Source organism: Vigna angularis, chromosome 2, assembly GCF_016808095.1.
Source record: "Vigna angularis cultivar LongXiaoDou No.4 chromosome 2, ASM1680809v1, whole genome shotgun sequence".
Taxonomy (NCBI): domain Eukaryota; kingdom Viridiplantae; phylum Streptophyta; class Magnoliopsida; order Fabales; family Fabaceae; genus Vigna; species Vigna angularis.
In genome coordinates, this window is record NC_068971.1 from 27,617,540 (window position 1) to 27,689,628 (window position 72,089).

Below are 72,089 nucleotides of genomic sequence, written 5' to 3' on the forward strand. Positions count from 1 at the left end.
TTCAAACAAAACATAACTAGCTCCCCTTACTTGGAAGTTGAGTAGTATAGCCAACTAGAGTGCTCTAACAGTGCCTCACAGCAAGAACCTAGGCAGTGCCCTGCACCTACCAAAATGTGATGGAAACCGCTCTTAGAGCTGGGATGGACAGAGAACACAAAAGGGCAAGCTACCAACCGCATGCCACCAGTAAAGTGGCATGCCCTAGGTTCCAAAAACAGTGGAGGAGAAGGGAAAACGACTTACCAGTCGGAATGAAGAAAACGTTCGGTAGAAATGGAGCTCTCCACGTCGTGGATGCTTGGGCAACACAAAAATCAAATTCCTACGGTTCTTTGTGCTGGAAATCTAGAGAGAAGGCAGAGAGAGTTTAGGGCATGAGAGTTTTAGAGAGAAGGAGAAATGAAGTTCAGGAAAAGAAAATGGGTTCTGAAGAGCCCCTCCTAAGGTCAAGTTGGCCTTAGTTTGATGGGCCTAGCTGCCCCACATAAGGCACAAGGCCATTTTATAAATTTTCAGGCCCTTACATTTATCTATAATAAAATTATGAAAATAAAAAATAAAAAATTTAATTATTTTAAATTCTGGTATTTTATAAAATAACTTTAATATACTGTTATTTTAAATCATTTTATTTATTTATTAACATTTTTTCAGTTTTACTTTAAACTTACCTCTTTATATTTTAAAAATAGTTTTCTTTTTATCAAATTATATTTAAGAAAATTATTTATTGATCATATACTTTTAAAAATTATTTTACAAACTATTTTAAGTTCATTGAGTTCACGTTATGAAGAATTATAATAGTTTCATTCACTAAAAAAAACCTTTAATAGTATATTAACATTAAATGATAAGAACAATTATAGATTGTAGTTGAGTGATTTTTTTTGGAATTTGATGTCACAAAATTCTTAACGAAATTCCTAAAACACAAATTATGATAAAAAAGAACTAAAAGAAAAATTAACTAAATTAAAATAGGTAAAAAAAAATAAGATAAAAACAAGTGATAAAAAAATAGGAAAAATAAAAATTTTAGTGAAAATTAAGAACCAAAATGATAAAATTTTTAGTCGTGTTTCCTTGTAGCGATGCCAAATTTGATAATACCATCATACACGAAATTGATTCTTAACAAATTAATTCTTATAAAAATTATATCAACGGATTGGTAAAATATAAACAATAAAGAAGATAAAGATAAATAGAAGATTAGATAAAATAAAAAGATATAAAGAAATAAATTTATAAAAAGATTTAAAAATATATAAACAATGACAAAGAAAATAGATTGGTTGCACTTTTTTTTCAAAATAAGATTCATCATTGGTTATCTAAATATTATTGTTTACTTGATTATTGTATTATATTTTCAAATAAATCAATTTAATTTTTTAATTAATTGGTTGGCGTTCTCACAATTAATCAAAATAAAGTTTCTAACTTTAATCAAAGTAAATTTTGAATAAAACCTTGGATTCACATTATTGATATGTTATGTAAATTTAACATCATACTAACTATTACAAATGTAAAAATCATTACTTTCACTTGATTAAGAGAAAAAATACATAGAAAAATATAAATCACAACAAGAATTAAGAGAACAAAAATGTTTATTCATCCAACCTCAGAATCAACTTAAGAAACTACAACAAAATCAACCATCGAGGCTTAACACTCCATAAAATGTAGAAATAACATAAAAATATAAGAAGAGAGGGTGGAAAACATGAGAGAAGAGAGAAAGGATGAAATTGGAAGCCCCAAGGGTTCCTCAACTCACCTAATGTGTTTCCCTAAGTCTCTATATAAAAATTCGGTTAAACTTTGTTTAAGATTTTTTTCGTTGTTGTAATATTCTTTATGATGATGTAATCTCTTCCAATTATCTCTAATTAATCCAATATCTTTAAGATATATTTGATTGTTGTGGAGATCTAAAAAAATTTGAGAAAATATTTGCTAGATTAAACAAATTGTAAATATTATCTTTTGATATTCACTGATATAGTCAAATAATGTAATTATTTAATAATATCAAATAAAATATCTTAAGATATATTTTTCCAAAATTATATTTTATCATAAACATTTATCATTTATCAATTATCAAATTCTTTCATAGAAAAAATAGAGAAAATTGCAAGATTCAATTTTATTTGCTCCTTCCATCTCTTGGTTTAGCCAATTTTGTTCACTTTTTTCATGTTTTTCTTGTCTTCTTCGTCAATGTTTGGCTTAACTTCTTGTGGTTTTAATTATTTGCTATTATTCATGAAACTTTAACCAGTTTATTTCCACACCTCACTAAGCTCAACTTAGTTGCAACTGCATTAACACACATCAAAATATTTAATAAATATTTATACAATTAAAAAATTATTTTTATCATTTTTTTGTATTTCATGCTCAATAAATTCAACTATAGTAAATAATAATTAAAAATTCTTTTAAAATAAAAAACTATTTCAGAATTCAAAATTAAAGACTAAATAATGGTATAAATATGCATTCATCGCTAACGTCTTGGAGCCAACCTATTAGGTTGCTGACGTTGTGCTTTTAAACTATCGATATTGAGTTACCACGTTGTCAAACTGAAGGTTTATTTTAGTTATTATTTAATGGATATAACTTTAGTTTTTTAAAATTGAACTCTATAACAATACAATTTAAATATTATATTAACTAGTTCAATTTTTTTTTAATTTATTATAATATAGTTTAGTATAATTTAATTAATTTTGCCGAGTCCTATTTGATTGGATGATGATTGATTTAGTGAGTTATCTTTTGTATTTTACCAACAACTAAGCGGATTTGGTGTCTATGAGTAAAAAAAATTTGCAATGAAAGATTTTAAGTACGTTGATAATAAATAATTTCAAATAGACAACAATAATGTTGAGAAGGTTTGAAAGTAAAATAATCTGAGTTGGCCAATCTGATGAGTCATTTTCATTTCTTGGTGATGAGTCGTTATTTCTTGAATTATATTTAATTTATTGTACTTAAATAAACCAGGGAATTGTGTTTAATTGTTTGTTATTTCCCCGTGTTCCGAATTCTGCTTAATTTGGTCGGAAATTTGTAATTGTGCTAATTTGGGTTTCCTGAGCTGATTAAGTGCATTTTTTGAAGTGCAGGAAAATTTCGGAAATACATTTTGGGACATCAGGAAGAATGCCAAATAAATTCAAGACTCTCCACACAGACATTTTAGAATTAATTAAATTGTAATTCAGTAGTTTAGAATTTCTGTATCAACTCTTATATTTTGGGTCAATTTTTGGTAAATTAGATTAGACCCAAAAATTAGAAGTTAGTGACTTGGCACCCTAGGGTTTTTTGTGTGGACCCTACCCTTATTAAAAAGGGACACACGGCCCTTGTCCAGCCGCCACTTACATTTTTTTGGCCACTGTTTACTAGTTTTTCTGCTCTCGGCTTTTGAACGTTTTTGGAGGAATGGCATTTTGCTTCCAGCAGTGATTGATTCCAGTGGTGATTTCATTTTGTTTTTAATCATCCAGCGCTGATTCCATTTAGATAAAAACACATTACATTGCATTTTAAATGTGTGGATGCTGAACGAAGAAGTGGACGTGGAGAAGAGGGGACGGAGACACTCATTTCGTTTTTTTTTTCTTTTGCTTGAACGTTGTTTTTCAATGAATGAAGAAGTGGTGTGTTATCTCATTGATTTGATTAGAATGGTAGCAGGGAGCACATGCGCTGACCAACCTTGGAGAAGGTCAAATTAATTTTCGGTGATTTAAAGAAGAGTCTCGGTTTTCATTCCAGTATTTCTCTTCATATAGAAAAGTGGTGCACGGTGCTAGCTTTTGAATGTAGCGTTAAGTGATTCTCGGGTTGGGAGAGCTGCTGCATGCACATGTAGTAGGATGAAGAAATGGTGTGCTGAAACGTGGAGAAGGGAAGTAAGAAAGCTGATTTGAAAGGAGTTGGTGGTGTGCACGGTTACGTGTTGAAAGCTGCTGCCACGGCTAGAAGCAAAGAGGAGAAGGTTGATTTGTTTTATTGGAGTAAGGAAAGGGAAGCAGCACACGCTGCATTCATTTGCATTGGGCATTGGAGGAGAGAGAAACGGTGGCACACTTTTTAGAAGCGGTGCACACAGCCGCATTCAACTTTTCTTATGGAAGAAAAAGCTCATTTTTATTTGGCTTGAAAATGGTGAACAAGTTCATCCAGCAGGAGGCACCACGATCATTCAATGCCTTTTCTTTGCATTCATTTGGCTAGGAGAGAAAACGCTGACTCATTTTATTTTATTTTCACTGTTTAAGCATTTTTAATTTATTGTTTCCGTGATGGATATGTGTTGGTGGATGACTATAATATTGTGCATTTCAATGTTTAGATTAAGCGTTGCATATTTTCTTTTATTCTTGCTGCTTTATGTTTCAATTGGTTAACACTCTTGTTTCTTTTTTTGAATTTTTATTCTAATAGGCAATATGCATTTTTATAGTTTGAATTATGTTTGGATATTTATTTGTTGCATTGTTCACTTTAATGTTTTCATGAACTTTAATGCTTTCAATTATGTTTGGTTGTATTTAATTTCCAGTTTTAATTTAGTTCATTTCTAATGACAAAAAAACACTTTCAAAACCCCCCACTACGTGTTGATCTGAGACTGAACCCAAATTGGTCCTTGAGAGACGACCTAGGAGTCGATTCCTAGTCTATACTGCATTCTTTTATGCACAACTTTTGTGAGAGGTGCGACCCTCTCCTCAAAATGGCGCCGCTGCCGGGGACCAACGGTTCAGTCTTAGGTTTTTGTTGTGTTAGTGTGTGTTGTGTTTTGTCTTACATTGTGATGTGATGTTCTGTTTTGTGTGTGCGTGTCGCATGTTCAATTGTGTTGTGTTTTGTTTGTTTCGTAATTTTTAGCATTTCCTTTCTACCTTTCCTCTTCTCTTTCCATGTCTACCTATTTTGATTTTGTGAATACTGCTTATTCTGCCAATGCCTCTGATTACGATTCTCCTTCTGCATGTTACTCTGATTGTGATTCATATTCTGCTGATTTTTATGCTGAGAACAATATGACTCATCCTCCAACTTCTGAGAGTTCTCTTCGGGAGCCAGTTTCACTTAATGAGGATGATGTTCATTGCGTTCTCACTTCTGGACTGATAAATTTGTTGCCTAAGTTTCATGGTTTTACAGAAGAATGCCCACATAGACATTTGGAGGAGTTCCACATCATGTGCTCTTCAGTGAAACCTTCACATGTCCCTGATGATCACATTTTCTTGAGGGCATTTCCGCATTCATTACAAGGAGTAGCAAGGGATTGGCTTTATTGTCTTCCTTCAGGGTGTATCACTTCTTGGGAAGATCTTAAGCGATTGTTCTTGGATGAATTCTTCCCTGCTCAGTATGGTTACAACAACGATTCTGGATGGAATGACACTAGTTTGGGATGGTATGATGCTCCACAGCAATATCAGGAAGCACCATCTCAGAATGCTTTTATGCCTCCACCAGTCCAGCAATACCAGAGTCAACAACATGATGCTTCTGTCCAAATAGCTCCTCAGCCTTCTACTTCTGAGCCTACATTGCAGGAGTTGTTGGAGCAGATGACCATGCAGAACCTTCAGTTTCAGCAAGAGAACATGCAGTTTCAGCAGGAAATAGGAGCTGCCATTCAGAATATGACTGATCAGATAGGGCAGATGGCCACTCAACTCACTGAGGAACAGTCTCAAGATTCAGAGTTACCATTTCAGACTGTTCAGATTCCAGATGATGTTAGTGTCATCCACATAGGAGATGGGGAGCAGAGTCATGCGCTTACTACTGTGCCACCTACTCTCCCACCTTCAAATGTCCCTATTCTTGCGATTGAGGAGATAGATCCTGATGATGATTTGGAGGACCAGGAAAGTATAAGCAGAAATTGTGAGCCAGGTAGACCACTTTCATATTCCACCACTTTACCAATCTTCAGGGAAGTGGAGGTAAACATACCTCAATTTGATTATGTTGATGATTATGCTGTTGAGGGGTATGTTGATGATTATATTGTTGATGAGAATGTTTCTAATTCTCCCTCTATGCATGATGAGAACCACTTTTTGCTATCACATCCAAATGTTTATTCTCCATGCACTGAACATGAATATGAGTCTGTTGTTGATATTGCTTTTGAATGTGAAACTGATTCATGTTCTGAGAGTATATTTATTGTTCAGCCTGTTACACTGGGATTGGGTGTTATACCCCTGCGTGTCAATTCTTTGGAGCCACAATGTACTAACCATGTTGCAGGAGGTACATATGAATTTGCCCAACAAACACCCACAGTGGAAGACAAGGGTGCTTACATACACAATAGTTTGAATATCAATAGGCACCGGCTGAACCCACTCATCAACAATCTTTGCTTCTTAGATCCAGCTGTGGAAGACATTTCCCTGCTAGATCAAATCTGGAGGATGAAGAAATTCTTCCTAAAAACTTCCCTGCTGGATCCTATGACGGAAGACATCTCCCTGATAGTCCAAAATTGGCAACTGCCACCATGACCAGGGGAGTTTTCTTTTTCCCTTCTCCCCCTTTCCCTACTTTTATTGCACTTGTCCATGATCTGTTCAATGTTCTGATTTTTGATCTTATACTTATGACATATTGAGGACACTGTGTAGTTTAAGTGTGGTCTATTGGGGGAGATTTTTATTTTTCTTTGTTAGTTTTTGTTTTCTTTGTTAAATTTTTTTTTCTTTTCTAGGTAGTTTTTGTCGTGTCTTGTGTACAGTTTTACATGTTTCTCTTGATTTCTGGACTTTGTTTAGGTTGTAGATGTGTCTTTCACTTCATTAATACTCTGATATGTTTGAAATCCTTGCTTTTCTCTGCTTGGGAAGATGATCATGATGTTTGAGAGTTGAATTGATTGCGACACAAATGCCTTGTGTGAGAATTTGAGCCACTTTATGTTCTTTCTTATGTGTGATATGTCTCTTGATTGCTTGCACATATGCCTTGGCTTGACTCTTGTTGATAATTCTTGATTGATATGCATGTTTGAAAGTGATAAAGGCAGTTTTGTTCTTGAGCCTCTCTAGCCAAATAAGCCTACCTTGTTCTAATCCTTTGAAAACCCTTTTTGAGCCTACACTTTCCCCCATTTCTTTGTTTTGAATGCTCATACACTAGCCCTAAGTGAAAAACCATGATTACCTTAACCTTAGGGAATTTTGGAGCTTTGGAAGTGTTTTGGGAACAAGTGTGGTCTTCTTGGGGATTCTGATAAATTGGCTAGTTGGTTCCTCTTCTTGTTTTGTTTTTAGAAATATGATTTATATCTTGTCTCTTATAGTTTTGTGCTAAAGAGAGAAAAGAAAAGAGATAGGATGAAAAAAAAGTGCAAAAAAAAAATGAGAAAAATAAAAAATTTGTGAATAATGGAGTCAAGAAGAGGAGGGAATTAGAGGTTGTGGGTGTGTTTGAATGTGTTTACACTTGTTCCCCATTGCTCCTTTGTTCCTTATGGTTTGTAGCTTCTTATCCAGATATATCCTGCCTTGTCCTTGGCCCAATTACAACCATGAAAAGACCTTTTGATTTGAACATGCATATGTTTCTGAGTGTTGATATTAGAGGCTTGCCAAGTCTGTTGTTGGTTGCTTTCTTGAGTGCATTGAGTGACATTGATTTACCTTAAACACTTGAGAGAAACACCGATTGTGTGCATCTGTGAGGCTCTGTTGCTTTTGATTCATCTCTTGAACTGATTGACCGTTTCCCTTGTACTGAACTGTTTGGATGATTCTTTGAGTAGTTGCTTTCATTGACTCTATGTGGGATTCTGCCTATACCTTTTACCGTCCAGATTTTGTGAGAATTGTGCAACTGTGTTTCTGTTTTGGAGTCTTTGTTGTCTGTCTGTCGAGTCTGTGTCAGCTTCCTGATGTTTGAGTAGTTCCCTGGTTTCGTTTTGGTTTTGCCCAGGAGTGCAAAAGACTAAGTGTGGTCTATTTTGATGAGTCGTTATTTCTTGAATTATATTTAATTTATTGTACTTAAATAAACCAGGGAATTGTGTTTAATTGTTTGTTATTTCCCCGTTTTCCGAATTCTGCTTAATTTGGTCGAAAATTTGTAATTGTGCTAATTTGGGTTTCCTGAGCTGATTAAGTGCATTTTTTGAAGTGCAGGAAAATTTCGGAAATACATTTTGGGACATCAGGAAGAATGCCAAATAAATTCAAGACTCTCCACACAGACATTTTAGAATTAATTAAATTGTAATTCAGTAGTTTAGAATTTCTGTATCAACTCTTATATTTTGGGTCAATTTTTGGTAAATTAGATTAGACCCAAAAATTAGAAGTTAGTGACTTAGCACCCTAGGGTTTTTTGTGTGGACCCTACCCTTATTAAAAAGGGACACACGGCCCTTGTCCAGCCGCCACTTACATTTTTTTGGCCACTGTTTACTAGTTTTTCTGCTCTCGGCTTTTGAACGTTTTTGGAGGAATGGCATTTTGCTTCCAGCAGTGATTGATTCCAGTGGTGATTTCATTTTGTTTTTAATCATCCAGCGCTGATTCCATTTAGATAAAAACACATTACATTGCATTTTAAATGTGTGGATGCTGAACGAAGAAGTGGACGTGGAGAAGAGGGGACGGAGACACTCATTTCGTTTTTTTTTCTTTTGCTTGAACGCTGTTTTTCAATGAATGAAGAAGTGGTGTGTTATCTCATTGATTTGATTAGAATGGTAGCAGGGAGCACATGCGCTGACCAACCTTGGAGAAGGTCAAATTAATTTTCGGTGATTTAAAGAAGAGTCTCGGTTTTCATTCCAGTATTTCTCTTCATATAGAAAAGTGGTGCACGGTGCTAGCTTTTGAATGTAGCGTTAAGTGATTCTCGGGTTGGGAGAGCTGCTGCACGCACATGTAGTAGGATGAAGAAATGGTGTGCTGAAACGTGGAGAAGGGAAGTAAGAAAGCTGATTTGAAAGGAGTTGGTGGTGTGCACGGTTACGTGTTGAAAGCTGCTGCCACGGCTAGAAGCAAAGAGGAGAAGGTTGATTTGTTTTATTGGAGTAAGGAAAGGGAAGCAGCACACGCTGCATTCATTTGCATTGGGCATTGGAGGAGAGAGAAACGGTGGCACACTTTTTAGAAGCGGTGCACACAGCCGCATTCAACTTTTCTTATGGAAGAAAAAGCTCATTTTTATTTGGCTTGAAAATGGTGAACAAGTTCATCCAGCAGGAGGCACCACGATCATTCAATGCCTTTTCTTTGCATTCATTTGGCTAGGAGAGAAAACGCTGACTCATTTTATTTTATTTTCACTGTTTAAGCATTTTTAATTTATTGTTTCCGTGATGGATATGTGTTGGTGGATGACTATAATATTGTGCATTTCAATGTTTAGATTAAGCGTTGCATATTTTCTTTTATTCTTACTGCTTTATGTTTCAATTGGTTAACACTCTTGTTTCTTTTTTTGAATTTTTATTCTAATAGGCAATATGCATTTTTATAGTTTGAATTATGTTTGGATATTTATTTGTTGCATTGTTCACTTTAATGTTTTCATGAACTTTAATGCTTTCAATTATGTTTGGTTGTATTTAATTTCCAGTTTTAATTTAGTTCATTTCTAATGACAAAAAAACACTTTCAAAACCCCCCACTACGTGTTGATCTGAGACTGAACCCAAATTGGTCCTTGAGAGACGACCTAGGAGTCGATTCCTAGTCTATACTGCATTTTTTTATGCACAACTTTTGTGAGAGGTGCGACTCTCTCCTCACTTGGCATGACTAATTTGTTTTGGTACGATGAGTACAGGAAATTCATGATAAAGAAATTTTGAAAAAAGAACTGGTCCTTAGAATGACCAAACTCAAACCGTGACACTTTGAGTTATTGATTTGAATTCAAGGTTTGATTGGTCCGGTTAGGCTTGTTAAACCAGTTCAATTAAATTTCCAAACGTTTCCCACGTTTTGCTCTTTTTGCAACAAACATCTTGCATTATTGTACGTGACAGCTGTTCTATAGCCTTTTACTCCTTTTATATTTTTAATCATAATCATTATTTATTAATTTTATTTGCAAAAAATAACATTAAAAAGTTATTTGTATCTAGGTGATACTTATGAAGATAAAGAAAATAATATCTAGATATCTATTTCAGGCTTCTCTATCTAGATATCTAGATAATAACATTTATCCAACAATTATAAAAACTTTACTTTCATTAACAAAAATACATGTGTAACCACAGTAGCATGCGATTAATGGAAGAGATAACACATGATTATAAAGTCAAATCCACAATAACTAAAATAGAAAAAAGAATTGCAAATAAGCAAAATTTTTAAAAGAATAATTTTTATTACCTTGAGCAACTTAAAATTATTTAAATACATAAACTTTTAGGTCTCACACAAGCCTCCAGTCGTCCTCTAGTCTTGGATATCACTAACTAAAATTTGGGATGATTCTTATATTTATACTAAAATCTCAATTGAATAGTTTCAATTGATTTTTTTTAAAATATATAATACATAGGTCAAAATGATAAATTTTAATATTAAATAATGTTTCAATCATATTAAATAATGTATATCTACATAAATTGTAAAAAGAAAAGAATCAAACTAAATATTAGAATATAAATAAAATATGAGCAAGTCACTCAAGAAAAATAAGAATGACACATGGTGGTTCATCCTTACAATTAGGTTAAAAGCTCACAAGGTTAAAACTCTTTCACAAAAGATTCTACCAAGTAATTATCAAATTAACTCAATTAATAATTTATAATTATGAATCAATTAGGTTAGTTTCTAATCAATTCAACAATCCATTCAACATAAAACATGACTACTATTTCAAGATTATGATAGTTCCAGATACTAAATCAAATCCAAAAATCTGATGTCAATATGTTTTATTGAAAACAAGAAAATATTTCTGGGTGAATTTCGTATAAGACATATTATGTAAGAGTTTCACTAAGTAGAAAGTTAATATTTTCACAATTTTCTCAAAAAATAATCACAATTTTTTTTTGGAAATAAAAAACTGAAAAACAAAGAGAGAGAAAAAAGTAATCCTAATTATTATTCATCTCTCCCACACTTGTTTAAAAAATTGTCACTAATGGACTTATTTTGGGGAAGAGACATGACGATTTGTGACTTCTAGCTCAATTTGACCTATGTCAAAATTTATTTTTTTAACTTTATAAAGTAAAGTCACTTTGTACAATTTTATTAATTTTAGTATTTAATAAAAGCGAATATTTTTCAAATTTTAATAAAATAATTTCTATTTATGCTAAAAACATAAAATAACATGCATGCATCTTTAAATTTTTATCAACAATGATACCAAATGAATTTAAATCTAACACGTACGGTTTTCTTTTTCAACAACATTTCTTTTTGTTCTGTAGCCAAGTCAACAAATATTACCACTAAAAATTTATTTTCATTGTTCACATCAACAAACTTGATGTTTGGAACATGTGGCTTCAACTCAATTTCATCATCATCAGGTGCACTAGGATTGTTAATAAGATAATAAATAATCCTCATAATCTCATCTTGTGAGCAAAATTCTACACTTGAAATAGTTGACTCTACTGCTTCATCATTAACAAATTCAACAACATCTTTAGTAAGATTTATATGTCCATTAGTAAGCATATTAGCGTGATGTGATTTTATAGTTGGTTTTTATTTGATCTTTGAAACATGAAGTCATTCACATTAGCTATCAAATTTTGCAATCTCTTATCCTTGTCCTTAATCATTTTCTTCAATTCAATAATTCGCTAAACTCATATCTTCAAAAGAATTTCTAACTCAAGATCATTTACTTGAAGTATAGTCAGCTTACTTATATCAGGTGCAGTGGTAAGTGTGTCAACTTGTTGCTGATAAACATATGAATCGTGTGGTTGTTGTTGATAGTAATCATAATTCATTTGAAAATCACATTGTTGATTATTTTCATATGAAAAATTATTTTACATTTTTGAAAGAGGTTTTCTGGAAAGAAATATGTTGAAAGGTTGTTGGGTAGACTTCAAAGAAAAAGAGGTTTGTCTCAATGGATAACTTAAGTACCTTATCTTTCCTTAGTGAAAGTGTTCCCCAACTAGTTTCACAAATTTTCAACAAAATTCCTGAAACAAAAATTATGATAAAAAAAATAACTAAATTAAAATAAGTAAAGAAATTAAAATAAAAAAGTGATAAAAAATTAGAGGAAATAAAAATGCTAGTGAAAAATTAAGAACTAAAATGATAAAAATTATAAACCTTGTTCCCGGTAATGTCGCCCAATTTGATAACGTTTTTGTTAACGTGATCAAATTAGTATTACTAAACTATAACTGTTGGAACAACCGGTATCGTCAAGTCGAGTAGATTGTTAAAAGCAAAGAACTTGTTCGGTCAATTTTAAAAATGTTCCTTTAATTTTCACTTAAATGTTTTATCAAATAGTTGATGTGCTAAGAGTTTAAAGAGTGTAGAGTTCAAGAAAATCGACACAGAGATTTTATCGTGGTTCGAATCAAAAAATTCTACATCCAGTCGTTAATCACTATGAATAATGATTAACCTTTTCACTAAAATAATGTTTGTACATATTATAAGATATGAAGTAAAGATTGAGAAACGAGAACACCTTTCGTTCGACAAACGAATGGAAGAACCTTCCTTCGACAAATGAACCGGAAGAGACAGCTCAGCCAACTTGAAGAGAACCGCTCTGACCTTTGACACACAAAGCGCGAGCTTCTCCTTTTCACAAGACTTGGCAAGAGCACACTATCACTTTGAGAGCTTCCCTTAGGCACACAGCTCTAATACTCTCAAAATGAAAAGTTACTTCCTAAGAGATGTGAAGACCCCTATTTAAAAGCCCAGGGTCAGAAACTAAAAATTCATCTCCCAACTGCCACAAATAATCTATTATCATAAGTGATAATCGATTATTTGTGTCCGTTATGGGGTTTTCAAAAAGTGATAATTGATTATCCTGAGTGATAATCGATTATTTGTGCGACTTGGGCAATACTGACTCAAACTGAAATAATTGATTATTCTAAGCAATAATCGATTATTTGCGCGAGCAACTCTTTTCTAAACAAGCTCGTAATAATCGATTATTATACCAAATAATCGATTATCTGCGCAAATACTCTCTAAACAGGAAAACTTCTAAGAGTTCTTACATTAACAAAGTAATTCCTATACAATTAATTCTACAAAATGGTTTTAAATAAATACAAAAAAAGTCTTCACGTTCTTCATCTTGTAGCATCATCAAAACCATAATATCTTCAAGACACCAATGCTCCTCATTGGTAACAATCTCGCCCTTTTTGATGATGATAAAAAATCTATTGTTTAAAAGCATTTCTAAATATCTGCACATATTTCAGACTTACAAACATACAACATGTTAGTAGTAACTGCACTAGTTTAGAAGTTTTCTCACCCTTTTTTATCATAAGCAAAAAGTAAATAGAATCTCCCCCTCAAGTGTTGCTCCCCCTCAACAAAAGAATGCAATTCAAATATTATAAAATTGTTGAGTACGAGATGCAATTCAAATATTATAAGGGAAAAGAGTAATTGATCTAGAATAGAAATAAATAACAAGATATCAAACAAACTCATATATCTCCCCCTCAAATAGGTACCATTTATCACAAGATTATGACATAAGATGTCAATAAAAATTTCTCCTCTTTTTATCATAAGCAAAAAGATTGTTAATAAAAATTCCTCCTCAAATGGTTCTCCCCCTCAATAAAAATAGATGCATTTCTTTCAAAACAAAATAAAATTTAAATTTTTATAACATGAAAGAGAAAAATACATCATGAATTACAAAATGGAAATTCAACTCTAATCAAGAAATGCAGTTAAGACATAAAAAGGAGGGGTTCGAGGATAATCAGGAGGTTGAAGATGTCAATCAAAAAATTTCTCCCTCTTTTTTTTTATCATATTCAAAAGATCATCTAATCTTGATTCTCTCCCTAAATTAATTAAATTAAAAAGATTTTAGGTCCTTTTAATTCATTAAAAATTACTCCCCTTAAAGTAATATTCCCCTTTAAAATCAAAAACAGATTCCAAAAAAAAATTTAAAAAAAGTTTTTTTTTTCAGAAATTTAACTTAAGATAATCGATTATCACTTTAAATAATCAATTATTTGCGAGCCAAATTTGTATGTTAAAGTGAAAATGACCTTGATAATCGATTATCATCCCTTGGTAATCGATTATTTACGTTAATTTCCGAAAAACGCAAATTTAGGCCAAATTTTTAACCTAAGACACATCTAACATTCATAAATTATTTTCAAAGCTCTTAAAAATTACCAGGATACCATAGAGCTCCTTTTTGTTTTTGAGAATTCAACCTACAAAACAACACAATAGAGTTTTGGTCCCCATAATCTCATATGGGTGCTTTGAGGTTAGAGACAAATTACTTTATAACAGGAATCCAAGTATATTTTTCATTAGGAACATCAAGATGTTTGATTCTACATTTATTTGAAGTGTGCCCCTTTTTCATGCAGTAAAAACATGTGACAACACTTGGGTTTCTATAAAAGACAGTTCCTTTTTCAACCCATACCCTACGACTTCTTTTAATTTGGTTCTTACTTTTAAAAACACTTTTGTTTTTATAAACCTTTTTAATAGTTATAGGCATTTCAACATTATTATTTCCAATTGCAACTTCAAGAAGATTTTCAAGAATATCAATATCAAGTATATGATTCTTACATGAAAGACATTCAACAGAATGTTCAACATTTGAAGACTCTTTCATTTCCAAGTTGCAAATTTTATTTCTCAAACTTACTTCCTCGTCTAATGCCTTCTCATATTTAATTTGCAATTCTTTAAATTCCTTTTTCAAATTTTTATGAGCAGCATTCAATTTTTCAGATTTATCAAATAATTCAAGAAAAGCTTTTTTCAAATCAAATTCACTAGTTTTAGAATTAGAACAACTTACTTGGCTTACAGTATCATCAATATTTACCGTCAAACACAAGTTTGTTTCTTCATCAAATCACTTGAGCTACTTGAGTCATTATCAACCCAAGCAATGTGTACCTTCTTTCTTTTTGTGAATTTTCTTGATAATTGGACAAACGACTTTTACATGGCCTCTTTCACCACATCTATAACATTTATAGCTTTATGAGGAGCCTTGATTGTCCTTTTTTTTCTTCAAGAATTTGCTTCCAGATGATTCATCGTTGACCATCAAGCATAAATTTTCTTGCTCATTAGAATCGCTTGAGCTTGAGAAGTTTGATGTAGAGCATGAATCAAAAAATGTCAACTTATCCACATCTGTGACTTTATCATGGGTGACTCTTAAAAATTCCCACATTTCATGAGCACTTTCATAAACAGAAACTTTGAAAAAATCATCAAGGGTTAGTGCAGATAAAATTATATTTCTGGCCTTAACATCATATTGTGCCATTCTATTTTCATTCAAAGTCCAGTTAAAATATGGTTTTTCTACTTCCACACCATCAACAGTACTTTTAGGAATATAAGGATAATTTTTTACAGCTTCCCAGATGCCTCTGTCAATTGACTCTAAAAATACTTACATTCTTATTTTCCAAAACGCATAATTTTCCCCCGTAAACAAAGGATGTCTATCAATAGAAGCACCCTCAACATAAACTTGGTTATGACCGCCTATTTTTAAAAAATATGAAAAGTTATCAAAGCAAGCTCTGATACCAATTGTTGGAACAACCGGTATCGTCGAGTCGTGCAGCGGAAATATAAAATAAGAGTACGATACAGATTGTTAAAAGCAAAGAACTTGTTCGGTTAATTTTAAAAATGGTTCCTTTAATTTTCTCTTAAATGTTTTATCAAACAGTTGATGTGCTAAGAGTTTAAAGAGTGTCGACTTCAAGAAAATCAAGATAGAGATTTTATCCTGGTTCGAATCAAAAGATTCTATGTCTAGTCGTTAATCACTATGAATAATGATTAATCTTTTTCACTAAAATAATGTTTGTACAAATTACAAGATATGAAGTAAAGATTAAGAAACGAGAACACCTTTCGTTCGACAAACGAACGGAAGAACCTTCCTTCGACAAACGAACCGGAAGAGACAACTCAGCCAACTTGAAGAGAACCGCTCTGACCTTTGACACACAAAGCGCGAGCTTCTCCTTTTCACAAGACTTGGCAAGAGCACACTATCACTTTGAGAACTTCCTTAGACAAAATGTATTCTCAAAATGGCTTAGATTCCCTTTTCACTCACAGAGAGCTTCCCTTAGGCACACAACTTTAATACTCTCAAAAATGAAAAGTTACTTCCTAAGAGCTGTGAAGACCCCTATTTAAAAGCCTAGAGTCAGAAACTGAAAAGTCTTCTCCCAACTGCCACAAATAATCTATTATTATAAGTGATAATCGATTATTTGTGTCCGTTATGGGGTTTTCAAAAAGTGATAATCGATTATCCTGAGTGATAATCGATTATTTGCGCGACTTGGGCAATACTGATTCAAACTGAAATAATCAATTATTGATACGTTGTCATTGAAACTATGAAATTAATACTACTTTTCAAGGAAACTTCAGTATTGCCGAGTAGTATTCAAGAAAGTAGATAGGGTTAAAGTAACCCTGAGTCGTCTCCCAACGAATACGAAATTGCCTTTCAATATTTGAATCTTATGAATGCAATGCAATGATAAAAGTGATGTTTGTAGAATGTTTAAAGAACAAATAAGAAACTTAAAAACAATTATGATAAAATAGGCTAATTCCACTGCTTTTCCAAGATAGATTCATCATCGGTTATCCACAAATAATTGTTCAATTGATTATTGTTTAAGTTTCAAATTAATTATAGTACATTCTTAATTAATTTGAGGGCTATCATGCAATTAACCAAAGTATATTCTCAATCAAATGCAAGACCTTTCTAGATTATTCACAATAAATTCAACCAAAGTACATTCTCAATCAAATTCTATTGTGTTTAATCATGTCTATTCTTAAATCTCCTAACCAAGTTAAAAGCTAATCAATCAAAGTAAATTCTCAATTGATTATAGTTGAAATTATTACTAATCAATCAAAGTACATTTTCAATTGATAATAAAAACCATTTAATCATATGAAAGTTCCTAAATTAAATCAAAGTAGATTCTCAATTAAACCTAGAAACCCTAGAACTCATATAATCAATATGCATGTAGATTTAAACACATTATGATGCAAAAATCTTTGCTTTTAATTTGATAGAGAGATGAAAGACATAGAGAGAACAACTTAAATTAATAATCAAAATAAACAATTGCATTAACTTAATCTAACCTCAGAATCCATAATCCAATATAACATTATTTGGAAGATATTTTCTGTTGATATTCCCAAATTAAATTAATTCAACAACTGAATTTTATCTTTTAGCTTTTCTGACTTTCCAAAATTGCACAAATGTCCTGAAATTTCCTTTATGTGCACTTTAGCCCCTTCAGAATTCCCCAAAATTGCACCAAAACCCCTGTTTGACCAACCTTGACCAGATTCAAATCTGTTGACCAGCTTTGACTCATATGGTCGTGGCCAACGAGAGCCCGCCACATGGCAGACCCCACTTCACCAAAATTAGGGTTTTGCAATTGTAGGGGGAAAACACCTTACTGCTTCTCCTACACCGCGAGAATGAAAGAGGAATCGCGTTTCTGGATCTGTGTTTGCTTTGCAGGTTTGAAGATGAACAGAGCTTGGATGGCAGCGGCAAGGAGGCTCGCGAGATGATGACGGCTTTGGGTGGTATTCTACAGCGGCGTGATGGTGATGAGCGTGGTGCGCGACGGAGAGGTTGGAAGTGTGCTGCAATTCTGATAGTGGAAGATGATTTCGCTGCTCACGATTTGTTCTGGTGAGGCAGGGTTGGACGGAGATGAAGATGGTGAGCGAGAAGCGTGGTGGCTATGTTGATGGTTGCTTGCGGTGGTGTTTTGGATTTGATGATTTCTTTCTTATAGGTGGTCGCGTGAGAAGCGTGGTGATTCTTTTGGTTGCCTTCTGCGGCGCGGCGGCTCATGGTCTGGCGGAGGCGGTGCGACATGGTGGTTGCCTCTCGCAGATAGCGGCCTCGTGATGAAGAAGGGGGAGTGGTGGCGCGATGAGAATCGGTGACGTTTTGACGAGAAAGGAGTTGGCAGCACAAGGAGATTTTGGACGTTCATGGTGGTCGGCATGGAGGATGGCGTTAAGGTTGGTGGCAGAGCGGCGGCAGCACAACTGACGGCTAGGGTTTCTGGATTAGGGTTTCTCTGTTAGAGAAGATAGTGATGTGGCAGCATGTGGTTGGATAACACTTAGGGTTTTAGATTGCCACATGGCATGATCTGGTGGAGTCTAGTTTAGGAGGGGTGTGTATAGGAAACGTAGAGAGGTGTAGGAGAAAAGACTTAGTGTTTGGCTTAGTATTGGGCCTGGTTAAGAAAAGAGTGATGTATGTAGGGAAATTTAGGAGGTACAAGGGTAAAAACTGTCTGTTTGGCCCATTTCTATATTATTTTCCAAACAAAATGTGATTTTGGGCCTTAATTTGCAATTTGGACCAATAAAGCTTTAATTTCAGCTGCACAAATAAATATTAAAACATCTAAGAATAATTTATGCGCTAAAACTCACCTTTTACGTCTCTTTAATTCACAAACCCAATAATTCCAATTGTCACAGATCCACTTTAAATCAACCATTTAAGTACAAATATCTCATCAAAAATTTGAATTTAAAAGCATAAATGTGGGCATAAACATGCACTCATCAATTATTCTAAGAAATAATCGATTATTTGCGCGAGCAACTCTTTTCTAAACAAGCTCGTAATAATCGATTATTATACCAAATAATCTATTATTTGCGCAAAGACTCTTTAAACAGGAAAACTTCTAAGAGTTCTTAGTAATTCCTATATAATTAATTCTACAAAATGCTTTTAAATAAATACAACATAAGTGTTAAAATAGAATGACTTAATTTTCAACACCAAGAGAGGGGGGGAATTGGTGAAACACAAAAACAATGTTTTCTTTAAATCTTTTTCGTAAAGTAGATGCCTTTAAAAGCTTTCTTGAAATGCAAGGAAAAAGACTTTATAGTGCAGCGGAATATAATCGAATGAGTAAAATATAAAGTCGATTGAATGTAACATAGTAGAGATAGAAAGATCAAACACTGGGTTTTTATACTGGTTCGGCCAAGCCTACATCTAGTGTCCTTCCATCACAGGAAGCAAATGCACTATAATGATCAAGGTTTATACAACAAGACTTTTATAGAGACCTCCACGTCAAAAATATAAAAACACCTCTCTAACCCTCTAATCAAAATATAGGCATACAACACACAAAGACCAACAACAAGATGTCCCCTTTTTTTTTGTCTACACCCTTTGAGAAACCCCTCAAAGTCAAGAACGCAACACGCTCTTCTTCCTGTAATCACAATAGGGAATCAACCCAATCTTCAGTAGATTGTCAACTCTGATCTTCCAGTAAACACCTCTCTATGCAGATTTGATAAGCTCTTTCAAAGCACAACAATCTTACTCTTCAAGAAATCACAAGAGATGATCACCACGATCTTCTTCTTCGATTCTTGGAGCTTTTCCACGTTCTGTAAGATAACACTAATTTGTAATGAATATGAAAATGTTAGAAATCACAAAAGTTCTTACAAAATTCAAATTCGTGTCTATTTATAGTTTTTCACAATTCTGACGCTCTCAAGTTGATTTAGCTATTAATGCAGTCGAATACAACACTTCAGTCAAAGTAGTTAGCAGTAATCAATGCAGTTAATTGAATGTACAATTAATGCAGTCGAATCACAAAAAATGTTTGGTCAACATATTTAAAAATATAACCATTGTAACATTTCATGCAAGTATTAACAGAATTTCAAAATTGTAACAGACTTAGTCGAATGCAGGTTGCATGTAATTGACTATACAACACAGTTAAACAAAGTTTTGAAAAACTTTCTCTTCAAAAGTTCTCACAGCACACTTTGAAAAAGTTTGTGTAAAGTCACGAGTTTTAATCGACTTACTTCATAATGAAGTCGACTTAAAACTACTGTTTTTTCACATATTATAAGTTCAACAAAAGTGCTTGTGGTTTTCCTTTTCTAAAACATATGTCATGCGATCACAAAAAATATCTCATGTAAAACATAGTGAATTGCAATGATCAACACAACACAAACATGTTCTCATATATTCATAATCATGAAAGTAATGAACATGTAACATATAAACACGTGTGTTATTAATTATGTGTTGTCATCATAAAAAACCAAAAACTCTGAGATTTTAGTTTCAGCTAAACCAGTGCTCCCCCTATCAACAATCTCAACAAAAGGTCTTCACGTTCTTCATCTTGTAGCATCATCAAAACCATAATATCTTAAAGACACCAATGCTCCTCATTGGTAACGATAACAACTGATGGCATACCCACTAGTCATGACCAAACACTTTCAAGAAGAGTTGAAGTCATCGGTGGAATATGGGCCTAGACTCTATCTCTTGGGCCATCTTGGGCCATCATGAAGCTTTTAGAGTAAGAATAATTTTGAGTCTTGTATTTTGGGCCAAGTAGTCTAGGATTTATTTGGGCTTTGTATTATGAGCCTAGTAGTGTAAGATTTAATTTGGACCTTGTATTTTGGGCCAAGTAGAATAAGGTTTTGACCACCCAAGTTAAGAAAAGGGCAAAGGCCCAATATTGACCAAGGTCGGACTTCCACACCATGAGTTGATCAAGGGGTCAACATTTTTAGCTAGCTTGGTAAACAAGAGAAAGTGGATGGCCTTGACAAGTTTCATTCTCCTATTATAGAATTTTTCCTCCTAGTTAGTGGTCACATGTCACTTTAGGAATGAAGAGTATTTTCCATAGGTTTTGGCCACATGTCACCCTCTAATTTGATAGGATTTTCGTCACTTGTCTCCTTTCTATTGGAGATGATTTCTCTTGCTTTCCAAGCTAGCCAAGGTGGCTCTTTTAGGTTAAAGTTTTTGCCCATTTTGAGACACCTTAACCTATAAAGAGAGTTGTCTCTCCTTCATGTAATTATCTTTAATGTTGAGTAAAGTTATGTTGTTCATTTTTTGTCATACTACTCATCTTAAGATCAAGACTAGAGCAATCGATGAAGCTCTTTTAGTCACATTCCTCTTAGAGTTGGTCTAACCTCTCTTAGAACACCACTAAACACCATGTCCATCACTATAAAACATCACAAGACTGTGAATTTAGCTCTCATTTCTATCAACTTCCGCAAACACTCACCCTTCACCCTTCACCATGACTTTCTCTTCTAACTTTGGCCCAATCTAGCAAGGAGAATTGCCATCATTTAGTATCAAGAGCTAAGCATCTTAGTCTTTATCTTTGTGTTTAAATTCCATGTTATTTATGTTTTCTCTTTATTATCTTGTTGTAGCTATCTCGAAATGGTCTAAATCAAACTTCTTTAACTTGCAATTAAGGTTTACAATTTTCAAAATTAAATTGCAGCTAGCTCAATCATCCAAAAAATACGTATTTATAGTCAAATTAAAAAACTTTTCGAGTATAGTTTCCAAAAAAAAAAAAAGATCATTTCAATGCTCCACGTGAAGCTCCTCGTCAAAAACCATTTCAACCGCGCCAAAATCCGATGATATTTACCTCAAGCTCCTCGTCAAGGTACCTTTTTTTTTCTCGTGCATGACTGTGGATGAACGAACAAGGGTTTTGGATTTGAAATGTTGGTTATGTTTTTAGTTGTACCGTTTTCTTGTTCGGAGGACCGGGATTATTCAATGCCGTCATTTTTTATATTTTTCTATTTTAGATTATATATTTTCAAATACAAATTTCCAAAAAGTATGATTCAAAAGTAAAATTTATATTTTGTATTATCAGAATACAAATATTGCAATATATTTTGATTCTATAACCCACAATATAGATTTTACACTTTCAGGATTCCTGTGTTCAATTTGCCCAAAGTTTTCATAGGTTGTGGGCCCATTTTAAACAAATTACTACAGGATCAGGTGCTTGGAAAGTGAAACCCAGCCGCGTGCTTGGAAAGTGAAACCCAAAGCAGCCGCAACTATGAAGCTGAAAGAGATGGAGGGAGGTAACCGGAGAAATCAGAAGTCGAAGAAGAAGAAGAATAAGCAAAGCTCACAACAGCAGAAGAGAGGCCCTCGTTTGCCTTCTTCTTTGCAAAAGCATATTGACCGTTTAAACCCTACCACTCCCTTAGACAGCGCCGATCCCGATGACGATCACGATCTTTACGAATACGAGGAAGAGAGGGCCGAGGAGGAGTCTAGGAAAAATAAGCGTTACGACCCTGTTTCCGTTACCGATGACCTCTCTGAAGAAATTGAGGTTTTTCTTTTCTTCATCCTTTTCAACATGTCATATAAACTCTTCATATTGTTCGTGTGGTTAACTTGCTTAAATGCTTGTCATATTAGGGCACGTTTGGTTTGGTTCCGTTTTCATTGTTGATATTGAAAACTGTTTTCTATTATCCGATGTTTTTTTTTTTTATTATTAAAGCTTGATTTTATTAAGGGCACCTTTGGATTGATGAAAAGGAGTTGAAAGAGAGGGCAATGGAATTGAATGTGTTTAAGATTCATTTTTTGACTTATTAAAAAACTAAAATTGGAGGACGATGGAAAGTGTTGGCACCCATTCCTTCTAATTTCATTTTTTAGCTTTTTGTTTTCCCTTCAATGGCGTGCATGCGATGGAATGTGAAACAGTCCTCTCAATGTGGTAACTAGAAGGGTTATGCTCCCCTTTGTGGCTTATCATCCCTTCCCAGTTTTGTGTTTGCATTCTTCCTCGCAATTTCATTTTTTTAGCATTTTTCTTCCCTCCAATGGCGCGCATGCATCTTTTTAATACATCCAACAAACCAAAAACATGTGACATCCAAAGTCTAATGGAGAAAGCATTTGAGACTTGCAACACCTTGTATTAGACCAAACGAGTCTGTATACAGTCTGGCAGATATTCAACTTACTAGTGTTGTAAAGATAAAAAAACACAAAATTTCATGTGTAACCTGTGATGATCTTTATAATGCCTTACGAAATCTCACATCCCTGATTTATATTCACATACATTTGGAATATTACATTTGGGTTGGATTGGTTCATTAATTTTTAAATTTAAATTTAACTTATCCTGTTTGTACCATATAATTTTCATTCATGTCTTCACTGGTATTTTTAGGATGAGAATGTGCAATCTGATGATGAAAGTGGGGACAGTGATTACATTGGGACAAATAGGGATGGAAATGTTCAAAGTGATGATTCTGGAGAAGATGATGATGGGAGGCATGCAAGGATGCTACAAGCAATTACTGGTATGCCTAGTGAGGCTTTTGAAGGTGAGATTAGATCCTTTTTTCAATTTTGGACTTTACGTAAAGGATTAGATTTATTTCTATATTAGGTTCACATTATTATATTTGACTAACTTTTTTATAGATGATTTTGAATGTAAATCTTGATTGCCTATTTAAATAATTCGTAATGATGTTCAATATATGTATGTGTGTGTATCTGTGTTTCTGTGTCCAGCATTTTGGAGATTAAAAGTGTTGCTGTGTCCATTATTTTGGAGATTAAAAGTGTTGCTGTGTCCATGTAGTTTCTGTACTACATGTACTCTAATTTTTGGCAGTATGTGGGAGGAATACTGGACCAGTTTTTTTACATTAATGTTACATAGAGAGAACCCTGCTGTTTTTTTTTCTATCTTTCTGTTGTAACGATATGTTTTACACCTTAATAATCAAAATGCAGAGAATAAGAAGAAAAAGAAGACGATGAATGACTCTGTTATCCCAGAGCTATATCCAGGATCTGAATATAATCCTAGTCTTGATGTTGTGGAAGGTAATGCGCGCATTAGCGTAGAGGACCTACTGAATCCTCTTAGTGAAAAACCTACGTATGGAATACTTCGGAAGAGGCAGCATCAAATTATGAAGAATGCTAGAATTGTTCATGCGCCACTTTCAAAGGCAATTCAAGCAAAGGTAGAGAGGACAACAGCCTTGAAATATCAAAGAAAGATGTCAGCAAGTGGCAGCATATTATTCAGAGAAATAGAGAGGCTCCAACTATTTTCTTTGATGAAAATGTGAATCTAGGATTTTCAACTGTAGGAGCAATAGCTTCTGAATTTGAACCCATGAAAATGATGGTTCTAAGCTTCTTGAAATGAACAAGGTATGAATTCTTTTAACATAATTAATAATTGAATTTGACATTACTGGTAGTAGCTGATCATGGAATTTGGAATCTGATTGAACTTTCCCTTTTCTGATTCCCTTTTTACTTTCCTTTTCTGTTGTATGATATCAATGTGGAAATGTCTTGACTAGTCATTGGTGAAGCTGACTCAGTTTTGGTTGGCATACATCAAAGCATTTTATTTTCAAACAGTCAAACTCAAATTTGTTTATTAAACTAAAGTTCTTGTATATACATTTTTTATTCTTCAAATTAGATTTTTTTCATCCCAAAATATTTTCCTTCTGCCTACTAAGATCGAGGGGGAACTTCAATGGCATTTTTTTCGTGACTGTACTGATTTATTTGTGTGGGTGGAGGCGACAAGGTGATTTGTTTCAGTGATGTGCTTAAATAAGGTTGGATTTATATACAGGTTGGAGGTGCACGAAAAAGGAGCAACTTCTTGTTCAGTCCCACAAGTATTATGACTCTCCCTACACTGTAGACTTGGATCAGGCTTGTTCATAAAAGTGAACAAGTTCTCATTTTTTAATTAATCTCACACATTCAATATTCCTATTATTTCACTTGTACCATGTTGCAAAATCTAATAACTTGGATGAATAGAATAACAACTCATTTTGTAAGATTCCAAACATGGATCACTTCTACCTAAAAATAATAATGGGTTCCTTCCAAGCACACTACATAAGCTGAAATAACACTTATGATTCTGGAAGCTACATGGAGTAGACAATATCATTAGTCTCAGATTCAGTGATATTATCCCAATTTTAGTTTTAACTTCTAAGTCCCATACAATGTTTCCATGTGTGCCTCTTGGAGTATAAGAATAAAATGAGCATTCAATTACACCGTTTACTGAATAATCTTCTTAACCCATGTTTTTAATGCATATGTCAAGAATTCACTGATGACCTGGGCCTTTTCAATTTTTTTATGTGCTTTATTATGTCTGATAGGTGTCTATTGAAGATGAGAAGGATAGGCAAAATCGGATTGCTAAAATGCGGAGCCTTCTTTTTCGTCATGAAATGAAGTCAAAGCATATTAAAAAGATCAAGTCAAGAACATTTCATCGTTTGTTGAAGAAAGATAGGTTAAAGGCAGAAGCTTCTCAGATACAAATGGACCCCCAAGCTGCTAAAGAATATGCCATGAAATGAGAGCCTCAAAGGGCTGAGGTATATCATCATTTCCGAAGAAATAATAGCTCAAGATATTTTTCTTAACAAATGCAGTCTACCAAGATATAATGTATCTTCATGGTTAAAACAGGAAAACTGTTTTTATCAATCCCTTTCTCGCTTAAAATTTCAACTTGGTACAGGAACGCATGACTCTAAAACACAAAAACCAGAATCGGTGGGCTAAGCGTATTATACAACGTGGCTTAAATAGCCAAGATGAAGGAACACGTGTGGCTATTGCTGAACAACATCAAAGACATGCTGAATTGACTAGAAAAATGCACTCTATGAAGGATAGCAGCAGTAGCAGTGAAGATACCAGTGATGAGGACGAAGATGAAAACTCTGCTGGTCCTGATCAGGAGAGGGCTTACAAAATTTTGGGGAAAGCTAGAGATAAGACCATGAAAGTGTTGGAGGAAGTGGACGAAGTTCCCAAATCAGGATTACTTTCTTTGCCTTTTATGGTAACACCCATTCCTGCTCTCTTCCCTTTCCTTCTCTCTTAAGGAGATTTCTGTGTAAATGTTATTCTTGTTCTTAATAGTGTGAATAAATACTCAATTATTTTAACGTGAATTATCTTGTTGAATGAATTGTGTTATCTTTGCTTTATTGTAATTTTGTTTTTATATATTCTCTTTAGTATTCAATATAGAGATTGAAAATCGTAGGTTTTCTTAATGATTTGTGGTCTTCCTTTGATCTTAATCTGATGCAGAGGCGTGGATTGGCGAAAAGAAGAGAGGCAGCTGTTGAAGAAGCTAACCTTGCTTTCCAAGAATATGAAGATTCCTTAAAGAAACTGGAGAATTCTGGTGGCTTAGAAGATCCAAAAGCTGCTTCTACCAGTGGCAGAAGAGTATTTGGACCAGCCAAAGCTCAAGTATTTGATACCAGGGTAAAATCAGATAACAGCTATGGTGGCAGTGATAGTGAGGATGACTTGGGAATCGGTGAAAGTGGCAACATGGAGAATATGGGAAGTCACCTTTTGCATAACAAGGATTCAGTTGTGATTCAAGAAGACACTGATACTCACAAGGAATCTTTGTTGAAGGTGATGGAAATCTTATTGTCTTTTTTCTTATATGGATGTCTGTCTCAATGGATGTGATACATTTAATGCATTTTTTGTTCACAGACCATTGATGATATTATTGAAAATCCTGGGTCAAAAACTACATGCGAAGTTTCCATATTTTGTGTCAGATCAGTGGAAAAAGGTGCTTTTAATATACCTATCTTTCTGTCTGTCTGTCTCTCTCTCTCTCTCTATATATATATATATATATATATATATATATATTTTCTCTTCTATTTTTAATTGGTTTCTTTTGTTAAAGAAATATATTTTCCATTTATGACCTGTTGCGCTTACGTATTTGTGATAAGCAGGCAAAGAACAAAAATGAAAACACAACTATCAAGAAGTCTCCAAACCTTACAGGGCCAGTTAGGCAAAATAAAAAAGTATAAGCTCTTTCTATTTTGTTACAAGTATAAAGCATGTCATTGGTTTAATCTTACATTTGATTCTTTTTATATCTTAGGATACTGAAAAGGAGATTGGAGAGGATAGTGATACCAATAGTGAAGGACAGATGGTGGATGGAATTCTGTCTTCTGTTTCTAAAGTGCCTTATGAACTTCCTTCTCAAGAGGAGCTCATTCGGCAAGCGTTTTCAGGGGATGATGTAGAAGGTGATTTTGAAAAGGACAAGCAGGAGATCCTCGAGGAAGAAAATCCTAACCCAGAAAAGCCTCTGTTACTTCCTGGCTGGGGCCAGTGGACACATACAGGAAAAGAAAGGTTTACCATCTTGGATGCTGAAAAAACATGAAGATGCCCAGAAAAAAAGGGCAGAGGCCCTCAAAAAGAGGAAGGATGCTCAGCTAAAAACCGTGATTATATCTGAAAAGATAGATAAGAAGGTTAGTGTCATAATATACAAGGTTTTGAACCTTCCGTATTCTTTTCAATGCATGCAACAATTCATATTCATATTAGAAATATGTGGGGTTATTTGGATTGTCATATAATATTCTTCATTTTGACTTGTATCAACAGTTATGTTACTGATAGGTATTATCATTATTATTAGTTGTAGTAAATTTTTTCTCTCCTACCTCATTATTCAAGGCTCCTGTCTTTATTATCTGGTATTATATTGCTTAAAATTTTCATTTAGTATATATTCATGGTCGAACTCTAGTTTTGTAACTTGTGGCTCGAACAATGTTGCCAACTGCTTAAAATTGACCATTATTTTGTGGGTCAATTAATTTGTCTTGGTTTTAATTCTGTACTTCCTTTTGGATATGGCAGGCTGAAAAACTGCATACTAAATCATTGCCTTTCCCGTTTACTTCCAAAGAGGTGTTTGAACAGAGCATGCGTGTGCCCATCGGACCTGAATTTAATCCAGCAACTGCAATTGGTCCTCTTAACCAACCAGAAGTAAGTGCTTCATTAAGATTCTTGACTTTTTCTTGTGTCGAAAAGAATCACGCTGTAGCTTTTGTTTAAAGTAGTTGGGGGAAGGAAATATATTTATTGGGTACTGTTTGGTACTATTTAGGAAAAATACTGTAAGATGAGTGTATCTTTTGTAGCTGTTTTGTAAGTATAGTGTTACATATGCAGGTGGTGAAGAAACCAGGTGTGATAATAAAGCCAATGGAGTTTGAAGACGTGAATCCTCATGAAAAATCAGAACAACGAAGTGGTGATAAGCGAAAGTTTAAGAAAACTAGTGGCAAGCCCGTGAAAAAGGCGAAAGTGGGAGGAAAAAAATAATGGACAGTAGTTTTGGTTCTGATCCATTTATTTAATATTCTCAGTTGTTTCGTTTGAAAAACGGCGATAAACATTTTTGCAGGATAAAAGAAAAAGGTTAAGATAAAAAGAAATAGAAAGGTGTATAATTTAGTAGCTCCGGAAGCTTATGGCATGCAAGAAAGGGTAAAAATTAGAAGAATTAGAAGAGTTACTGTTGTATTTATGTGGGGGTGTTTCCCTGAAATATTATCAGACCTTTTTATTTATTTAATTTTTCACACCAACGCAAATGTCGTTATTTATCTTGTGCCCGATATACAGCAAATAGGTATTCTCAAATTTCATTATTGTACTTTTACACCCTTCCTTCTAAGTTATCTTGCCTTTTTTCTAAAGATGCATTCTAGCACGTCATTTAATTTTTATATCATTTATACATAATTCATTGTTATGTCTATCGTATAATATAAAATTAATGTAATATAGAAGATATCTATTAACAGTATATTGGAAAATGTATTATTATTTTTTCATGACAAGGCACACCATTTATTATTATTTAAACGTCTTCTACTTAAAAGTGAGTATATTTTAAGTACTTGAACAACGACCATTTAATTAGTTTTTTGCAAGGCATGAAATAAAGGAAAGTATTATCAATTTTGCAAGTATGAATGATAATAAAGACGACAATAATATATATTTTAAAGCTTCTTTAAAATTTAATTTATATTATAAAATAATGTATAACTTTTTCAAGAAATGTTAAATAGAAAATGCTCTAAAATTTCATTGTGTTCAATAAATGTGTCACTAAAGAGATCTTTGTATACTGAGGTTGTATAATTGTAATGCATATAATAAAACTTAGCTACACATTGTACTAATGTTACCCGAAAGTTCAAAGCGTTCATGTCAACAATATTTATATTCAACTTAAATAAGATTATTTCCATGCTGATAAAAAATATTATTTGCCTAAAATATAACTGCTGTATCGTCTAGAAAGATAACTGTTTTTACTAATAAAAGTGTTAAACATCACTTTATTATTCGTCTTTGAAATTAAAAAAATTTAATATAAATTCTTAAGACATCATATATATTCTTATAGCCAGCCACGTTATTTACTTTCATAGACTCCAACAATTTTAACCAAAAAATGTTTAAAGTCAATGAATCATACTCATTTGAAATAATTGCTATTGTTAGTATCAATTCCAGGAGAGGTAAATCAGAGGAATAAAGGTGTCACAGTTTTGGTAAATCTATTCCATGAAATTTTAACAACTCAGTTTATTAATCACATAGAATGATGTTCCTAAACCAATGAATTTGAATTGCTCAGTCGTATTCAGCGAGTCATGTGACCTTTAGTTGAGTGAATTCCACAGATCCCATTAGAAGGACGTATTTTCGTTGTTCACAGCAAGTTATGTCTGTTGTCTATTGCTTTGTTTCACCATTCTCCAACAGCCACAGTTGGAAACACTATATGGGCTGCTTGATCATACTTATGCTGCTTAAGTGGTTGGTGGTGAATTGCTTTTATTGCCTTTCCACTTTTATTTTATTTGTAGATGTGAGCATTGTGCATTGACTCACTATGTCTAGTCCATATGGAGTTAAGTCACATTGGGATATCTGTCATACTCTGTTACCCAATTCAAGTTTTGGGAGCACACAATTTTGGCCTGGCAGAAGGACTCATTTATGGACTTCTAAGTTTAGTACCATTTTAGATCCTCCATCCATGACGAAGCTTACTAATGTCCAAATACAATCAACTAATATGTTTTATTATTAATAATTTTGACTATATTATACTTACTTCATAACTTTACACACCTTTAAATAAAGATATACAAGCATGACATCAATTGTCTAGAGGATAATGCCACAAAGCTCATATCCTTGTAGCAATAGAAGTATCCTTTAAGACTAATTAGGAGAGATGAAGCTTATATGCTTGTTTATAACTCTTCAAAAGTGCAGACTCGTTTTACTCTCCTTTTTTTTATCTTCTTTTACTCTATCTTTATCTTTTTGCTTAAAATAAGATCTCTTACTTAATCATAAAATCATCAAAATTTCCTCTCTTATTTTCTCTCAACTAGTTTTTAAAATATCAATAACTACTAAATATTATAACTCTTCACGTAAATCCCCTTTTTCATTTTCAGATTTATTTTATTTTGCATACCTTTACTTTCTACACCTCTTAACTTAATTTCTGCACCATTTAATGAAGATAAAAATACCCTTTTGCCCCTAGGCCAAAAATACTCTTAAAATATAAGTTTCTCCTAAACTCTTTTCCCTAGGCATTGAACCCACATCCATTCCATCCAAAACAACATTCTTACTGACAAACCAACATATCATATTGGTAAATCACTAATTTAATAACATACCAATCATGTGTTGCACTTTATCAATAATAATATTAAGTAATCAACATAACAATTATAATTCTATGAAACACCTAAACATTAAATACCTATTACCAAGAAGCAACACTCAAATCTCAAACCCACTTTATCCCTTAATTACTACATTTTTCTCGGGTCTTACATTCATCCCTCGTCAAAAGAATTTTTGTCCCCGAAAATTGACATACTTACCAAAAAGATAAGGATACTCCTTCTTCATAACTTCCTCAAACTCCCAAGTCATTTCCTGAGTAGCTTCATCCCGTAACACCTTCACTGTGCGAATGTCCTTCCCTCTCAACATCTTAGTTTGCACATTTAGCACCCTTACTGGTCTAACATCAATGGTTAAATCTTCTTTGACTAGAATGTCATCCACTTCCATCACATGACTTAGATCTGGCACGTATTTCCTCAATTGAGACACATGAAAAACATTGTGCAAGTTCCCCAACTGAGGTGGCAGTACTATCTCATAGGCTACTGAACCAATCCTCCTAAGCATTTGATATGGTCCAATAACTTTGGCATTAACTTCCTTGACTTAATAACTCTCCTAACTCATGCTATTGGTGTCAATCACATAAACACATGATATCTAACTTCAAACTCTAAAGGTCTCCTCCTTTGATCAATATATGACTTCTGTCTACTTTGTGTTGCTCTCATACGTAGTTTGTTGTAACAATTCCGAACCTACAGTCACTAATTTACCGTCCTGGAACCAACATAACGACGTCCGACACTTCCTTCCATACAAAGCTTCAAATGGTGCCATCCCTAGGCTAGAATGATAACTATTATTGTAAGTAAACTCCACCAAAGGTAGAATCTCGTTAAAGCTCGCGAGATGATCCAAAACACATGCCTTCAACAAATATTTGAAAGATTGAATAGTCCTTTCAAACTGTCCATCGGTTTGAGGATGATAAGCCGAGCTCAACCTCAATTGGGTACCCAAAGTTTGCCAAAACTTAGAGGTAAACCTCGAATCTCGATTCGAAACAATACATGCGGGCACTCCATGGAACTGTACATTCTCACGAATATACAATTCGATCATTCTCCAATGACATTTGCTGATTTATCGGCAAGAAATTAACACACTTAGTAAATCTGTCCACGATTACCTAAATGTTATTAGGTCCCTTCAATGACCTAGACAAATGAGATACAAAATCCATATATATATATATATATATATATATATATATATATATATATATTCTCCCATTTCCACTAAGATATTTCTAACTACTGTAACATTCCTCCTGGTTTCCGTTGTAACGTAAGACTCTAGCCTCCCTTACATCCTAGAGGTATGTCAAAAGTCCTGGTTCATGGGTCCTAAAACCTAGGCAAGTTTGGCCCAAAATTATAATGAAATAAAATGCAAACGAAATAAAAACATGTTGAGGTGGACAATAGTGTTGTGCTAACGTGGCAGATGACGTGGCAACTAGAGTTGTCAAATTTTTTCAAAGCTTCAAGGCCAACCTTGGCGTTTTCTATACTAAGGTCCATTTTGTTTGACTCACATTTGATGGGGCTTTTCCAAAGCCCCTAGCCCCCAAAACCCTAGAAAATGGGTTGGAATTAAATTAGGGCCGGGTTAGCGTCTTAGCCCTCAAAACCCCCATTTTTCTCTATTGACCCTGAACATCCCATTTTCTTCTTGACAATGCCTAAGAGCCCGACAACAATGGCAACAAATAGTGTAGTCTACGGGCAGACGACAACGCTTGGTGGTACAGGCGACGACAACACATAGTGGAGTCAACGACATGGCAATACACGGTGGTATAAGCGGCAACGATACCAACGATCGAGTGGTTGAAAAGCGATGATCGAGTGGTTGAAAAGAAGAATCGTGAACGAGGTACTTATTTGGTTCTAGGTACTGATTTACAGTGAAGGGATTGCATACACTTGTTGTTGATAGGGGGATAACTAAACCCAATCCCTGTTATGTTGTTTTTGATGATGACAACACATTAATAGCAACAACACATGAATGTTCCCATGTCACAATAGAAAAGTATTTATGTGTTGTGTTATACATATGTGAATTTGTACATGCTTACTGTGATAAATGCATATACTGTGACAAATGCATATGTTGGACATACTATGTGATTTATGCATACTATTATGATTATGATGTGATTATTCTGTGTATGCACACTATATATTTATGCATAAAGAAAACCACATGCACAAAAGCATATCTTCATGACATAATCGATTAGAGTGTTGTAGTAATCAATTAAGGTCATCAGACAACTTATGTTTTGAACTGTGGTAAAACAACTAGTTTGAATCGATTACATTAGTTGTTGAATCAATTAAAACTTGTGTGTTTGCATATATCATTTTCAAATGTGCCGTGATGAGTTTTTGGGAAGAAAAAGTTTTCAAAATATGTTTAAGCGTTAAGATTAATATATTACATGTGTTGTGTATTCAATTAAGTATGTTAAGTTTTGAAAACTATTTTTAGCTTAGTCAAAATGCTTTAGTGGTCATATTTTTAAATATGTTTGACTAACATTTAATAAAAATTGATTACATTAATTGAGCATTCAATTAAGAGCTGAGTTTGTCGTAATCTTGTTACATCTATTTAATGTAACCGTTTACATAAGTATAGTAATCAATTATTTTGTGTCAGAACTGATACAAATTATATATGGACGCATTGCTTGAATTTTCTGTAACAACTGCTGATCAATTGTAAATTATCATATCTGATATTCTCTATGAGAAAAGTGTTACAGGTTGAACAAACGCTCCAAGAATCAAGAACGCGAAGAATTTGAAGAAACTTGAGGAATTCTTGAGAGGTAATTGACTGGACTATATTGGCTAATTGTTTTAGCATGACTGAAGGTGCATCTATTTTGATCGGGAGAAGATTTTGCAATCTTTGATTTGATGTTTCCCTGGACGTGCGCGTCAGGAAGAAGAGTGAGGAGTTCTTGACTTTGAGAGGGGATTCTCAAAGGGTTTCTGCATGTTTGCATGTGTATTCTATTCTATATTTGATTGAGAGTTTGTAAGGTGTTTACATTTGAGTGTGCTCTATAAAGTCTTGGCTGCAATACTCTGATAATTATAGTGAAATACTCTCCGGTTGATTGGGAGGGTGATTGGATGTAGGCATTGACGAACCAGGATAAAAACTATGTTTGATTTTCTCTCCTTATCTCTTTACATTTCCAGTTTCATTGCATACATATTTGCTTACTGCACAAGAAAGACTTGAAGATCATTCATATTTGCGAAAAAGATTTAAAAAGTGCATGTTTTTATAAAACACCAATTCAACCCCTCTTGGTATTGAGAAACAAGGTTTATTAATTCTAACACTTGCTATGTTTCATTCAAAGGTTTTTTCATTACAAAAATAAATATTTGAGAAGATTTTGAAGAAATTTATGTCAAATGTCATTGAAGATTTCAAAAAAAAGTATTATGGGAAGTATCATTGAAAGAATTGTGTCATGTTGGCTCCTCTGTTCAAGAGTTTCACAAGTCCGATAAGGCCATGGGCTATGGGAGTTTAATCATAGAAAAAATTGTGGAATTTCTGTTTCTTGACGATATTGTGGTGCCCTTTTCAATCAAAGTGGAAGCATTATCTAATATAGGCATCACTAGAATGAAAAATAAGGTAACATGTCTTCAAGGGATGAGAAAAGCGGTATTTGCCCATCTATCAAAGGTTTGTGTGGCCTATCTAACTCTAATACTCTATGTTCATCTTTGATAGAAGGTTATTTCATTTTTAGAATGCCCTTAGGTTTATTGTCATTGGGTATTTATTAAACATTCTTACTTACCTTTTATCCTTATTGTGGGTTTACTTTCTTGGATGTGATGTAAATTTTATGACATTTTTTCAACCAGGTCCATACAAATTCAAGGTCTTTTGAAGTTGCTGTTGAGCTTCTATTATGTGCATCTCAATACATATGTACCAAAATCAACCTTCATTCTTACACTAACCACAATTTGCAACTCATTCTTACACTAACCACAATTTGCAACTCATTTTTTTCAAACACTTTAAACTGCATAATATGAATTTCCAATTAACAAGCCAAGCTATTCATTAACAAATAGGCAAAACACGTGCACATCAAAACTGTTAGCTTTACAACTTTTGATTCAACTTAATAATACTCCTACATGTAAAATGGACCAATTATTTAACTTTAATAAGGTGGCTGCTAAACTTTTGTCCTTATTTTTGTTTTACAATAGACGTTGAAGTAGAATATATACCCTTTTTAAATAGTGGTCCATAAGGAAGAGGTGGTTATTGTGTTTCGTTTGTTGCTGATATTACTGCATGCTTTGGCTTTGGGTTGCATTGATTTTTGCAATTTTTTGATGAAGGTTGTGAATATGGAAGCCGATATATTGAAAGCTTTGAGGTTTGAATTGGGTGGTCCAACGGTGAAGACATTCTTGAGGTGTGTTTTTCATTGCTAGTTATATGATCTTGTTGCATTGGTTTATCTTGTTTTAGTTGTTTTGTCTTTGCTTTTTGGTTCACTCTTTACCTTTTGTCGTGGTTGTAGGAGGTTCTATGGAGTTGGTCAAGAGGGCATTGATGTAAGTTAACTCTTATTTTGAGCCATTTGTTAAAGCTTATTCATGAACATTGAAAGTAGTTTTATAACAATCAATTAACTATATCTGATGAATTGCCAATAATAGACTCAGTTACTCAGTTCAAAAGGCCATAAGTGCTATTTGTTTTGGTAAATTTTTAGATTTGTGATTATGACTCTATCCTGGTAAATTTTTAGATTTGTGATTATGACTCTGGTCACTATTGCAGTCGCAATGCTTGTTGTGATTGTAGAACAAGTTCTTTATTCTCTTGACATTTTTAGGGAGTCTTTGGCGAGTTAAACTTTTTAGTTAATTTTATGGCTATTTTATGAATTTTCTTTTTATTTACATACACCTTAATTTTTTTACACTTGATATTTGTTATTTAATATATTTATGATTTAAACAATTACAATTCGTATATGGGTGCAAACTCATAGACCTGACCATAGGACTTTTGGGGTATTTAGCCCTATGGGCTTTTATAATGAAGGACTTTTTTAGTCCTGTGGGCTTTTTTTGGACCCAACACTAGTACAGTAAGGGGAAACGACAGCTGTTATTTTTGCCTATAGGCAGCGGTTTCCGAACCGAGGCATATGCAGGCGAGGCAAAAAGTTAACTACTTTTTGCCTCGGGTGCGAACCGAGGCATAAAAGGAGAGGATTTGGCCTCGGTTCAGCCTTAACCGAAGCAGTGAAGTTTTTGATTTTTTTAAATTTTTTTTGGTAGGACTTTATGCCTCGGTTCCCTGTGATCTGAGGCAGCATGTCCCACTCGGTTGTAGCTTGAACCGAGGCAGTAGAGTCCTTTTTTTTGCTCATCTACAAGCCTTTCTGCTTTGGGTGTGACTATAACCGAGGCTATAACGGGCCTTTCTACCTTAGTTATGACCTCAACCGAGGCATATACCCCTGTTCTTTTTTAAAATGAGGTTTGTTTCTGCAACATTCCCAACTACAGAAACATACCTGCATATATTTTTATAGCCAGAACAGTCCAGAATAATCCAGAAACGTATATTTTGAATGAAAATTATATTAAAACATAAATATATTCAATGGAATCATAAATCAACTTTTTAGAAGCTTAAATCAATCCAATGTAAAATAAATCAAGTTTGAAGCATAAATCGATGCAATGTACAAAGTTAAACTAATAATAATGTAGAAAAACATAAAACAACTTAGAAACATAAACTTAGAACTTACTATATCCTAATATCTACTACATACTATTATATAAATGAATTACATATTTAGCCAGTGTTTCCCTCATAAATTGAATTGACTTCTCTGGAATTGGAGCAGTCCTATTAAATCTCTACATAAAACACTATGATTTCAATTAGTGTATATGAAATCTAAACTATAGAGAAAATAAAATTCAAACCTAAATATTACCGTTTCCCATCCACTAGTGTAATGTGCACGAATAATGGTCATCATCCAAAACATGACGTAGTAACCACATTCATATGACCCCATTTGTCTATTACACTGCAATATATCATCATAATTATAAAATGTTAACTAACATCGTTTGAATGGAACCAAATGTAACAAAGTATGAACTAAAATACCAAACCTTAAGGGCAACCCATGCAAGCTTTTTAGCTGTAGCAGTAGATGTCCCAGATAACATCATATGTGTTGCAAGGGAACTATTAAAAAAATTTGCTTTAGCATACATTTATACAACAAAGAAAGTTGAAACATTGAGGTTCTTACCAATCTACTACATGTCTAAGAGGGCTGGGAGGAGACTTGTGCAATGAACAAAACCAGACAGCAGTGTTCTCCGGTATGGAGATCACAAGTAGCTGCCAATGACACCTGAAATTGTTAATAACTTCATTGTCATATACCAAAATTAATAAATGAAACTTTAAAGTTAACAAATTTCACTTTCCCATGTATATAAGGGAGAAAATATATCTCCTTCCCCATTCCAAAGCAGGTGGTGATGTATGCTTGGATATCATCAAATTTATTTCTTTCATGAGTCATAGAGGGGTCAATGAACCCATATACATCGTTGAACCCCTTCTTGTTACTAACATCAAACATATACCTAAAATGTAGAAATAATCTGATATAAGTAACTTGATAAAAAATAATTATATAAAAAAGTTCGCATAAACTTACATCATCCACAGCTGAATGAGTGTAATATTAATTTCTTCTCTCCCCGACGCAAGCTCCCTAACATCTTGATGATGCAAGTACAATGGGATCTGAGCTTTTCTTCCAAATGTAGTAGAATCCTAGTGTACATTCATCGGCGCATCTGAAATGATTTTAACAAGCTCGTCTAACGCACAAGGATGGGTCGTCCTCAGATAAATGAGTCTTCTTCGGTCTAGGACTTCCCTCTTGACCTATCTGCTGTTACATGCAAAAAGAGTTATGTTGTAACGTCAATTAGAAGTAAATATTAAAATTGAGAAGTATATAGTACAAGTGTTTACCGGGGGATCAGATAAATCACCAACCAAATGTCTAGGCCAGGTGACAAAGGACTTAAATGCCTCTTCTACAGTGAAGAACTCATCTGTAGGCACAGGAAGAACGACATCTGGTATGAGTACTTCATCCACCGTGACCTTGACCTCATCTTCTGCAAGCTGTACACCATGCACTACAGTGGCTGTTTCATAAACTGTACCACAAGCCACTAACATGGTCCCAGTATCAGAGAGAATATATAACTGACATGGACGAGTGTCATCCATGTCGTCCCCTGGGGCACCAGCAACTGAGCAACTTCCTTTACTGCTTCTACCTGTCAAATTAAATGTTAGGTTATACAAAAAGTAAATTAATAAACAAAAATCATTAAGTTTACCTGTAGGGGGCACAACATGTTCCGCTACAGGAGATGGCGGAGGACGATTGCCATAATCCTCATAACGCTGCTGGAACTGGCGCGCAACCATTTCAGCAACTTCATCATACAACTCTGCCCGAACCTTCTTTGTGATCTCTTGCGTCATCTCTTTTCTTATGTCCTCCTTCATCTTTTCGTAAGAATATGGACGCGAGGAAGACCCAAAGAACTATCGTATGCTTATGCCAGTCCTAGTAGCACGCACCCGTCTTGAGTGCTCAGGTCGTCCAATAGTTGTGGCAAGAATATCCTGACGACCTTCTTGTGTGAATTGACCTTGGGAGCTCTGCTCAACCAAGGAGTCCTGTCACATAACAAAACTTCAAAATCATTTGAAAGATCTATGCAATATATATAACAAAAATAATGTAAAAATATGAGAAATGACATCTTACAATTCTTTCATATATCTCTTTGGCAGAGTCAGAAGTGTAGGAGCCCGATGGTCTTATACGGGCTAACTTCCACTTCTCGTGGCCAGATGGTGGTGAAGGAGGAGGAGGAGGGCACCACTCTCAGAAAGTGGAAGTCTATTATCTGACTTCTGCTTCATTATTTTTTCCTCAAACTTCCTATATCCACCACGAGACAGTAGGTGTGAATTTTTATTCTGAGCACTTATTCCCTATGCTTTTGACCTTTTTTCTTGTGACAAAATGAAACAATTGTCATAATAAAGAATTATGAATGATGAATTGAATGATTTTACTACACTTACCTGCCACGCTTCGAATGAACGAAGCTCTACAAATTGACGCCACGTTTCTTCGTCAATTGCTGAATATTTGGAACATGAAGTTTCATTACTTTTTGCTCCAAATATATATCTGGAGGTCAATTTTGTCTTAAACCCTCGAAATCTTTCTGCAATTGCAGATAAACACCTATTCCTTAAGCTCTCGACATTTGGCATATCAAATGTCATCTGCAACAAAGAAAATAATAACCTTATATCAATACAAAATTATCAATATAATGAATCTAGAATTTGGAGTAATATTGTTTAACTTACCAATAGATCTTGCTAGATGAGATTCCGATCAGCCTCAGATACATAGTCAAAGGATGAAGTAAGTATAGAGATAAGATCACGTGCTAGTACTCCAAGGTAATACCTAAATACATCTACATTTGGGCTAGATGCAACTCCAGTGACCACGTCAATAATGACAGGTGTCCTCTCACCTGGATTTCTTCTAAGTATAAGCTGTCGTAAGCTCGTCGCTCCTCTCGTCTGTCTAGAAGTGGTGGGGACTTCATCGCCTAACGAATGAGGTGACTCAACCATATATATGTCACAATAAATAAGATGAAAGATTAATAAAACACTTATAAAATAACATATATTATTTAACAAAAGCCATAAATATTTACACAAACATGAAATTCATACATAATCATATGGATTGGTCATATGTATATTCCACCATTGTGATCTTCTCGTATTGCTTGTATATCATCAATTAGAGGGTCGTGATCCAAATTTATTGTCATTTAAAATGGATGGTTGTCAGCAATATGAAGATTACTTAGATTCTCTTCTTTATCTTCAATTTGTCTTTTTTCTTGGTCTTCAATTTGTCTTTTTTCTTGGAGAGCAACATACCAATGGTTAGACGCAGGATCTTTGACATAAAAAACCTGACTTGCTTGATATGTCATGATGAACTGTTCGTCTCGATAATCAACCTTTCGAAAATCAACAAGTGTCATACCAAATTCATCTATTTTGACACCACTCTTATTGTCGACCCACTTACATTTGAAGAGTGCAATGAAAAACTTAATGTAATCAACCTCACATATCTCTTCAATTCTACCATAATATCTCATGGATCTAATTACAGGATTTTGATCTTTGGATGTGGAAAATTGTACCGACTCAGCTTCTAGACTGACGCCACTATTTTGTAATGTGCTTTTATCATCCAAAGTCTTTGTATAGAATGTGCAATTATTAATTTCGTAGCCTGTACAACATACAACATCAAACTTCAAACCATTTGCTAGCCACAACAAAGTCTCAGAGGACCGTGATTCTTTCGAAACTTCATATTTGAACCAGGACAAGAATGTTCTGTTATGCTCCATCAACTGTCATTTCTCTGATTGTCGTGGATAGTTGTCCTTTACAACCGCTTTGTGTGCTTCCAAAAATGGGATCACTTCATCTGTGTTGTTTAATATGTACAGATGTACTTGCATCAATTCTTCAAGACTTTTCGTCACCACATTCACACCTCGGATGCTTTTACTTGTAGAATATCTATTCAACCATGATGTCCGAGGGACTCCTATCGGATTTGCTTTAGTCATATAATCAGAGCAAAACTCAATACTTTCTTTAGCAATATATCTTTCAATCATTGAACCTTATGGACGATATTGATTTTTGACGTACCATTTCAAAATCTTCATATAACGCTCAATAGGGTACATCCATCTTAAGTATACTGGTCCACACAACTTTAATTCTCTGACCAAATGAACAAGTAAATGCACCATGATGTCTAAAAAGGATAGAGGGAAAAACATTCCCAACTAACACAAGATGATGATAATTTCGCTTTGAAGTTCATCTAACTTTGTAGGATTGATGACTTTACTACAAATTGATGAGAAAAATGAGCACAATCGAGTTATGGTCTGCCTAACTTTTTTGGGCAAAATTCCACGAATTGCCACCAGTAACAATTGTTGCATTAAGACGTGGCAATCATGAGACTTCAGTCCAACAAGCTTTAAGTCCTGCATTGACACTAAGCTCTTGATATTTGAAGAGTATCCTTGTGGTACCTTGATACTCTTTAAACAAAAACAAAAACTTATCTTCTCTTGTCTGGACATTGTGTAACATGAAGGGGCAAATAAGTACGTTTACCAATCTCTCTTGGTGCCAACTCTTCTCGGATCTTCATGTCAACCAAATCCAAACGCGCATTCACTCCATCTTTTGTTTTTCCCTGGATGTTTAGTAGTGTACCAATCAAGCTATCACAATCATTTTTCTATACATGCATGACATCTATGCAATGTCTAACATCTAACTTTGACCAATATAGAAGATCAAAGAATATTGATTTCTTCTTCCAAGGGGTCGTTACAGAACACTTCTTCGAAGTTTTCCCAAATACATGATGTACTCTATTAACTTTTTCAAGAACTTCAAGTCTAGTAAGTGGAATGGGTGGATTGTCTTTCTCTTGTTCTCCATTGAATGCTTTCTTTAACCTTCGATGGATGATTAGATTGTAAAAATCGCCGATGACGCATATACATTGTCTTCCTTCCGTGTTTTAATTGATGAGCTGCAGTGTTTTCTTCACATATAGGACATGCTTTATGACCCTTCACACTGTACCCCGACAAATTACCGTAAGCTAGGAAGTCATTAATGGTGCAAAATAACATGGCATGCATCATGAAAGTTTTTGAAGCAAAGGCATCAAATGTTTCAACCTCATCGACCCACAACAACTTCAAGTCTTCAACTAGTGGCTTGAGATGAACATCGATGTCATTTCCATGCTGCTTTGGACTAGATATCAACATTGACAACATCATGTACTTTCTTTTCATGCACAATCCAGGAGATAAGTTGTAAATTATCAGTATAACGGGCCAACAATTGTGATTGGTACTTAAATTACCAAATAGGTTCATTCCATCAGTAGCTAAGCCAAACCTAAGATTTCTACATTCTTCACCAAATTGGGGGAATTCTTGATCAATATTTTTCCATTGCTTTGAATAAGTTGGATGACAAAGTAGTCCATCAGTTGTTCTCTCATCTGCATGCCATCTTAGGTTTTTAGCGTCTTTGGGATTCGCGAACAAACGCTTAAGTCTGGCCACCAAGGAAGGTACCAAACTACTTTCAAAACAGAACCATTCTTTTCTGTGTGACCACTATCTTCACCGTTGTTTTTTGACTTGTATTGTGATAACCCACATTTTGGACACTTTATCAAAACTTCATTCTCATTCCTATATAATATGCAATCATTCGAACATGCATGTATCCGTTTATACTCCATACCCATCGGACAAAGAGTTTTTTTTTGCATCATAATTACGAGTGGGTAACATATTTCCGTCTGGCAGCATTTCATTCAACAACGACAACAATTATGTAAAACTCTTATCGGTCCATCCCAGCACTCATGTAAGAACCTGAATTGTAAGGAACCTCCCAGCACTCATGCAATTCATAAATCATGCAACTAAACGAGTTAAATAGAGCAAGCATTAAAATAGATGAATTCCCTAACAATTAATGAATAAAGCATATATGATTAAGAATAAATTCAAATACATGAGAGTTCACAAGGTTACATCATTCCCCAACAACAAATAGAGTTTAGTTCCCAATAGACAGGGAGAAAACCTAAGAGTAGAAGAGGAAGCTCCCGCCTCCAGATCCGCCTTTAGAGAGTAGAAGAGTGTGCTATTGTGTTGCTCCAGCCAGAGATACAAAACCTAGAGTGCCTGGGTCCTTTAAATAAAGTTGGAAAATAGTAGAAATAGGGCCCGGTCCAAAAGAGTCGAAAAAGAACAAAAATTAGGTCGGATCAGCAGCGCACGCCGCTCGGGCGGCCCATTTGGCCGCTCGGGTGGTGGACACCGATTTTCGTAGGGCTTAAGCGTTCAATTTCGCCCGGGCTTCGGGGGTCCGACGCCCGGTCGGCGGGCGTTGATTTTTCCAAGCCCAAGCCTCCTGCAAGTCGCCCAAGCTTCGTGTAGTTCCCTCTTCTGGTGCTTTTCTAGGCCTTTCTATCAAAACAAAGGGAATTAGTCATAAAATCATCAAATTCAACCTCAACTCTCTTATTCACACAACTTAATGAAAAAGCATGAGTCCAAGCAAGTTTCTATGTCAAAAAGGGTGTATTTAGTATCAAAATTACATCACAGATAACGATATTTTAAACCGTTATCAAGTGGGTACAGGCACCTGAGCCTGGGGTGATTACGAGGAAGAAATTTTCGATGTCTTATATATACTGTCTTTTGACCATGCTTAAATTAAAGGTAACTAGTGTTTTCTTCACAAATGAGACATACAAAATGACCTTTAACACTATAATCGCTTAAGTTTCCATATGCTGGGAGATCATTTATAGTGCAAAACAACATTGCACGCAAACGAAAGGTTTCTTGAACATCTGAATCGAACACTTTGACCCCTTCTTCCCACAACATTTTCAAATCATCGATTAAAGGTTTCAAGTAAACATCAATGTCATTTCTAGGTTGTCTAGGACCCGATATCATCATGGACAACATCACATGTTTTCTCTTCATGCACAACAGTGGAGAAAAATTGTATATTATCAACATAACTGGCCATGAACTGTGTTTGCTACTTAAGTTCCCATAAGGATTCATACCATCAGTTGCAAGTGCAAGTCTTAAGTTTCTTGGATCAATACTTTAGCGAAGCAAACTCCTTTATGTAAAAAACACAATCATTAGGACAAGCATGTATCTTTTGATATTCGAGTCCCATTGGACATAAAATTTTCTTGGCCTCGTAATGACGAATAGATAGAGTATTATTTTTTGGAAGCATCTCCTTCAACAACTCCAACAACTCTGTGAAACTTTTATCATTCCATCCATTCCTTGCTTTTACATTAAACAACTTCAAAGTTGCAGACACACGTGTAAAGTTGGGGCATCCTAGAAACAACGGTTGCTCTGAATCATGTTTAAGAGAATCATACAAATTAGCTCTTCCAAAATTATCTTCACCAACATCACGTATCATGTCCTCTAAATGATCACTCATCCATTCTTCGACATAATATGTTCCTCGTAATGTGGTAGGCTAGTCTAGTACTTCTCCATGCCAAGTCCAAACGGTATAAGTTCTCATTATGCCGAACATGAATAGATGGTCATGCATATTGCCTAAGTCTTGGAGTGTTTGATTAAGACAACGAACACAAGGAAAAGAATATGTCTCGTTCACAGACTTAGCATTTTGTTAAACATATTGCAAAAACTCTGAAACACCCTTCTCATATTCTTCACTGATACGACGTTCACTCATCCAGTTTCGATCCATACTATGTTCGTAATATACTTCATCAATTTCAATTTTTTAACTCTCACAAGGTTAGGCCCTACCCATTCAGAAAAATTATTTTTCATAATTTGCTAAGACACATGCAAAAAAGTCTACATCATAAATTTGATAAGATTTCGGCAACATTTCGCATTGGTCTCCGATATAGATTAAATAAGAGTAGTCAAGGATGACCACAATCAAATATGCATTCGGAGAACAATACAAATACTGAACCAAAATTTTATCAATCTCCAACGTACATGTAATAGCAAATTATGAAAAATAATTTTCCCAAACTATCCAATCGGACAATTCAAAATTTAACCCAAACGATTAAAAGATTAATCGTTTGTGTTAACACTAGTACAAAAACAACGTATAACGTCACGCATTCAACGTCCAACTACCAAATAGCCAACGTTAAGAATGAGCGGTGACATTTTTGTAAATAAATGCAATTACTAAACGTCGTTTAGAATTGTAATTCGACGTAAAAGAGATAAAACGTCGAACGCCTTTTAAATTCGATGTCAAAAGGTTAGTGAAATTCAATAAATATTTGAGCGGGAGATTGAAAATTCATTCACTTTATCTTAGCGCGCGATACCCTATTTTCTTCTCAAACTTTTCTCGAACGAAGTTTGACGAGCATCACATGTAATCTTTCTTTCATTTGATACAAATGCATGTTAATTAACTACTTTATGTATGATTTTTGTTTGTTTTAACCGATTATTTTAGTGTTCTTATTCTTCATAGGCGCATTCTGCTTTCTCTCTCACTGGTGACGAAACATTATTCCGACGAACCCACCTTTTGAAGGTTACTTTTTCGTTTTCATTTTGAAAAACTTGTTTGTTGTTTCTTTTTGTTGAACTTGTGTGTTGTTTTTTTATTGAACTTGTTTGTTGTTGTTGTTTGGTTGAACTTGTTTGTTGTTGTTTGATTGAACTTGTTTGTTGTTGATACTACACTACACGTTCATAGTTCATGCTTTATAAAATACCAAAAACTGAAATTTGTTGTTTTGTTCCTTTTCAGGCATCGTAGAATTGTAAATAAAGATCACAATTAATTAAAAAATAAAAAAAATTGATTATCGTCGAATATTTACAAAATTTGACGTTAATTTAACATCGAATTTAAAAAATTCGACGTCAATTTAACGTCTCTTGCTATGACTTCGTTCGCGAATTCATCGTTGAAAACCCAAAATATTCGACGTTGTACGCGATTTTTGTACTAGTGTAAATTTCAAACGAGAACTAAGTTTCACTCAATTAGATACTAATAATCTAACAAACCAATCATAACAACACAAAAAAACTTTATCACATGAATATTCAAAAGCCAATAACATGCATACACAAAAGCAATTAACGTGCATGCATAAAAGTCTAAAATTTATATATCCAAAAGCCAACAACATGCAAATCCAAAAGCCAACAACATGCAAATTAGAAAGTTAACAACATGCATATTTGAAAGTTAATAACATGCATATCCAAATGCCAAAAACATGCATACCGAAAGGCCAATAACACGCATAGACAAAACTTTTAAACAAGAATGCTAACCTTCTTAACCGATTACAAACGTAGTGGAGGAATTAGAGGAGTGGAAAACGCAGAAAAAGTTGCCCAAAACGCAAGAAATCGTTGCCCAGGGAAACGAGCAAAATTGCACCAAAACACGATGAAAACTCATTTTAATCGGTTCAAATGAAAGATAATTCATCAAAGACTAATTTAATCGGAGTAAAAGTAAGTTTAAACAGTCCAAAAGAGAACCAAGGAACCTAAAAATGCAAAGTTGCGAGACAAAATGCAAGGAGGAAGATGATAAATAGTGCGCGTAACTGCCCCGAGTTCGCGCAAATATAATAAAACAACCTTAGCCGTCAAGGCCCTCCCCCATCGGACGTCTATAGAGACATCAGACGTCCGACATATGGGGCCTGAACGTCTATGTGTATTTAAAAATTTAATTTTTCCTGAGGCTATATATGTCTGATATATGGGGCCCATACGTCTATATGGACATCAGATGTCCAACATAGGGGCTCGAACGTCTAAAGTAATGGAACATGACAACTTTTCACCTACCTGTCAGGTCATTAGGCGTCCGACATAGGGGCCCAAACATCTATAGAGACATCAAACGTCCGACATAGGGGCTCGGACGTCTACACTACGAAATAAAATGACTTTTGGTATTCTTTGCGACCATCAGACGTCCGAGATAGGGGCCCGAACGTCTAAAGCAATGGAACAGGGCACCTTTTCACCTACCTGTCAGGTCTTTAGGCATCCAACATAGGGGCTCGAACGTCTATAAAGACATCAAATGTTTGACATAGGAACCAAGACGTCTACACTGCGAAATAAAATGACTTTTGGTATTCTTTGCCACCATCAGATGTTCGACATAGGGGCCGGGACGTCTATAAAGACATCAGACGTCGGGGACCACCCCGGTCAAACACCTACAACATTAACTTATTTACAGAAGTGTCACCGGTTATTTTTTACGTGGGATATTTGAGGGTCGGACGTCTAAAGGGTGACGTTAAAGGTCTTTTCTGCACTAGTGATTAGATGTAGTTTAGGTTAAGTGAACCAGTATAAAAATCTATGATTTATTGCTTTCTTATTCAAAACGTTTGCCATTTACTCATATTATAAAAACTAACGTCTAAGCCTCTCAATAATTTCTTCGTATGTTATTAGACGTTGCCTTGCGAAAAGATTTTGGAAAACACCATTCACCCCACGCCCCAGTGTTTTCATTGTAATTTCATTTCATCATCTCATATTCAGTTGTTACATGTCTAGGTATCCAACTTTAGCTTGTGAATGAAAAACGCTTCATTTGGGAGCTACACATATGTATTGACTATGAGATATGAACAAGAAATGTAGATAAAGTTGCTGAAAAATATAAAATGTGAAATGTCATAGCATCTAACCATATCAGATGGCCTAAAGTTACTATAACCACTAGAATTATACAATGTTCAACCAAAATATAATCTCATTTAAACCCAAAATATCATGACAATGCCTAAAATACAATAGCAACCAACATCCCCAAAAATATACTAACTTGGTATAAAATAACTATACCAACTATTAACAACGTTAATGTACCACTAGTGCAAAAAAGGTTTTTTATACCTCTTAAAAAAGGCTTTTTATACCTATTTTTGGGTAGGTATAGAAGCAGGGGATATAGAAAGTTCTCGATTTTTTATACCTACTCTAGAACCAGTGTAGAAAGTTTTACTTTTATGCCTGTTCTGTTTATAATAGGTATAAAAGTCTGATATTTACACCAGAGAAAAAAAAAATTTTTTATACTTGTTGATGCTATAATAGGTATAAAAATCTCACTTTTATACCTGTTGGTACTATAACCGGTGTGAAAAAACAAGACTTTTTATATCTGATATAGATTTAACCAGTGTAAAAAGTGACGTTTTTTTTAAAATATTTGATTTGTATATACTACTATCCATATTCAGACCTGCATAAAATTCAATCCTAGAATACAGTTTAAATAATCAATAACGAGTAAAATAATCAATATTATTTCAATTACTAACACATCAAAATGTAATATTTACCTAACAAAGTTCCTAAATATATTTACCTAACATAGTTACTTAATATAGTTACACATGAAATAGTTCCTAAATTCAAAATGTAATATTGAAACATCTAATCATTTACAAATGGTTAAAAAAATGCAATCCACTGCTCCCGAACATCCTTTATGACATGTTGCTCCATTGGAAATGTGTCATCAAATATCTACACAATGAATACTTTGAGTCAAATTATAATATTAATGGCTTAATATCTTAATTATAATATTAATGGCTTAATAATAAGTTACCAATTTGTTTTTTTTAAACCTGAAGGTGCATTCAAATAATCATGTTAGGAACCTATTTACTACTCTTTGTATGGTACAAAAATCAAGTCGGTCAAATTCAGGGACATAAATTTATAATCTTATGATTTTAATAGAAAATAATTGTCAAAATATGATATCACATTCAACAGGACATAATATGGCCTTCACCAGGATAGGTAATATTAATTCACATAAAAAAAAACAAATTAAACAGAATTACTCACAGTGAGTGGCCACCCTCTCAAAGTCAAATTATTGCTACCTTGATTTGATCCTGTCACCAGAAAATATCTTGTTTAATCTTTTTATGTGCATGAATAGTACAAAAGAATCATAAAGAAATTAACACTAAATGTGGAACTTATTTACCCCAGAAAAAAAGTATTTTAGGTAGTTAAAAGTACTAATTATAATAGTGAATGAATATTTGTACATCGTTAGTTCTAAGAGGATCCAATCAGCACCTATAAATGAGTGATAGAACAGTTTCTTACCTGTGGCTCACATACATAATAGAGCAAGATAGAGAATATAACTTGGCATGATCCTTTAATGCTCTGTTCATTTGTTGTTGTGCAGTGCGCTTCACCTCATCAATTGTCATCTAGGAACAATGATATAAGCTAATTAGAACATCCTTTCAACAAGATTTAACAGAACTTTCTAGCAAGTCAGAAATAAATTCCATTTTTTAGCATTAGAAAATATGTCAGCAGAAATAAAATGAAAATATGAACATAGACAGTACAATGAGAGCTTGAAATATAGGTAAGTTGGTAAAACTAAAATCCATATGGTTTTACTGATCCTATTTTCAACCCAGCTTACTACCATTCAAGATAAGAAAGTTTTCTCAAGTTTAGAAGAAAATAATTTATAGTCTCATTACATACATATGATATACCTATATACATTAATTGGATAAATTTGGAAACAAGCACTGCCTATTCTAGGAAACAAATGCCTGAGATTGTGGGATTGATATGCTATTAATAAAATCAAGATATAGCCAACATACAGAATTAAAAACAATAGAAATCAAATCTGAAACTTCTCAAAATAACTCGCCAAGTTTAGACTTCGGATTTTTCAACTTTTTCCTTGTACATTTTCATTCCAATTCCTCCCTCTCTCCCCACCAGACATTTTTGAGTAACAAATTAGTAAATCTAATTCAGATAGTTTCTACGGGTTAAGTCTAAAGGCTTTGGTAAAAATGAAACAAAAGTTCTGGAACCCAAACTATCTTTGTAGCATTTACATCTAATTTCTATAACTGCAGATTAGCACTGAATTTATTATGGACAAAAGAATAAAATTTCAACACATGTTAGGAGGTATTTGTAAGAGCTTCCACAAATATTATGTGGGCCTCTACCCTTATAAGCACCTTTTATCTTATTTAAATAAGCTTTTTGGCGAAGTTTATCAACACAAGTTATCTCTAACTTGCTTCTTTAATTATTTTTACAGTCAAATTTAAGATAATCTCTAATGTGATAAGAGCTACCTAAGTGCTTAATAAAGTTGTTCACTCAAACTCCTCATACATTGAAGAATTCTATCGAAAATTCACAACTAACATATGAGCATATCACTTAATAATAATCCAGCCATCCAGTGAGTAAGCCAACAGACCATACAAATACAATCATATAGCATAAGCCTCCTTATGCAGTGTTATAACAACTAATTATAGGCAAATGCAACTACATATATGGTCAATTTTTTTAAAGCATTAAAATATGTAGTTGCAGGACAAATGGCATTTTTCTTGAAAGTTTATATGCTTTCTTGTTAACAATGCATGGTGATTGGACATTTGTACATAGTACCATAGCAACCTCTGCTCTCATATAATGCTAGGAGACCATATAGAGAATTGCTTGTTTTTATAATAAAAAAGAATCTAGCCTATGTTCTACTCATCAGGGCCAAAGTGACGAATACTAATTATCCTTTCTTTCTTGTTTTTATTTGTGGCCATGTGTCCCAAGACTAAGATAACATGCAGATTTAGTGTTCATAGTAATTTATCATTTAGCCAATAATGCAAAGGACAGAGAATATTAATACATGAGTTGTGGTAGAAATACTTACATATTTTCTTTAGGCTTACCAGAAAACTCTTGAATGTGTAGGGCAAATGATGAAAACTCTTTGGAGTTAGATTTTGGAGCTATTGATTTCACCACCCCATTTGGTGGATAATGACCAGATTTGGCAACTGGCAGCTTCTTAGCTCATATCACTTGGAAAAAACACTCTGAAAACATTGGAATACTAACAAGATTCCCTAAAAGTAAATATCAAGAATATAACCATGAAGTTGCCCATGTCTCAAGTGACTGCTTAGAACTTTCATCACTTACTGCTAAGCTGACATCAGATGAAATCAGTGATTGACTCTTCTGATTTGGCACACTAGATGTTGAATCCTCAAATTGTGGAGAAGACAAACCACTAGCATTAGGAAACTTTGATACAGAAGAAGGTGTGAAGAAGATGTTACAGGAGAAGCAACAATGTCATTCTCAAATTGAACATGAGATTTCTCCTTAGACACGTCCAATGAGGGAAAATTATTAAACTTCAACGGTAGCCCACTGTTAGAAGGAACCAACTGAAGATACAATTCCTTGCAATTATTAATAGGTAGACAACTATTTTCCATATAATATTGTTGATTGCTCCCACTGGCAGGAGTAGGCAAGAGTTGTTTCTGTAATGCACAAACAAACACACTTGAGCCCATAGGAGGACATCCCATAGTATAATAAAGGTTTGAAGACAGGCGTACTCCATCCTTCGAAACCTATGTAAATGTAAAAAAATATAGAAGTTTGGTAAGGATAGATGCCGCATAGTTATTATAAATATAAATACATACAGACACTTAGATATAAAAGAGGGTCTCCTATAAATATAGCTCATAAGAAACAATTTTATGAAAAAAAAAATAGTAACAGGACAAACCTTAGTAGCAGGAAACACCATTGCAAGCACAGAGTAGTTCCCCACATCATCATCATCATCAACTGCCTTCCCAATTTTTAGTCCATGGCATTTGGCACACTCATTAGCTAATGACATGAGGGGAAAACTACGCACCACAGGGATCTTGTCTCGTACCCTCACCATCATCCACTCAATCACCTAATCCCATATCTCATTGCTCACTTCTGCGTCATCTAGAAGCCGCAATATTATCTAAAATTCAACAAATCCGAGATATTAGCTCTAATTTTAACAATCTTCCGTGCAATCATAAATCTTGAAATTGTAAGCATTTTTCACCTAAGTATCAGACTTCATAAAACTATCCCTTCAGTGACTAATATATATAAAATTCAGTAATGTTCAGAAAACTCAATTAAATAGTGCTTGGAAATTGTGAGAATCAGTTACCTCGAAGACGATCTGGCACGCTCGGAATCTGGCTGTTTTGTTGGATGTCGTAGCGGCAGCTAGGAGGAACTTGAGGAAGCAATCGAGGAACTCGTCGGAGGCGGAGGCAGCAAGGGCATAGACGAAGGAGACTAAGCGTTCAACAGAGGCAAGGCGCCTCTGGAAATCAATGAGAGGAGTTAGGGTTCTAGAGAAGGCAGAAAAGAAAGCCGAAGAAGAGGATTTGGCTCGGAGGAGTGACATGAGCTTTCGGTTGTGGGTGGCGTATGATGTTCGAGCCTCATCGAGAATGGCCGCAATTTCAGCATCAATCGCTTCTAGATGAGTCGTGGAACCCTAATCTCCCAAATATAGCAAAAGAGAGAAGTCGCAGTCCAGTAGGATGAGGGTTTTCACGATTGATTTGGCGATTTAGAAGCAAAGGAGAAGAAGTGCAGCGTGAAAGTGAAGACACGGGGAGAGGAAGTGAAGAGGGAAAACGCGGGCAGAATATTAAATATTCCATACCGGTTTAAAGTTGTAGTCGGTATAAAAAATGAACTTTTATACCTATTTTTATTCTAACCGGTGTAGAAGTATTTTTTATACCGATTTTCAGTATAATCGGTGTAAAAGAATTTATCTTATTTACGATATTGCCATTACATCATTTTTTATACCTGATAAATTTGAACCGGTATAAACAGTAGATATAAAAAGTCTATTTTACACTAGTGTACTATGACAATGACCTTGAAAATCGCTCAGACAAACATAAATTATGAACTGTAAAAAAACACAATGTTGAGAAAGTACATGTGAAATTGCTCTAACTACAGCTGATGGATGAGTACATAGGCTTTCGCTCGTCAAAGGTAGCTTTAATTTGAATGTTCCTACAGATATATTAATGTGATAAAATTAGAACAACATGAAAAAACTTTAATGAAACCTGCAGTAAAGGAAACTTAGGGAAAAATTCAGACTTGGCAAGTTGAGATCCTGAAAGAGCTACACCATATACTTGACCACCTTGTCAAACTAAAACATCATCACCTTCCTCTTCTAAGCACGAGATTCATTGATGCCGCTCACAAGTTTTCTAATAGCCTGGAAATTAGATGAAAAACTACAAGTTAACCTATATCCACATCAACTTGCAATGAAAACAAAAAAATGTGGAAATTTGTAGTAAATTAAGAACACAAATAAATTGCAATTAACCACAACAATTTACGTCAAATTAAAAGCCCTAAAGTTAATGGGACAAGGTTTCCTAATGTCTAGAGTTTTTGGAAGAGGATAAAGAAATTTCAGACGAATTAATGATTGCAGGAGAAGAGAACTTAACGTTGAGGGGACAACGAAACACGAAGGGTAACCGTCGCACACTCAATATTGAATGGTGAAGAATAAGTAGAAGTGGAGAAGTGGGGTGAATAAGATACAATCAATTTCTAAAAGTTTGACGAAGGGGATAATTAGGCATTGCGGAAATATTTCAACAATTATCGACGATTTTCAAACAAAACTACCGAAAATATATTTAAGAAAAAAAAGTTAATTATAGTTTCCTCTTAAAATTGCCGAAAATTTATTAAAAAAATAAATAAAAATAAACCAAAACTGTCGAAAATTTATTTAAAATAAAAATAAATTAGAAATTTTGGAAACTATTAAAAATAAACCCCTCTTATATTACTTTACTTTTGTAGTCACTTTGCTAACTTGGTTTAAAGAGTTATACAGACAACTGTTACATTGTTGTCTTAACATCCCAATTAAAGTCACTCTCAACTAGAACTGTTAAAACGGGTAACCCGGCTCAATCTGACCCGACCCACCACGGGTTGACCATTTATTGAGTCAACCCAACCCGGCTCATTTATTAGCGAGCCAAAAAAATTTAAATCCGACCCGACCCACCACAGGTTGGTGGGTTAAACGGGTTGGCTCACTGGCTCACTTAATTAACTTTTTTTTCACCTTCTTCTTCTCAGATTCTTATAACATGTTACTTTGATCAATCAAATTGAAACAGTAATAATTGAACCAATGGATATAAAAGAAAATGAAACAAAAGAAATATAGTGTTCTATATATTCTAAGCTATCAAGCGTAAAATTTTGCCAATTTAATTTAGTGAGACATACAAGAAACTATGTATAGAAGTTAACAAAAATATATAGCACAAGATAAAATTGTCATGCTTGTAGATAGGTTTAAAAACAGGATAAAACAAATCATATATTCACGAATTATCCAATCTATAATATTATCCATCTATTAAATTGGAGTCTTAGAATGGATAAATCCACAATATTATGCTCTCTTGAAACATCTTCTTCTTTGTTGTCTCCATCTATAATATTATCTAATCTATAATCTTTGGGTTTTATTTACGAAGGGGAACTTTTGGAAAGACAGCAACGCAAAATGCTCTATTGCTAAGTAAAGGTTGTGCATTTTGAATAATTAATTTAATTAATTTGATTTCAATAAAAAATACGATTTGAATAATTAATTTAATTAATTTAATTTAATTAAAAAAATAGGTGGGTTGGTGAGTCAACCCGACCCACCACGGGTTCAACCCGTGTGAGCCGGGTTCTTAGTGAGCCAGGTCAAAATTGGCTCGCATAAAAAATTTTGCATTTTTTTCCAACCCAACCCGGCTCAAACCTGTGGTGAGCCGGGTTGACTCACGGATTTCAACCCATTTTGACGGCACTAATCTCAACCCAACCATTTATATAAAAAAAAATTGTTTTTAGTGATTGGTATGAGCGTCCAATTTATTTTATTTTATTTTTTTTAAAATACCTTCAATATACTTATACTTTTACTGTTTTTATTTTATTTTATTATACCTTTTATTAATTTTTAGTAATATAAAAGTGGAAATAAAATAGTATAATCTTATTTTAGAAAACAAATGAAAAAAAATGGAAGAGTCTGTTCAAATTTTTTTTCTCAAGTTCTATGTTAGAGATAAAATTTAACTAAGTATATTGAATGTTTTTACCGTTTACATTTGAACCTAATAGAGTAACATGTCGTACTTATTTGTTTATAAAGTCCATAATTTAAATGAAAAATTAAAATTGGTATGGTATTAATTATATTTCCTGTTTCATTCCTTAGTCCTCGTGAAATAGTTTTTTACACACGGTTTGTTTTATTGGTGAAACGAAGAACATAAACCAGACAATGACTTTGAAGAGGCGAACGGATAAAATTGAAACAAATTTTGTGACTCTAGAAATATAACACAGCAAAAAATCCAAAGACATAAGCTTTGGATGTTTTATTTATTCTTATAGTAGTTAATTACATCCGAAGCATACCGTAGATGCATCAAGCACGAGTTTTCATGGATAGTGGTTCATTTAGACCTAGCAGAGATGTTGATGGAAGTGGCGTAAGAATAAACTGGAATGGGGTTTTCTGATTGACGGCCAAAAGCCTGTTCCCTGCTTCATCATTAACAATGGCAACATTACCGCAGAGGCTGCCGCCAAGTGTACAGAACAAAAGCTTGTAGGTATTGGCTGAGGAAGCTCTCTCAATAATGAAGGAACCTTTCAGTGAATTTTGGTAGCCAACTTTAACGAGGGTTCCTTCAGAAAGAACCTCAACAGCTTTCCACTCAAGAGAGTTGACACCGAGAGGATCATTTACGAAGTCAATGAACACAGGGCCTTCAGGGATAAATTGGACACGGTATGGGGATGTAATTTTCAATGGAAGCCCTGGATCGGTCTCAAAAGGAGATTGCACAACTGAGAGACGGCTAGTTTCGTTTCCGGTTTTAATTCGTCGAATTCCACCGCCAAGCGAAAATATGTGTGGCCTTATATAGAATGAGCCACCGTTACGAACCACGTTACCACTGCCGTCGGTGACTTGAGCAGTGATTGAAGGAGGGTAGAAGGTTAGGACAGAAAGAAGGAAGAGAGCAAAAAGCATTGTACTCGCCATTTCTTTGGTTGGCTATGGAACAAATCAAGGCTTTTCTCTTATCAGTTTAGTACAGGTTGTGTGAATAAGAAAAGATTGGAGAACCCATTTATAGAGCTACGCGACTGTAAGATGGTGATAAGGTGAACATTTTTTATGGATAGAAAATCCTGGTACTTATACACACGTGAAAAAAATGAGAAAAAGGAAAATAATACTTTTGTTTAAATATGTGTTTCGATTTTTTGTAAAATAATTTTTTTAGTTTTGTTTGGTTAAAAATATTTGGCATTTTTCTGTTTAAAATTTTTGTTATATTTTTTAGCTATTATTAAAATGTCCAAATCTTTTACTTTATTATTTACAAAAGAAATTATTTCCAAATGAAATATCTATTTTAAATATCCAAGTTTTATTTTAAAATGAATAAATAAGAAAATTATTTAAACTATTTAATTTCTGTTAAATATGTCTCATTTATATCAAATCAAAAGCATACATTAATAAACTTCATTTGATGACTCTTAAATTGTATTAGTAATGCTTTAGCATGACCGTGACTTGCATGTTATGAATACTTTCGAAGAAAATAAATGTTTATTTGCTTTATTTTGTTTTTGTTTGGTATTATTTTTTATAGTTATATGCTTTGCCTTTAAGTTATAAAATTGTTTTGGAAATTAGTATTATTGAGTGTATATTTTTCTTAGAACATAATTATTATGTTATTTCTTTATTTTTATATTTTTACTTAGAGGTAAAATGGTCTTTTACCTTTATTTAATTGGTGTAGAAATTAATTAAGGAGTGGTTTGTGTTGAGATTGTTGACAGGGGAGCACAAGTTTAGCTAAACCCACACAATCTCAATGATGACTATGTTTTTTATGATGGCAATACATAATTAATAATAACACATGTGTATACTGTGTTACACATGTTATATGCTTTTGCTTACTGTGTTATATCTGTACAAGCATATGTGTGAATATTATTGTGTTGTTTAAAGCATACCACTGTATTTAATATGTGATTTTATATGTGTATGCATAACATAAGTGTTCGGAAATGAAAAACGACAAACACTTTGGTTGAACTTTAATGTGTGGCAAAACAACAGTTTTAAGTCGATTACATTATGGGATGAATCGATTAAAACTCGTGGGTTTGCACAAACTCTTTTCAAGTGTGCTGTGAGATATTTTGAAGTGAAAAGTTTTCAAAAATTGTTCTAAGTGTTTTTACTTAATCGATTGTATGCTTCTTGTATTCGATTAAGTCTGTTAAGTTTTTGAAAACTGTTAAATGTTTGTCACAACTGACATAACGATCATATTTTTAAATATGTTGCCAAGCATTTATTATGATCAATTGTATTAAATGTGCATTCAATTAAATATGTGATTGTTGTTAGTCTGTTATAACTGCAAAGATTATTCAACTTGATTAATAGCTAAATCGATCAAAATGCGTCTAATGTGTGTAATACTATAAATTGATGTTGATTTGAATTTTGTAAGAACTTTTGGAGAATTAACATTTTCATATCTTTCAGAAAACGTTGTGTGTCTTACAGAGGAAAAGAAAAGCTCCAAGAATCAGAGATTGATCGTGGTGATCAAGGCTTAAAGGTTTCTTGAGAAGCAAGATTTACTAGGTATTGAACGTCTAATCAATCTGCATGAAGAGGTGTACTCTGCACGATCAGGAATTTGTAATCTGTGAAGATTGACTTGGATTCCCTACAGTGTTTGCAGGAAGAAGAACTGTGTTCTTGACTTTGAGATGCCTCATAGGGTTTGACAACAAAAGATGGTGTTCTTGCTGCGTGTCTGTATTGTTTGCTGCCTATATTAGATTAGAGAGTTAGAGAGGTGTTTTACATTTTTGACGTGAGGTTGCTGTAAAAACCTTGGTGTAAAAACCTTGATCTTTATAGTGCATTTGCTTCCTGTGGTTGGAAGAACACTGGATGTAGACTTGGTCAAACCAGTATAAAAACCAACGTTTGAATTCTCTGATCCTTACACTTTTTCATTACAGTCGATTAACCTGTTATTGTATTCGATTAAGTGAACTGCTGCATTACATACCATTTAAGTTACGATTCAAGAAAAGCGTAAAGATATCCTATTTTGCGAAAAAGTTTTAGAAAGCTTATATTTTTACGCTTCACCAATCTACCCCTCTCTTGGTGTAAGAAACTAAGCACTTCTTTTTTAACAATTAGTATCAGAGCTGGTTTTCATAAAATATTTGAAAAACAAATCGATTAATATTTTTTCTTAATCGATTCGATCCTAAAAAATGGCTTTTACTTCTCAATCTTTTGGTGAAGGTGCATCAACAAATAGACCGCCTCTATTTGCTGGTGAGAATTATGCATTTTAGAAAATTAGGATGCAAATTTTTCTTGAATCCGTGGATAAAGGCGTATGGGATGCAACAATCAACGGTCCATATGAGCCCACTCAAATTATAAATGGAAAAACTGGTTTGAAAAACTTTTTTGAGTGGACTCAGGATGAGAATCGCAGAGCACAATATGATGTTAAAGCAAGAAATGTAATTGCCTCTACACTAACTATGGATGAGTTTTTCAAGGTTTCCCAATGCAAGACTACAAAAGAGATGTGAGAAGTTCTTGAAGTGACACATGAAGGCACTGAAGAAGTAAAGCGTGCTAGGAAGAACTCCCTTATGCAAGAATACGAGTTATTCAGGATGAAGGCTAGAGCGACTATCTATAAGGTGTAGAAAAGATTTACATGCATTGTAAATCACTTGATGGCTCTCGGCAAAGTGTTTGATAAAGAAGAAATCAACATCAAAATCTTGAAGAGTCTTAACAAAAGTTGGCAGCCAAAGGTAACACTACTATTTCAGAATCTAAAGATTTATCTAACATGAATATGGCAACCCTTGTTGGAAAGCTTAGGGAGCATGAGTTAGAACTCGGAAGGCTAAGAGAGGAAGAAGAGATTGAGGAAAAGAAATCAATTGCCCTCAAAGCCACGAGCAGAAGAGCCTTAAAGAAACCTGAATCTAAAGCTGAATGAGATGTAGAATTGTAGGAAAAGGAAATCATGAACATGATGGTAAGAAAATTTAATAAGTTCATGAAAAATAGAAGTTCTATTGCTAATAATGCAAGTGCTTCAAGAGGAAGGAAGAGTTCAAGAATCAACACGGTGCAATGCTATGAATGTGGAAAGGAAGGCCACATAAAGCCTGACTGTCCAGACTTGAAGAATAGGCAGAAAGCAACCGCCAAGTACCCTCAGGACAAAAATAGAAAGCAAAGAAAAGCGTATATAGCCTGGGAAAACAGTGATGGTGAATCTTTAAGTGATGATGATTGCAGCGTTGAAGAGGAATCAAATTTATGTTTCATGGCAGGCTCTACACATTCTGATGATGACAACGATGATGATTTTGAAAATGAGCCTATCGAGGTGAAGTATCACATGCTGCTTGATGCTTTTCAGGAAATTCATGCAAAAGTCATGCGACAAAGAATTGACAACCTTGTAAAGGATAATGAAAAACTAGAAAAAGAATTAGAAATTGCTTTAAAATCTACGAACATAGTTAAAACTGAAATGCAAATTGTTGAAAATAATTGTGATAACTATCCAGTGCACGTAGAGAAAATTGATTACTTAACCAGCACTTTAGCTAAATTTACTCAAGGAAAAGAAAATTTGGATGTTGTGTTAAGATCTTCTGGTAAAGCAATTAATAGTGAAGGTATTGGCTATAAAGCAAAAAGTAATAGGATTAATTCCAAAAAGTTTATTGATCTTAGTAAACCTATTATGAATGCTTGTTTCTATTGCAATACAATTGGTCACAATGTTAGAAATTGTTACTATAGAAAGGTTGGAGTTCCGAAGGGAAAATATAAATGGATTCCTAAGGAACAACCTCCTGCAACTGACAAGAAAGGACCTAAGTTTGTGTGGGTACCTGCATCAAAACCATTAAGTTGTTTTGCAGGAAAGTAGCTGCTATTGTAGCATAAACAGAGCTCAAGGATGAACTACAATTGCAACAAATCTTAAGTTCTTGAGTATCTACAATGTGGTAACTACGTCAATCTATTTTTCATGCATTCATGCATCATAAATAACTATATGAATAATTGTCAAATGCATGATTGATGAATGTTTGTGTGACTGATCTGATTGTATGAAAATCTGTTTGTACGATTTTTAATCGATTGTATTATGAATAGAGTCGACTATGTTATGTGTATGTGTTTCTCTATTTTTGGAAATACTTTGTAAAACACAAAGTTGACTATGATATTAATAAAATTGATTAAGGTTCTCCTTTATGGGCTTATATGCTCTAGAAAAATTAAATAGGCCAATACTAAAATTTTGTTTCGTGCCCTTATATATATTTGATTGTGAAATAGCTTGTGTACTGTTGTGTCTCATTGTTTGCTATAAGCAAAACCCTAAAAAACCATGTAAGATTTTTCTGGTTGAATCCTATGAACATGGCATCATTCTCTTCATCAAAACGCGCCAGAAGGGTTCCTCCATCTGAAAGAAGTGCAAGTCCTTCAGGATGGATCAGTGATAGTGCTGCTAGAGAAAGATTTATGGGATGGAAAAGAGTCAAAGAAGTTGTTCCGCACAAATCACTCGAGTTATCTCTGTTCAAAGGTGAAGGATTCATATTTCCAGAAAAACTCGCTCATCAAGGTCTATCTACTTTTATTTAGATGAAGGGTGACTACTATCCGAAATTAGTTAGTGTGTTCTATAACAATCTCAAAGTTGTCAATGGTGATATTCACTCACGCGTAAAAGGTGTGCACATTGTAATCAATAATGATACATGGTTATAGATTGCTGGACTCAAAGATGAAGGGTGCATGTCACACTTACCAGATTCTCTGCATAACAGATGGACTACAAAGAGACAAATGTATAAGGACTGCATGAGGTATCCTGGAAGATACAAAAAAGAAAAAGGATTTCTGCACAAAGGATTGGATAAAGAAGAAAGGATGATTGCATACATCCCGGATTGGATATTGTTACCTAGAAGATTTCATTACGACAAATTAACATCAGAATATTTGTATCTGTTGAACGCAATTCAGTTCAGAATTCCAACAAACTGGGTAGCTATTAACCCATTGGCAAATGTACCAAATTGTATAAAGTAATATAAAATGGTAAGACCAAGTATCGTATCCTAAACAATCGTATAATCACTTAACTAATTAAGACTAAAGAACGATTCCATTGAATGAGATTGAATTACAAAAGTAAACATAAAAACTTGAATGTAAAATTGATCAATTGAGGCTAAAACAAGAATAAATGAATGATTTAAGATGATATGAGATGATGATGTTGTTGGGATTAGATTTCACCTACTTTACTTTCATGCATATTAGAACTCATCTTCATTGGAATGTTAATGTCCCTTACGAAATTACTTAGAACCCGATCTCTCGACGTAAAGCCTAGCCTTGATTATTAGACAACAATCCCTTGAAAACCCTAACAACCAATTCCGCATTAAGAAAAGAAGCTTAAGACAACTAAACGTCTTATCCCTATCCGTAGGCAATATTCCCTTTCGATGAAATTCTCCAGATCATGATTCATAAGATATTTTCCAATACTCAAACAAATCAAACATTAAGTCATGAATAACCAAAATAAAACAAGCATTAAGAATGGGAGAAAATCACTAACATTCAGTGAAAGAAACATAAAATATTTAAAACATATTCAAGTACATGAAAGTTTAGAAGTTATATTATCCAACAACAAATGAGTTTAGTTCTTATGTGTACAATGGTCCTTTACACTCGTATACACACGATATACTAATCTTATAAAAATAAATAAATAAATAAATAAGACAGTAATTATTTGTAGTATTTATGGACGTTGACAAAGGCAAGAAAGTTTATCCAATTGCAGAATGCAGTTTTTAATTGCTTTTATCATAGAAACTTTCAACAGCATTAGAAACTTTCAATTACTTTCTGTTCAATATTTATTGAAACTTTCAATTACTTTCTGTTGAATTTTTGTTGAAACTTTCAATTCTATTGTTACTCTCAAGGTAAAGGTGGTCCACGTTGTTTCAGTGCATTCATTGCAAGCATATATGTCTTCAGAGGTTTAGGCATTATCCTCTGTCAATGTTCTTCTGTGTGCAACATAAAACTTTCATACTGTAAAAGACAGGGGATAACCTATAAATTGTCTGTGGGAATTTACTTTGGGTTGTGAAATATGAATGGTCCCTGTACATATACCTATAATCATAAATGAAGTTCTGTTTTCTTCTAAATATAGATTAATAGGCTTAGTTTCTTGGAAAGTGAAAAGGTGTAAAATATCAGTCTGATAATCAAATCACTTCCAAAGATTTGCCACACACCTTTTACCCTAACACGTCTTTTCTTTTGTTTCTTGCAATGTTTAATAACTGAGATACAATTTAAGAAGGAATTAAAGCATTTAAAAGAAACACAAATCATATTATCTCATCAGTCCAAAACAATAATATATATTCTTGTAATATTTTTTTTTAATTAAGTTAAGTAGTGAGCTATCAGAGTCATGACTTAATTATTTTCTAAAATAATATGTAAATTAATGTCACAAAATAAAATTATTTATATTAAAATATTAAAAATATAATATCACCAATTAAGCTTTTGAACCTAAAAATCTTATAGTTGCATTAAAATTTATATGACAAAAACATTAATCAATACATTAATAATAGTAATACACCAGTTTTAATAAAATAATTTATATATATATATATATATATATATATATATATATATATATATATATATATATATATATATATATAATGCAATGATAAAATTTGAGAAATTATACATTATCTGAAATTAGTTATATTAAAAAGGGTATTTACATTTTTCTAGTTTTAAAAAATATATTTTCATATTAGCTTTTTATAAATTAAAATAACAAGATCTTTTTAAATTTTCAAACATACTTGTTTTTGTAACTTATGTTTTGAATAAAATAAAATGACATTCAGATTTTTTATTATGTTTAATAAACTAATACATAGCCTAACCTTATTTTAAAATAACGAATTTAATAAAATTTAATTAAAATTATGAAAATAATTAAAGTTTTAAAATAAAAATTAAATATTTCATAGAAATAAAATACTGTGTACAATCTTTTCTTTAAATTTCAGTTAATATACTATTTTAGAATAAAACGAGAGGTTTTTTTTAAAATATATTGAAATAAGTATCATTTTAATAAAATATAAAAGAAAATGATGTTTGATAAAAAAAAATAAAACTATCACCATTATATTAAAAATTACCAGAACTTTTTCTTCATAAAACAATATCATATTCATTCTATTATAATATCAATGTACGCCCTCGAGTGCAATATAATTTTTTACTGACCTTGATTGATGTATCAGCACAGATTCTTTTTAACAATTTTTCTACAAATTGTCATTCTGCTTTAAATTATGTAATTTTTTATTTAAATTTTATTAATTATTTATAATAAAAAATCACATACACAAAAAAAGTCAGAATATAATAATTTACTAATATTTTATTTTAATAATTATTGTCATAATTATTTATTTAATTTTTTATTATCATCAAATTGAATACAAGCAAGAAGTGAACACCTATACACTTGCACATGTGATTCTTATATGTATAATAATATTAAATAAATATAGCAATTAATATGTTTGGAGAATCTTTGGAAGTCTTTTCAGATAAGTGATTCAGGTTGTAACCGAATTAAATTAATATATAATTAAAGTGCAGTATATTAGTAAAAAAACTGTTTTTAAATTCGCGTTATAGGCACTGATTTAGGTGAAACCGAAGCCTATCAAAATATGGTGGCATTTTTGTAGTTTAAGCGAACTTATACGTCTTGGTTCAAAATCAACCAAAGCATATAAGCCATATTACTTCAGTTAAAGCAACGATCGAAGCCTAAAAGCCCACCTGTTCCCTGACAGTCTCTGAAATTTGAATTCTGTGCAGAGCATATGGCTTCGGTTCGTTCAGAACCAGTACAAAATAGTGTTTATGCCTCGGTTTAAACGGAAACCGAGGTATATAATCATTTTATTTTTTTTTTTCATTTTTTTCTGAGGACTATATGCCTCGGTCAGGTGTAGAACCGAGACCTATATGCATGTATTGTTTCGGGCGAGCAGAGAACCGAGTCATATGTGCACGTATCTTAACCAAAAAAACGTAACCTTTCATTTCCTTCTTCCTCTAGATCTGACTCCCACCCTCGCTCTCCCTCCTTTCCTTCTTCCTCCAGATCTGACTCCCTCCCTCCCTCTCCCTCCCTCGCTTTCTCGCTCCGTCACTCTCTTAGTCCCTCGCTCCGTCACCCTTTCAGTCCCTTGCTTCCTCGCTCCGTCGTCGCCCTCGCTCTGTCGTCGCCCTCGCTCTCGCTCCGTCGCTCCCTCGCCCTCGCTCTTGCTCCGTCGCTCCCTCGCTCTCTCGATCTCGCTCCGTCACTCTCGCTTCCATTGCTTCGTCGCTCTCGCTTCCCTTAACTTTGCATCGTTCTTAGAGTTTTCCAAAATATTAGGGTTTGATTTGTCTCTGTTATCTTCCAATTTCAGATTCTGCCAACCCGAGGAAGATTGTTGGACAAAATTTGAGGTGTGGGAGGGAGAGGAGAAGGGGGTGGTAGGGTATCAGAGAAAACGATTTTACGGAGAGAGAGGTGGCTGAATTGGGGTTTGAATTGCAGAGAGAAAAAAGGGGGTGGCGGTGGCGGTGATGTGAATTGGGCCTGATGTTAAGTTTGAAGAGAGTGAGAAGCAAAACTCGGAAACAGAGTTGGTGGCGGTGGCGGAGTCGTTGTGTGCTGTGTTCGTGGTGGTTTTCATCACCCTGGAACTTCAAGGACTGCTTCATAGTGAGTGATGGGGGTGTTGCTGTAACCACCGTGCTATGCAATAGACAGAAGATGACAACCACCGATCTCCTCTTTGGGCCAAACACTAATTTTGGCTTTCTTTTATCAACAATTTAACCAAAAAATAAAAAATAAAAAAAAAATAAAAACACCTATTGCTTCGGTTAAGGCAATAACCGAGGCAAAATTTTACCATTTTATGCCTCGGTCTGCACCCGAAACAAAAAAAAGTAGACTTTTTACCTCGCCTGAATATGCCTCGATTCGGGAACCGCTGTCTATGGACAAAAATGACCGCTGTCGTTTCTTCTTTTTGTACTAGTGGTATAAATTAGGAAGTTACTCTTAGATCGTCTCTCAAATACCAATTAGTAGTTTAAGCAATAGGTTAAATACATGGTGGAAATGGTTTTTAGACAGTTTTGTGAATTAAAATGCACTCAAGTAAAACACGAATTCAAACACTAATTGAAAATGGTTGATCACTAGCTCAATTAGGTTGTTCCAATCACATATTAACAACAATAACTCACTCTTTTAACCCCTTCCAACACAAGTTAACCAACTAAGCGAAGATTAACCATGTTTTCATAAAAGCGAATTAAGCAAACGCAATGCTCATATTCAATCAATTCTGCACCACACAGTTTCATCAATTAAGCGAAGATTAAACACCAATTAGGCAACTAAGCGTGTACTCAATTGCAAGTGCACAAACATATTTAATATCATCCAAGTTAGAGTAGCAAAAACACAATTACGATTCAGAAATATCATGGAAACGATGCAATTTCAGTAATAACCAACCAAGCACACTTAACCTACCAAAACAAAGTTAAAACAGCAAAACCAAATCGAATTCATGAAACCACAGTAATAGCAGAACCAAAAACGCAATTAGAAAACGAATGCAGAACTAGAACAAAAATTGGAAATGAAGCTGGATTAGAAATTGGCAAAATGAAAATGCAAGGAAGACAACAAAACGAGAATGAAAACAAGAACACAAACGGAAATTAAATTTGCAATTGAAAACGAAATTGATTCAATACATAAAGAGGGAAAGAAAAACAAAACCTAAAACCTCCCAAAGGGGGGCTGAAAAACATAAATTGGAAAAGAAGAAGACTGAAATGTGATTTTGGGGTTTATAAAACCCTAATTACAATTCTGCCCTTCATAAGGGCTTTTACAAAAATCTGCCTAAAAATGGGCACAAAGCCAAAAAAGAGGGAAATTCAAATATAATGTTGACGTGGATAATGGAAAATGACATGACAACACTCTTATTGTCCCAAAATATGATTCTAAAATTGTCCTACAAATAATAATTGGAATAGCTAAGCCCAAATAATTCAAATTAATTAAAACAAGAATTACTAGTCAAATTCAACCCAAATAGTGAAAATGAAATAATAATAGAGAAATAAACACAGTTCACTAATACAATTTGGTGCGGAAAGATAAGCGAATAATACAAAATAATGATTCATCAAGTACATACTCGACTCTCTAAAAACAATAATCATAACAAATTATCATACAAACAACAAATGTAAGAATAAATTATTGAAAATAAAACTCTAACATAAGATATGGATATAAAAGAAGCAACTTTATTAACAATTTATAAACTATCTAATTTCAATCAATCACACATTAAAAAATCATATAAATCACATGGATCTATAAGTTAAAAGATATTTAACAACAAAATATTGACTCACGTCTTTTGAAAAACTCATACTAAATACATCCTACCATAGATTTATATCTAATATAATCCAAGATGTAGATTTACAAGCAAATCAACGAATTATGAACTCAAGGTAAGTTCATCACAACCTAAGTCTTTTCATGAGTAGTAGAAGAATTTACCCATTAAATGTACAAATATACAAATATGTTAATTGTATATGAAACTTTATCAAAAAGACCTTTCATGGCATAACCAAGAAGTCTTACCTCATACAAAAGTACCTTATTAAAATATACATTTTATTTAATATTCAAAAAAAATACAACCAAAGAAAAACTCCACTACTTCATTGTTGCTCCTCACTATCACCTAAAAGACACTCTTCTTATGTACAATATACGACCATTGTAGGTTGAGAAATCCCAAATATCACATAATTAAAATAAAAGGTAAGCTAGTAAAAACTGATCAATACTATATAAACCATCAGTTCACTGAAATAATTTAATCTCCTACCATTTCATCACGCTCTCTCCATTCCTATTAGAAAATTTGATTCAACATATAAAATTAACTTTTCAAAGAAGATTCATCATTAATTCTAAATCAACTATTAGCAACAAAAATCAAATGTCTATCATAATACAATCACCACTTATACTTCTAGACAGAGAAGGCTTGGAGACTTTCCATTCTTTCCCATGGGGGATTTGGCATCAAAGGCTCCCTTCTTCTCCCTCTCGCGCTTATCAAAGGCTCTCTTATTTTCTCTCTTGCAGCACATTCCCTCACTGTCCTCTCCTAAACCATAATCTCGCAAACATACCGAAAAAGAAAAAAAAAAGAGGAAGGAAAATGACTCTTACAATCAAAAGGCGAACAAAATAACATTACTAGGGTTTTCTCTCTCTCAACCCAATAGGAAGAAACAACAAAAAATAAATTCTTATTTGGTTCCCCATAGATTCAAACCTAGGCCATGCGAAGTCAACACATAACCTTAGCCACTAGGCTATTTTTTTTTTATTACAGTGACATTTAATATGTACTTAACTGATACTTTAGCTCATACAAAAACTAAAGCATTTTAACCCAAACCATGAAGTACCTGAAAAACACTAGAAGGAGGGATTGAATAGTGTTATTGAAAAACTTTTTCGTAGCCGGCACTAGTAAAAAAAGTGGAATCTAACGCGTCATATACGCTTCGGTTACGCAAAACCCAAAGCGTAAAAGGCTATATACCTCGGTTACACCTTGACCCGAGGCAGAACAGTGATATTGCCTCGGTTAAAAGAAGACCCAAAACCTATACCTCTGTACTAAGCACACTTTTTCTCTAAAAAGACCCTATTGCCTCGGGTTGCTAGACGACCGTTGCCTATACACACGTTTTGATTTTTTCATTTGCACATTTGCATAGCCAAAGACTTCTTCTTTCTCGTGCTCTCTCTCTTCCCCTCCGTGCTCTCCCTCTTCCCCTCCGTGCTCTCCCTCTTCCCCTCCGTGCTCTCTCGTGCTCTCCCTCTTCCCCTCCGTGCTCTCCCATTCTTCTCCTCTCTCGCTGCTGTAGCCTCCGTCATTGCTGCTGCCGCCGCTGCCTCCTCCAGATCCACCGCTCCAGATTGTCAAGCCCAAATCGTCAAGCCGTTCCAAATCCGCTTCAGATCTGCTCTAGATCCGCTCCAGATCCGCTCCACAACGTCACCGCCGCTGCCTCCCCGCTGCGTCCACAACGTCACCACCGCTGCGTCCACAACGTCACCGCCACTACCTCCCCGCTGCCTTGCCGTCGCGTGGTGAAGACAGTGTTGTCGCCGCATTGCCGCCATCGTCACGTGGTCTTCCTGGGTTCTTGCTGCACCGCCGTGGCGCGTTGTCTTTGTTGCCGCAGTCGCTCCCACGGTCCTGGTCATCGCGACAGTGGTCCTCCGTGGCTTGGTAAGTGAAATTTTTTTGGATCTTGTCTTGGTCTTCTTTTTGGATCCAAAGACATTGAAAACACCATTTTCAAATAAAACCCTCCACTGTCAATCTCGTTCTTGGTCTTCTAACATGCACATTTTTGTTGTTCAATTTTTCAGTTATGGACTCGTGGACCACAAAGGAGGGGGAACACATGCCAGATTCATCATCCAGCTTTGACCCTGTTCTGAATTGAACGAAATCGTGGGTTTTGGTCTCTTTGCAGATGAAACATGTTACAAAAATAATGAGGGTTGTGTTTATGATTGTCTGGTTGGTTTCGAAACGATGGGAGACGGTGGGAGAGTGTAGCAGGATTAATAAAAAAAACAAAATCTTACGACATCGGTTACAATGAATCGAGGCGTAATCGTATCCTTTACGACGCGGTTCATAATAACCGAGGCATAAAATGTACACATTTTTACCTCGTTTGAATATGCCTCGGGTGTAGAACCGGTGCCTATAAGCAAAAGCAACCGGTGCCATTTCCTGTTACTGTACTAGTGTGGTATGAAATAACATTAGAGGAGTCTTTGACGCCTTAGCTAAAGTACATGATATAACATGTTATCGAGCTTAAAATTCTTCTTTTAAATGCTTAGTCGCTCGACTTGATAAACATTGAACATTTAATGTCATTTAATGCTTTCTTATAACAACAAAGTGTTTTTTGATTTTCTATCGGTAGGTAGATTTTTGCAATTAAGCTCTTTTCTAAAGATATCAAGTGTTGTATAAAGGCTTCATCATTGGACAAAGTATGGTTTAAGCTCATGGTATCGTGTAAGTAAACACTTATTTTGCTTTTGTCTCTTTTTAAACAGATAGTGATTATATTGTTTCAAGTTTTTTATGTTTTAATATTTTAATTTGTTTTGTTAGAGACATCATCTTGACTTGCTTTAATTTAGAGAGCTAAGTTGAATACCTTCTTCAGGTATGATAAGCATCAAGCGTTTAACTCTAATTCTCTTAAACGCTTTAGGCATAATAGCGTTTAGTTTTGTACAACAAATATAATAAGTTATAAAGTAAATGATACAGTTTTAGTATCGAATTTTTCTATTTTACAAGAAAATTTTGGTTTTAACGCACTTTTCTCACTTTTAACATAATTACATTTGTGCACTCTCAATATTTTTGTCTTTCTAGCTTCACTCACCAATTTTGAACACAACAAAAATTAAGAGATAATAATAATAATAATATAATACCACTACGTCTTTATTTTTTAGTAAACAAAAAATATGACATATGACAATGTAAGAATATCATCAAGTTATTAACTCTATTGACTAAAAAATTTAATAGATTAGGAAAAGCATGTTAAATACTAAGTCATAAAAATCATATCTAATCACATCTATAACTATTAATGAAATATGTATTATTGTCATTTTTGTGTCACATTCTCGTTTGTAAGAATAGTAAATGAACAGTGATCCTATTAATAATGATAATGATTTCTCACGACTCACAAACAGACTATAAAATATTTTTATCAAAATAAAGTAATTAATATTAATTAAAAAATGAAACTGTGGGTATTTATACATATATAAAGTTGAAATTTGTTAATTATTTGAGTCAAAATACCTGAGAATTGAAGATTCCTGAATAGTAAATAAATTTATATATCAAAGAACGTTATTGACATTTGGAAAACATGATTTAAGAGGAAACAATTAAATTTTTTGACCTTTGAAACTTTGACCCTTCTATATAATAATAGTAAGTTTGAGTGTTCATTTTATGAAATATAAATATTCTACATTAATGTGTCTTAGACCAAGAAAATATTTAGTTTTAAGTAAGTGTATATATGTGCATGCATACAAATATATGTTACACATTAAGTGATAATTCGCATTGAGAAAAGTAAACTTAAATTGGCCTAACTGAAAATTTATGACTACTAAGAGAACATGTACATACTTTAAAATGGCAGTTTTTAGAGGCAATTCCACACTGTTCTTATTAAGCTTAGTCTTAAAGGATTCTTTTGATAACAAATGTCAGATCAACGGTTATCTAATATAAATTAAATAGCGCATTCAATATAGAAAAAGAAAGTGGCCAAAATTCACCGATCCTTTATAAAAAAGAAAGAATCGTGTCAGCAAAAAGCAGTAAAAGTGGCATATCTCAAGAAATAATTTTGAAAGTGGTATAAGATGAGAAAAATGCTTTAATAAAAGTAGAATTATATATTTATGGCTATGAGAAAAGTCCCGATGCTTTAGCAGTGTGATAATTATAAAGTCAAACAGGAGCTAATTCTCCTCCTCACATCACATGTTCCTCCATCCTCAACAACACAATAAACCCCTCCACATGCTATTAAGAATTCCCCAACCCTGACCCTAGCTATTCTGGTCCCTATAAGTTTTGCCCCACCACCCTTTAACCCACACTGATTCCTATAAATTCACCAGAATGTCGCAACAACATAGCTCAAGGTAATTAAAGGAAAGCTGGTTTTGGAGGCAAGCCAAGAAGGCCGAGAAACCGTGCTCCATTAACTACAGAAGTGGGTCTCCGAATCTCACTGTTGTTTGTTTATCAAGAAAAAGCGTGTCTAAAAATGGTTAAGAATCAGAAAAGTGTAGTAGCTATGGTTAGCCAGGAGAGAAAGAAGAAGATGAAAAACGACTCCTATGGGTTTGGGTCCATTTTCATGCATGCCGATGGTAAAGATTTGTTTTTAATGATTTTAGGTACACTTGGGGCTGTTGGGGAAGGCTTTGCCACCCCTCTAGTGTTGTTTATCAGTAGTCGCATGATGAATAACATTGGGAGTTCATCCAACATGCAAGGGAACACCTTCATCCATAACATCGACAAGGTTCAATTCTATCTCTCTCTATACACACAAGAAATTTTTATATGTTCACTAATCACCGTGATCTCAATTAATCTCAGCAACATACCTAGTTGAGTGTCATGTAAAATTAATTGAAGACATGAACACGTGAAACTCTTAAACTGTCTTAATAAATTCTCTACTTAAATCACATGAAAAGAGTATAACATGAGGGAAGCTTGCTAACTGTTTAGGCTTTACTTGTGATGCAGAATGCAGTGGCGTGGTTATATTTAGCTGTTTGCTCTTTTGCCGTTTGCTTCCTCGGTGAGTTTTGGTTCGCAATGATTTTGCTTTTCCTTTTTCTCTTTCCGTTTAGGCCACGCAAATTAAAGTGATGATATAGTTGCATCCTTTTTTCTTTAACTATTATTATACTTTGGAACTTTTTTTTTTCCAGAGGGTTACTGTTGGACGAGAACAAGCGAAAGACAGGCAGCGAGAATGAGATTCAGGTATCTGAAAGCAGTGCTTCGACAAGATATCGCGTACTTCGATATGCATGTCACAAGCACGTCAGAGATCATTACCAGCGTCTCCAACGACAGCCTCGTAATTCAAGATGTTCTCAGTGAAAAAGTACGCTGTTATGTTTCATTATAGTTACCAAAAAAAGACAATCTTAAGTGAAAGCTCGTAATTGTTCTTATAACCAATCACGTGTTACAGGTTCCGAACTTCTTGATGAACATTTCGTTGTTCGTTGGGAGCTACATAGCGGCGTTTGCAATGTTGTGGAGGCTGGCCATTGTGGGATTTCCTTTCGTGGTTCTTCTGGTGATCCCGGGTTTAATTTACGGCAAGACCTTGTTGGGGTTGTCTAGTAAAATCAGAGATGAGTATAATGAAGCAGGAACAGTTGTGGAACAAGCAATTTCATCAATCAGAACAGTTTATTCCTTCGTTGGGGAAAGCCAGACCTTGAACACTTTCTCAAA

At 34.1% G+C, this 72,089-nt stretch overlaps 3 protein-coding genes and 1 pseudogene across 3 annotated transcripts in view; 2 read left to right on the plus strand and 2 right to left on the minus strand.

The window, feature by feature from the left end:
• The first annotated feature begins 22,003 nt into the window (after window positions 1-22,003).
• LOC108329635 (uncharacterized protein C57A7.06-like) lies at window positions 22,004-28,747 on the plus strand (annotated as a pseudogene).
• Window positions 28,748-30,975: 2,228 nt separating this feature from the next.
• On the minus strand, window positions 30,976-31,326 carry LOC108327458 (uncharacterized). The gene has a single exon (XM_017561156.1). The coding sequence runs from the start codon at window positions 31,324-31,326 to the stop codon at window positions 30,976-30,978; it is 351 nt and encodes a 116-aa protein (XP_017416645.1).
• A 23,652-nt stretch (window positions 31,327-54,978) lies between these two features.
• Window positions 54,979-55,748, minus strand: LOC108328608 (trypsin inhibitor DE-3). Its single transcript, XM_017562491.2, has one exon. The coding sequence runs from the start codon at window positions 55,690-55,692 to the stop codon at window positions 55,069-55,071; it is 624 nt and encodes a 207-aa protein (XP_017417980.1). The 5' UTR covers window positions 55,693-55,748; the 3' UTR covers window positions 54,979-55,068.
• Window positions 55,749-70,556: 14,808 nt separating this feature from the next.
• Window positions 70,557-72,089, plus strand: part of LOC108329634 (ABC transporter B family member 15) — a 7,762-nt gene continuing 6,229 nt past the window's right edge. Inside the window, exons 1-4 of the mRNA XM_017563946.2 lie at window positions 70,557-71,133; window positions 71,364-71,418; window positions 71,552-71,730; window positions 71,821-72,089. The exon at window positions 71,821-72,089 is cut by the window's right edge and continues 189 nt beyond it. Coding sequence (XP_017419435.1) covers window positions 70,873-71,133; window positions 71,364-71,418; window positions 71,552-71,730; window positions 71,821-72,089 — 764 coding nt within the window. The 5' untranslated portion in view covers window positions 70,557-70,872. The remainder of the gene's footprint in view (window positions 71,134-71,363; window positions 71,419-71,551; window positions 71,731-71,820) is intronic.

Coding starts and splice junctions, on each gene's coding strand:
- LOC108328608 (XM_017562491.2), bottom strand. CDS start 55,692: ATGGCGAGTACAATGCTTTTTGCTCTCTTCCTTCTTTCTGTCCTAACC.
- LOC108327458 (XM_017561156.1), bottom strand. CDS start 31,326: ATGCTTAGGAGGATTGGTTCAGTAGCCTATGAGATAGTACTGCCACCT.